The sequence below is a fragment of the Pogona vitticeps genome, chromosome 2 (assembly GCF_051106095.1).
Source record: "Pogona vitticeps strain Pit_001003342236 chromosome 2, PviZW2.1, whole genome shotgun sequence".
Classification (NCBI taxonomy): domain Eukaryota; kingdom Metazoa; phylum Chordata; class Lepidosauria; order Squamata; family Agamidae; genus Pogona; species Pogona vitticeps.
In genome coordinates, this window is record NC_135784.1 from 146,296,033 (window position 1) to 146,368,121 (window position 72,089).

The 72,089-nt window shown below is 41.5% G+C and overlaps 1 long non-coding RNA gene across 1 annotated transcript; it reads right to left on the minus strand.

Moving 5' to 3' along the window:
• Positions 1-8,407: 8,407 nt before the first annotated feature.
• On the minus strand, positions 8,408-16,521 carry LOC144586311 (uncharacterized). Its single transcript, XR_013541077.1, has 2 exons — positions 13,821-16,521; positions 8,408-12,230 (listed from the first exon to the last, which is right to left on the minus strand). It is a non-coding gene; the product is annotated as an uncharacterized LOC144586311 (long non-coding RNA).
• Between the last annotated feature and the right edge of the window lie 55,568 nt (positions 16,522-72,089).

Sequence of the window (72,089 nt, forward strand, 5' to 3'; positions counted from 1 at the left end):
TGAGTAAACATGCATGGGACTATACTGTTACACAGTCTTCTTGTCTGTACACTTCAGAAACAGGGGGCTTGTCAAGCAATTGCCAACCCACAGCACAGTACTCAGTAGAAATGTAAAAGAATGTGCCACCTTTATTAGACCACACAAACAAAATCAAACAATTAATGCAAGGTTTTGAGGAATAAAGACCCACTCCTTTAAGCATAGACCATTAACTTGTGAGTAGAGGATTACACATTTTACAGGCTGGGTGTCTTCCAGCTTTTTATACAGTTCTACAAAACAACAAAAATGTGCTGGTGCTGCTGTTCAGTTATTGGAGAATCTCTCTCTCTCCCCCCCCCCTCTCTCTCTCTGTGTGTGTGTGTGTGTGTGTGTGTGTGTGGGTGTGTGTGTGTGTGTGTGGGTGGTGTGTGTGTGTGTGTGTGTGTGTGTGTGTGTGTGTGGTGTGTGTGTGTGTGTGTTTGTGTGTGTGTTTGAAAAGGAAATCACCATCAGTTATTTCTCTGGCTTCTGGAGATGGGATCAGGAAGATCATTTATACATAATCAAAATAGAAGAAATACATCATCACCCAAAAAGAAAACACAAATTTTCATTATAAAAGCAAAGCAAACTGTGCTGCTTATACTGCCCCAATGTGCTTAAAGCACTCTCTAGTGCAGGGGTTTTAAACTCAATTTACCTGGGGACCGCTAGAGACAGAGTCTGGGTGAGGCTGGGCCGCATCAGATTTTCCGCCAAGCGGAGCAAGAGCCCGAGGAAGCCGCCCAGGAGTTTCCTTAGCCGACAGACAGGTGGGCTGGCTGGCAGGCTGCAGTTCTGGATGGAGGGTGCAAGAGGTGCTGTCTTGGGAGAGAGCCGGCAAGCAAGGCAAGGCTTTTTTTTTTTACTCTTGACAGCAGAGGATGTGTGGGCGCTTTGGGGGGGAGCAGGCAAGGCGAGGGCCACAAACTATCATCTGGGGGGGGCACAAATGGCCCCCGGGACACATGTTTGAGACCCCTGCCTAGTGGGTCTAGAGCTTAATTATACATTGACCCCCTCCTCAGTGAGCTGGGCTCTCAGTTTACTGACCTTGGAAGGATGGAAAGTTGAGTCAACCTTGAGCCAACAGGAGTTGAACATAGGTCAAGAGCAGAGTTTTGACTGCAGTAGTGCAGCTTAACCATTGTGCCACAAGGCTCTTCTATATGCTAAGCTGATGCTGACATAGTTTGGATTAGAGATGGGTACGCATTTAAAAACTGATTATCACATTCATTTAAAAATCAATTACTCATCAATTTGGATTCATACGAATCAATGCCCCCGATGAATCAGAAATAGAGATCAGGACAAATATAAAAATGGATCCTTTTTTTAAACGAATATAGCCAATTTGTCATATACTCATTGATGTGTATTCGTCAAATTTTAAGTCCCAATGAATATGGATCATGAATTTTTCCCTGTTTTTATTCATCCCCATACAAATTTTTAAAAAGCTATCCTATGGTTTTTCCATTCTGCCTACCAGCATGCCAATCAGCTGATAGACCCCCACCCCCACAGCTAGCCACTCACACAGCCTGACCCCTCCCCTTCCTCTCCCTAACTTAGCCCCCCCCCATAGATGAGGAGTTAGATTGGCTGATTGTACAAGGAATGTGAGAACCAGTGTCACATGCTCAGCGGGAAACCCCAGTTGTGATCCCCCTGAAAGCAAATGGAGTGGTGCAAATTTGTGCGGATTATTAGTGAACTATTAATAAGGCATTACAACAACATGCATATTTTTCAAGGACCTTATTGGAGACTGAGAGGAATTATGCACAGATTGATAAAGAAGCACTTGCCCTTGTTTCAGGAGTAAAGAAGTTTCATGATTATGTGTATGGCTGGAAATTTGAAATTGTTACAGACCATAAACCATTGTTGGGAATTTTTGCTCTAGATTGACAGACACATCAAATACTGTCTCCATGAATGCTGCTTTGTGTCAAGAAGAGTTACAATCCATGGATGACCATGGAGTGTTTACAGAAACCACATTGCCACCAGAACATAAAGCAATTGGAAGCAAATGGGTCTACAAAAGAAAAATGCAGATCAATGGGGAATATAGGTACAAAGCCAGACTTGTGGCTCAGGGATACACACAAAGAAAAAAGGTACACTATGATGAGGTTTTTTCCCCAATAGTAAAGGCAGAATCTTTGAGGCTAGCATTAACTCTGGCTGCTTCAAGAAATCGCCTAGTTAGTCATTTTGACATAACTACAGCATACCTGAATGCAGATCTGCAAGAACTGTACAAGGCTCAGGCACCTGGGTTTGAGAGTTTTCAACCAGGAATGGTGTACTGTATAGGTCAAACAAGGCAATTTATGGGATTAAACAATCTGTATGAAATTGGAACCAGTGTCTAGATTTAGCACTGAAAATATTGAAGTTTAAGAGTAGCCTGGCAGACCCATGCCTTTATAGCCAAGAAAATGGAAAAGAGCAAAATATTTTGCTAGCATACGTTGATGACATATGCTTCATGTCAAAAGAACAAGCTCAAATTGATCTGTTGGAAAAACAATTGAGAAAAGAGTTCAAACTAAAGAACCTAGGCCAGATACAGAATTATTTGGGGGTTCAAATTCAGAAGAAAGACAATGGTTATGTCCTAAATCAGACATTAAAGATAAATGCTAATAAAATACGACATGCAGGACTGCAAAAGTGTACAGACACCCATGACAGTAGATTTTCCAAAGTCAGAGGATGAAAGCAAAGAGTTTGAAGAACAAGAAGTGTACCAATCAGCAATTGGAAGTTTACAATATCTAGCAAACTGCACAAAGCCAGATATTGCTGTAGGAATTAATATTCTGAGTAGGCATACTGCAAAGCCAACACAGAAATACTGGTTGGGGGCAAAAGAATATTTAGATACCTAAAAGGTATTCTTGACACATGTTTATTGATACAACCCTCTAGTGATTTAAAATTAAAGGTTTGTGTAGATAGTGATTGGGCCAACAACATAGCTGACAGGAAATCAATATCAGGTTTCATAATAAAGTTTGCTGAGACATTGGTGGGATGAAAATCAAGGAAGCAAAGTTCCATTGCCACATCCACTGCTGAGGCAGAGTTTGCTGCTCTTTCAGAAGTTTGTTCAGAGCTACTGTGGTTATAAGCAATTGCTTATAGATCTGAAAATTAAAGTTGATCAGGCCATAACAGTGTTTGAGGACAACACCACATGTATACAAATTGCAACCACAGAAAAAATGAGAAGTAGCACATTGATATTAAATATCAAAATGTTAGAGAGGCAGTAAAAGAAAAACTAATTCAACTGCAGTATTGTGGGACAGAAAATAATGTGACAGATATTCTAACAAAACCACTGAGTGTGCAAAGACACAGAGAACTAACTGAAGAATTGGGAATACGTTCTTCTCAGGTGTAGATTAGGAGGGATGTCAAGGATAATTTCTGCACTGAGGCAGAACAAGGCCTATGATAATCAGCAGCCATACTTGACAGGTGTGAAAAATGCTGAATCATGCAGTCTGGGATGATGCAATGTCCACACTGGTTGGCTGTATGTAAATGTGCATATGTATAACTGTGTGGACCTGTGGAGAAGATGTACGGATCTCTTCTAATGAATGTCATGCTGCCGGTTTGGGATCTTCTTCAACCGGGAAATCCGGTGGAGGTCCCGGACTGCTCATCAGCTCACTGTGATGAGTTTGCCATCCATTTTGAGAGAAAAATCGCTCAGATTCGCAGTGGGTTGGACTCCACGGTTACTGAAGAATCAGAGGATGTGTCCAGTGTACCGTGCTTAGGTCAAGTATTAATGGATGAGTTTCAATTGTTGAAACCTGAGGATGTGGACAGGGTGCTTGGATCTGTCCGTTCTACTACCACTCCGCTCGACCCTTGCCCATCCTGGCTAATTGAAAGATCTGCCAGGGGGGTTCGCAACTGGGTCCAGGAGGCCGTGAATGCCTCTTTGAGAGACAGAGTGGTCCCTACCATCTTGAAAGAGGCAGTAATTCATCCACTCCTTAAAAAGCCTAACCTGGACCCAAGGCTGGTGGTTAACTACTGACCAGTAGAGAAGCTCTCTTATTTGGGCAAAGTGTTGGAGCGGGTTGTAGCTGGGCAACTCCAGGCGCTGCTGGATGAAATGGATTTTCTGGATTCATTTCAATTGGGTTTCAGGCCTGGTTTTGGTACAGAGACTGCCTTGGTCGCCCTGTAAGATTACCTTTACAGGGAGAGAGACAGGGGGAGTGTGACCCTGTTGATATTCCTGGACCTCTCAGCGGCTTTCGACACCATTGACCATGGTGTTCTTCTGGATAGGCTGGCTGGGTTGGGAGTTGGGGGCACTGCTTTACAGTGGTTCTGCTCCTTCCTGGCTGACCGTGTCCAGAGGGTGGTGCTGGGGGACAGTTGCTCTGCCCCATGGCGTTTATGTCATGGGGTTCCCCAGGGCTCAATAATGTCCCCCATGCTGTTTAACATCTACATGAAACTGCTGGGAGAGGTCATCAGGAGGTTTGGACTGAGAAATCAGCAATATGCTGATGATACTCAGCTCTACCTCTCATTTTCCACCAATCCAGGTGAGGCGGTTTCTGTGCTGAACTCGTGTCTGGACCTGATAATGGACTGGATGAGGGTTAATACATTGAAACTCAATCCAGACAAGACGGAAGTGCTGATGGGGGGGGTGCTTCACTGGACAGGTTGGAGGGCCATTTCCCTGCCCTGAATGGGGTTACACTCCCCTTAAGGGACAGGGTCCGTAGCTTGGGGGTGCTCCTGGACCCCAGTCTAACATGGAAGCCCAGGTGGACGTGGTGGCCAGAAGCCCCTTCCTTCAGCTGCGAAAATTATACCAGCTACGGCCCTACCTGGACGAGCAGAGTCTCATGAAAGTTACACACGCATTGGTAACATCTCACATAGATTACTGCAATGAGCTCTACGTGGGGCTGCCTTTGAAGATGGCCCAGTGACTGCAACTGGTCAGGAATCGAGCTGCGCGGAGGTGAGTGGTGGGACCACTAGGGAACACATCAAGCCAATTATGTTTAAATTACATTGGCTACCAGTAGCTGCCCGGGCCCAATTCAAAGTGATAGTTTTGACATATAAAGCCCTAAACGGCTTGGGCCCTGGATACCTGAAGGACCACCTCCTTCCAGATGAGCCTACCCGGCAGTTAATCTAGCCAGGGGGCCCTTTTGAAAGAGTCGTCCCTTAAGGAGGTAAGAGGGATGGCTTGTAGACAAAGGGCCTTTTCGGCAGCTGCCCCCAGACTATGGAATGCCCTCCCGACTGAGATTTGTCTGGCGCCGACGCTGATGACATTTCGCCGCAGGTCAAAACCTTCCTGTTCCAGAAGGCTTTTAATTGAAATAATATCAGCTGTCGGTTTGATGGCAATTTTTGAAATATATATTTTAATTGCATTTTAATTATTTTGCCCTTTTATTTTGCCTTTATTGTATTTTAAATGTTGTAAGCCGCCCAGAGACCTTCGGGTAGTGTGGGCGACATATAAGTTTTATATATACTGTAAATAGATGTTGGCTGTCTTTGTCTGTGTGAATCAACTGGAGTGCCTGGACTGAAACAAAAACTCTGCTAACTTACACCAACATATTGGTCTGTTTTTCTTGCAGCATATGATTATGTGTTAAGTCACCGCCCAGGAAAAACATTGGGACATGCTAATGCCCTGAGTTGATTACCACTGGCAAGCATAGAGACAGATTCTGCTCCTGCACATGGCATTATGTTGATAGAGGACTTACCCCAACCACCACACCATGTGTCAGATGTAGGTTGGCATACAAGGAGGGATCTAATATTATCTAGAGTTTTAAACTGGGCATGGAAGGGGTGGCTTTTGGGGAGTCAGGAGAGTGATTTTAAGCCTTTCAATTCACGGCACCATGAATTATCAGTGCATAAAGGGTTTTTGTTATGGGGAAATAGGGTTATTATTCCATCTAAATTACAGCAAAAAGTGCTGGAAGCACTGCATATAGGACATCCGGGAATAGTACGCATGAATGCTTTGGTCCGTAGTTATGTGTGGTGACCCGGAATGGACCGAGAAATTGAGGGATGGGTTCAAGTGCACCAAGCATGTCAAGAATCTCGGCCAGTTATGCCCACAGGCACTGGTACAGCATTGGGAGATGACAAAAACACTGTGGTCAAAGCTACATATTGAGTTTGCAGGTCCCTTTCAAGGTCAAGTCCTTCTTATTGTTGTGGATTCATATTCAAAGTGGTTGGAGGTGGTGCTGGTTTCATCAATGACATTGGCTGTTGTGATTCGGGTATTGCGACGATTATTTGCAACACATGGATTTGCAACACGTGGATTGCCAGACACTATAGCAGTGGTCCCCAACCTTTTTGGAACTGCAGATGGGCGTGGCTTGCTTGCAGGTGAGTGGGGCATGCACGCACACATGTGCACAAGTGCCACGCCCACTCACGAATGCACAATGTCCATTTGTGGACATGCCCGCTGACCCACACATGCGCGCAAGTGCACCACACCCACCATGTGTGCATGCAGAGGGGCAGGAGATCTGTCTCTGGAGCCCAGTCCTGCAAAGCCCATGGACCAGCAAAGCCTCCACAGCCCAGTCCTGCAAAGGCCATGGACCAGGGGTTGGGGACCCCTGCACTATAGTATCGGATAATGGGGCTCAGTTTACTTCAGCAAAGTTCCAACAGTTCATGGCAGCAAATCTGATCCGTCATATCACAGCAGCCCCATTTCATCTGTCAAATAACGGGCAAGCAGAAAGAATGGTGCAGATGACCAAGAGTTCTTGTGGAGAATAGTCCATAGGGATTGGCAGTTGCCTTGATCAGCCTGATGTCAGGAGGAATGCTAACTGTTGCTAGGCAACTTCAGGGTCCCTGTTTTCCCTAGGTGATTCTCAGACTTTGTAGCAATCTGGAATTATACAGTTCTTTGAACAGATAATGCCTACAAATAGGAAGCTATCATTCATCTGTCCTGCAAATAGAGAAGTATGTAAGGGAGAATCTATGCCCCCTCCAGGACTGGTTTTTAAAACCAGAGCAGCCAGAGCAATAGTTAGGTGGTCTTCTATATTGTGTCTTTACACCACTGGTTCTTAACCTTGGGTTACTCAGGAGTTTTGGACTGCAACTCCCAGAAGCCTTCACCACCAGCTGTCCTGACTGGGGTTTCTGGGAGTTGCAGTTCAAAAGCATCTGGGTAACAAAGGTTAAGAACCACTGCTTTACACAATGGGGTTATTCATTTTCATACTAGTCAAAAGCAACATGCAAAATGTTCTTGATTCTCCTGCATATGAGCACACAGGTTATTAATAGAGAATTGGTCTTCCCTAAGAGCTTCAGTGGGGTTATCTCATATGATGTAGTGGATCGAGTGATGGATCAAAAGTCAGGAGACCTGGGTTTTAATTCCTGCTCAGCCAGGGAAACTCCATGAGAGTGTGCAACTGGTAAAACCACTTTTTAAACATCTCACTTACCTTGAAAGCTGTAAGTTGGTTCTGACTTGATGGCACATCTCACAAGAACTTGAGTATTGATCTCTAAGAGGATAATTGTGTTGTTCTTCAATCTTCTTGAGATACACTTTAAACCACAAGCCTAAATCTTTCCTGTAAAACAGCTGTTGTTTCCCTGTGAGTTCCTTGGCTTGGTAGGGGAGGGGGGAGAGAGAGAGGCCATCCCCTCTGGATTAGGGTTTCCAGTGGCCCAATCCAGCAGGGAAATTCCTGCTTCTTCTTTCCCACTGTCTCTCTAGTTGAATACCTGGAAAGATGGGCCCCCAGAGGCCTGCTTTCTCTCTCTTCAATTCTGTTTGAGTTCTTGGTGAGTGTGCTTGAAAGGGGTTCAGTCCTGACCAAATGATACCACTTGCTTTTCCTTTCTTCCTCTTAAAGAACAAACATTTGTGGGCATGCTTGAAAATGAATTCTGAATGCCATGAATTTCAGGGCATCCCCCTAATTTCACAAATTTGGAAAGGAAAGAATACCCAGAATACAATAGTGTGATTTTGGAAACTTTTTGGAGAATAAATCTGAGGTTGCAATACTGTACATATGTACACTTGCATGGATTTAAGTCTTATTCAATTCAATCGAGCTTATTTCTGGAAAGTTGCATATAGGATTGCACTATAATTGTGTTTATTATGCAAATTTAAGGGTAGTATTCATTAGCATACGTAAGAAGTATTTTTTAAAAATCAACTCAATGGTATTTACTTTGGAAGGACAGGCTGGGTAGGACTGCAAGAGTTATAATGAGAATACTATTAATATGCAAATTTTCGATATAAGCATCTGATGAAATTATTTCATCATTCCTATAGGCCTTTAATTTGCAACATTTCCATATTTATTTACAGGCATTTGAAACTGATTTGGACACCAACGTGTTTCTGTGGATCGCAACATGGGCTATTCCCCTTTACATTGTTGTTATGCTGTCAAGTCATTTCCAACTTATGGTGACTTTTGGAATTAATGACCTCGCAAAAGTCCTATCATTAACAGCCCTGGTCTTGAAAACTAAGACCAGAAGCAACTAAAGGCCTTGGCTACCTTTACTGAATCAGTCCCCCTCAAGTTAGGCTTTCTTTTTCTACTGCCTTCCACTTTTCTTTAGCCTTTGCCAGAGAGCCTTGTCTTCTCATTATACGTCCAATGTCTGGTAGTTTCATTATTTTTTCACTTTAGCTTCTATGTGAGTTCAGAATTAGTTTGATCTAGAACCCATTTCTGGAAGCCTGTGGTATTCAATCCATACAGCTCTCCTATAACGGATCAAATATGTCAACCTTTTTCCTGACAGGTTCCTCCACCGTTCAACCTCCACATCCATCCACACACTGTACTTGTGAATGCCATAACACAGATGATCTTGGCCTCGGCCTCCAGTGATACATCCAAACAGCTCAGGATTTTTCTAGTTCCTTCCCAGCTGCCCTTCTGATTTCTTGGTTGAAGTCAACATTTGTATTGATGACTGATTTGAGATATAGAAAATCTTTAATAATTTACATTTCTTCATTGACAACATTACAGTTACGCAATTCTTCTTTAGTCATCATTTTTGTCTGTTTAATCTTCAACTGTAATCATACTTTTGGATATTTTTTCTTCAACCTCCATCAGTAGTAGCTGCAAGTTGTTGCTATTTTCTGCCAGAAATATTGTGTTATTTGCCTATCTTAAAGAACTGTTTTTTCTTCTTCTAGTTGTCCTCTTTTAATGCACTGGTCTCCAACCTTGGGCCTCCAGATGTTCTTGGACTGCCACTCCCAGAAATCCTGGCCAGCAGAGGTAGTGGTGAAGGCTTCTGGGAGTTGTAGTTCAAGAACATCTAGAGGCCCAAGGTTGGAGACCATTGTTTAATGGACTCTAATCCTGCTTCCCATATGATATATTCTGTGCATGGTCATTTTTCTGACACCTTTGCCTACAACAGACCATTCTATTTCTCCATACAGTGGTGTCTCGCAAGACAAATTTAATTCATTCCGTGGTTAATGTTGTCTTGTGAAAAATTCGTCTTGCGAAATGCGTTTTCACATAGGAATACATTGAAATCTAATTAATGCATTCCTATGGACAAAAAAAGTCAGAATAAAGTCAAATTTGGTTAACAAGGGGTTTATTAAGTGTTCTTTAAAGCCATACATATTGTGCAGATGATTTTAAAAAATTCAATCAAAAACTTTAACTTTTTAAACGTCATAGAAAAATATTTAAAAATCAGCAAACATGAGGCAGGAACAAAAATTGGAAAACATTCTTCTAGCGAAGCATGGCCATAGGAACATTTGTCTTGCAAGTCATCAACCCTCATTGCCAAAACCATTTGTCTTGCGAGTTTTTTGTCCTGCGAGGCATTTGTCTTGTAAGGCACCACTGTATTCTTTTCTATTCTTTGTTGGAATAGTAGCCCCAAGGTGTGGCTTGAGGGAACCTTTCTGAACTAGGGTGATTGTCAATCTGTCTAGCACTAAGCAATTGTTTCTTCCTGCCTCTGAATTAAAAGAAAGTCTCACTACTCTTTAGTCTGTTAAAGCTTGTTGAAGTAGCTAGTTTGCTAGTTTGCTATTGATCTGTTCACAAATGTAAGTAAAGAAAATAGTTTTCATTGTTTCTACAACTAATGTATCAAAGTGAGTTACAGAGACTGTAAGTGCCAGTTAATGAGAAAAGGAGTGGGTTACTCAGGGGAACTTGAAGCTATTCTACTCTATGAATATCTGCATTTCTGCTGCACCACTAGAGGAATTTAAGGAGAAATTCAAAACTCCAACATTTTTAGTAGTAGATTCTTGTACAGAACACATCAGAAAATTCAAATATCGTGGCACACTCATTTATTTTGAAACTATCAGCAGATTCTTATGATCTGCATAACTGAATCTGGGTAGTATCCTGGAGGAAAAGTCAATCACAGGTTACAAACCATGATGGGAAGAGATAATCTCCAGACTTAGAAGGAAGGTACCTCCAAATGTCAGATGCAGGGGAGGGGGATAAGGAGACAGGCATCTAGTTGTCTCGTGTGCTCCCAGAGGCCTCTGGTGGGGCCACTGGGAGACACAGGAATTTGGACTAGATGGGCCCTCGGCCTGATCCAGCAGGGCTCTTCTTATGTTCTTAATTTCAAAAAGACTGTCTGGGGCAGAAGGAAGGAAAAAAAGGGAGGGCAATCTCTCATCTCTTTGTATTTCATTTTCCCAAGCAACAATTTCAAATCTGTTCAAGAGTGAAATTGCCCCCATGTGAACAAAAGGAAAATAGTGTCCCACTGAAGTTCAGCCACTGATTTAATTAAAGCCTCCTTTGTTTTGCCCACAAGCAAACAGAAGCATTTGTCTCCTTTAATTTAAAGTAAGTGAGATACTTTAACAAACTAACTTTTTAGTTAGCAATTGATTTTTTTTCCAGATTAAACAAGCCCTCTCAAACGAATTAGTTAACACATTTGGGGAAAGCTACTTTAGCAAAAGCACATTCAAATTAAGCCATGGCATATAATTATTTACAATAGATCTATTTTCCACCAATGTTCTTGCATGTTAGATTCAGTGTTGCCAAATGTCAGTAAATTTACGAACCGCTAGTAAATTTAAGTGCTTCCCAGAGAGCTATTCGTATGTGTATAAAATACTCAATTTGTTCCTAAAACATAGCAAAATGTTTTTTTTCTGTGCATGAAAAGTAAGAAAAAAAATACACTCACATAGAATGCCATTATAGTTCTTGAGTGATTTCTATCAGTTACAAATCTAAGCATCTTCTTGGCCCTCTTCTAATCTGCACTCTGAGCAACAACACATAACTTGGTCAAAAACACTGTGTTTGTTGTTCCTTTGGCTTCTATGAGATTTAGCCCCAGTCTACATAGTCAGCAGAATGTGGAAAAAGAATCAGCCATATCATGTCAAATTGCAGATGGAAGATCAAAGGTCTGAATCCTTCTCTTTCTTCTTAGGCATCCTTCAGTCTCGAGAGACTATGGTAACGTGCTCTGTATCGAGGACTTGGAACAGCGTCTAGTGTGGCTGAAAAGGCCAATTTGAGAGTGACAATCCCTTCCACACTGAAGACAAATACAATCTGTCCAGCTCCCTGATTTTGCTGCTTCGAGGACTGCCTGACCGTTCAGCCTGGAGGCAGGCGGTGCATCAGGGCCTCTCCCAATCCTTCACTATGTTTAACATTAAAATTCAAATGTATATGAGGATAGTTAATCTGGAATGATAAATGAAGAGCCATAAACTTTACAAAGTACCTCCTTCTTCTTTGTTGTTATGGGCTGATTCAGCTGCCTGCATTACTGACTTTCCTTAGAGTAGGGTAATGGCCATGTGACTGTCCCTTGCTTTTCCATATTTACCTCAGTACTCCTGACTGAAGGCAGACAGATGTCTGTCTGTCCTGTATCAGAAAGAAAAGTTTAGTTTCCTAGATGGAGCGATTTCATTCATTCATACTTTTTTTTTTTAAAAAGCATAATTTTAAGAAAACAATTTCCCATCTGTCATTTGAAATTCTGTTGTCTACAGTTCTACTGCTTCAGTCTCCTGGGCATGGCAAAGAATAGCTCTTCCAACACAGTTCTGTTTATTCAACATAAAGTTCCATTCAGTCGAATCCTAGGAAACTGGAACGAGTCTGTGAGGAAGTAAGATATATTCCTACTTTAATATTAATGAAAGGGGGCAAGATGTATTTTTAAAAAATATGGAGTAAGGTTATCTTTCCAAAAGACGGCAGGCAGAAAACTCAGTTTAGTAATTAATTAATAAGAGTAGACACATCTACTTATAGGAGTGAGATATTTCATATCTCTCAGCACAAATCAATATATTTATCAATGCAGTTAAAACTGATTTTCCCTTCTTGTTCTCATCTTCCTCCTCCTCCTCCTAAATTATATATATTATCCTCGTTATATATAATAAATATACTGTATATAAAATGAGGATAATATATAATATATATCTGCTTGTTCTCATCTTCCTCCTCCTCCTCCTAAATTTTATATATATGCGCCATATCATATTAACTGTAAATATACAGTATAGTTCTGAAACAGTTTTTCTTTTGGGGTCTGAGCCAGATTAGGGCAATGATTACTCCTGCATGCAGCAATTCCCAGTAGTTTAAACAAGAAGTTTTAGTTGCCACCAATGAGGGCTTTAAAAAAATTGTTCAGAATTGCCATAAGGAGAGTAATCCACCATTCTTTACTGCTTGCTACCCTGCTACCCCGAAAATAAGACCTAGCCTGAAAATAAGTCCTCGTATGATTTTTCAGGATGCTCGTAATATATGCCCTACCCCCCCCAAAAAATAAGCCCCAGTTAAGTAAAACCCCGCCTTTCACCATTGTGCAGCAACCAGTAGAAGATGACATGACTCTATTTGAATAATGCTGCAGCCACTGGCGAGTCTGAAAGACTTCGGCCAGCGTGGCTGGCTCTTTGCCCTTTTATAGTGCGAGACTAGCTAGCCTCACAAGAGCTAAAAGGAGGAGGGAGGGCATGCCAGGTTATTTAAGGGGCGTTCCACCTTTGCACTGCCCTCTTCTTTTTTTGGGTTAGGAGGGCAAATGTAAATTGCTGTAAATGAAAAAAATAAAACATCCCCTGAAAATATGCCCTAATGCATTATGTGGAGCAAAAATTAATATAAGACCCTGTCTTATTTTCGGGGAAACACAGTACTCACTCACTCATTGCTGCTTGTCACTGTCTTGTGTTCTCACAGGGTTGCCCACACCATGTCATGATGTAACCGTGTTCTGAGCAACGGTCTGGTGACAAAGTGCCATCTCCTGGAATACATCTCCTCCTAGTATTAATCAAATTTTTAGCTTTCCTCCAAGAAATCCCAATGCTTTTTGTGAAACGAGGAGGATCAGGGAAATTCAACTCAGTGCTAGAGTGTACAGGTTCAAATGGCAAGATATGCCTCCTGAAGTGGATGTTTCCATGAAAGCTCACATTGAAATACTATAGTCTTAAAGGTGCCAGATATCTTAGTCTTTTGCTTTATTTTCTGTTCTTTTGGATTTTGCCTGATATGCTTGCACAGACTAACACTAGACCCTTGTTCTAGATGGGCGGGATAGAAATCTAATAAATAAATAAATAAATAAATAAATAAATAAATAAATAAATAAATAAATAAATAAATAAATAAATAAATAAATAAATAAATAAATAAATAAATAAATAAATAAATAAATAACATGCCTACCTCTTACAAAACTTTGTTGTTTAGTCATTAAGTTGTGTCTGACTCTTCGTGACCCCATGGACCAGAGCATGCCAGGCCCTCCTGTCTTCCACTGCCTCCCGGAGTTGGGTCAAATTCATGTTGGTAGCTTCGATGACACTGTCCAACCACCTCATCCTCTGTCGTCCCCTTCTCCTCTTGCCTTCACACTTTCCCAACATCAGGGTCTTTTCCAGGGAGTCTTCTCTTCTCATGAGATGGCCAAAGTACTGGAGCCTCAGCTTCAGAAGATGTCCTTCCAGTGAGCACTCAGGCTTGATTTCCTTCAGAATGGATAGGTTTGTTCTCCTTGCAGTCCAGGGGACTCTCAAGAGTCTCCTCCAGCACCACAGTTCAAAAGCATCCGTTCTTCAGTGGTCGGCCTTCTTTATGGTCCAGCTCTGACTTCCATACATCACTACTGGAAAACATCCAAAACTACAAGACTATGAATACGTTCTTAAATATTTTACATTAAAAACTGCCTACAAATAGGAAATAAAATTCAATACAACTGGCAAAAGACTGGCACAGAACCTTGTTTTTGCAGAGACTTTATCTTTTTTAAGTGAAAGAGAGCTGGAGACAGGAATATTCTGGCTCCAGTTCAATCTCAACATTCAGAGATTTCATTATCCTGCAAGATTCTCAAGATGGAACTTTCACCTGGGAAAACTCCTGCACAACAGGACTGTGCAGGATCCGAATACAATATAAGGCCTTAACAACATGTCCACCACAGGAGTGAAATATAACAGTTCTCTAGAGCTGTAGTAGACTTTCGGTGACTAAAGAAAGCATGGTTACACAACATTGTTGGTAGCAGAATGTGAACTACTTTGATTGCCTAGTTCTGAAAAGTTTTCTGACACTGTCATATCTTATTGGACCACGGTGACTGAGTTTATAACACTGCTGCCTGAGAAATCCCCATTAGTAATAAACATGATTATTATAAAAAGATAAGGTTACTGAAGACTGCATATTGCCAAGCTCTAACTGACTGTAGCTTTAAGTTTTGGCTAAACAAGGAGCCAGGGAAATTTTAAAATTCAGCAGTAGTAGCTATTCAGCGGAGTTGTTCTAGTATCTGTGCCAGGAAAAACTCCTACTGAAAGCTCTAATTTATCACACACTGAGGTTACAAACCTGTGCTCCTGGTATACGAAGGCAAATATTCTCTAGGTTTCAACACACATACACACACTAGAAAAATAGGGAGGAATCCCTGCCTTAAAAAGTGAGGAGAAGTTGGTTTTCTGTTCTGAATAAGTAGCAGTGTTACCTTCAGACCTATACACCACGTCTGTCCTCCTTTCCTTTCGCATGCACTCAGAGACACAAGGCTACTGACTAAGCTTGACATTCCTTTGTCACTTCCTTGTTAAGTTTAGAGTAACTCATTTTTTGAGATCTCTGGATTTATGTCTGGTTTGTTAATGGTAGGATCAAATGTTGGGTCCTTGAAGGAAATATTAGTATTACAGTTAAACTAGAGTCTTCTTTTAAAAAAATGACATATTTTCAAAAATTCCTGCTCTTCCCAAAGATTAAGAACTGATTTTATACAAAAAGTTAATCCCAAATCTTTAGCATCCAGAATTCTATCAAGATGGACCATGCAGTCTTGCCTAGGCTGTCTGATTGAGTGCTCAGCTCCTAGACTTTCACCTATCAGTTAATGGCCAGAATTCTGTTAGTGATGCCTGCTGGCATAACTCTGTTGGTGTAAATTTAAGCAGCACATTGCAGCAAGTTATGTCATATGACTCCAGTGCAGCAGCAAATGCCTACATAGATGTCTTATTTGGAATCAATTCACTACTGAAATTTACAATGACTGTAAACACCCGTATAAATCTGTAGAAGGATTCTGGCCAGTGTATATTAGAGACAGGGCTTCTTCAGTGGATACAGTGGGGTCTTGACTTAAGAACGGCTCAAGTTAAGAACATTTTGACTTAAGAACCACTCTCATAGGAAAATATTGACTTGACTTACATACTTAGATTTGAGTTAAAAACTGAAAAAAAAACCACGTGGGAGGCGTGGTACTGTACTGCCTGGACTGTATTTTCCCTGCCTTCCCCGAACCTTTCTTGACCTAAGAAAAAAACAAACAAAATATCCCCATCTAGTGGTCGAAGGCGGAATAGCAGCTTCCCATTAGTTTCTATGGACGGAAAAGAGCAGATACGGATCAAATGGTTTTCAATGCATTCCTATGGGAAATGCAGATTTGACCTGAGAACTTTTTGACTTGAGAACCACCTTCCAATACGGATTAAGTTCTCAAGTCAAGACCCCACTGTATGCCTTACACATTGGCCTATCCTTAGCAAATTTTAGTATGAATATTAAAACATTTTATTTATTTATTTATTTTTCAATCTACATGTTATTAATTTAAGTAAAATATTATATGCCAACTTTCTCCTAAAAGATCCAAGGCAGCTTATGGTATTAAAAGGAAAAAAAAGGTAAAAAACCAATAATAAATTACAACATTAAAAATTAAACAAATAGCACATTAAAGCTCATAATATGAACAATATAAAAAACACAAGTAAAACACAGAATAAAATGCTCCCTTTTAAAAAAAATCCATTTTGTCAGTCAGTTGTTTAAAGAAAAGCCTGCCTGTAAAGAAAGGGGGAGATAGGGTCTGTTAGATAGCTTGGGCCCCGGCCATTTAGGGTTTTATAGGTTAAAACCATCACTAAATGGTTGGTTATGGCAGCTCCACTAAATGGTTTTAACCATTTAGTGCCCTAAAATGGATTGGCAGCCAGTCGAGCTGCCATAACAGGGGAGTTATATGTTGCCTGTAACCTAGTATGATAAGTTCATCTCTGATGCTCAGTTTTATCAAGTGGTTGAAAGTTTATGGTTTTGTATATTGTATATTGTGTATTACTGGATTTTGTATACCAGCTAAAGAGACAAGCTGTGTCACAGAAGGCATAGATCTCCCTATCTGCACCTTGCCAGTGATTAAGATCAGCAGAGGAGGCCCTCCTCTCGGTCCCATTGCCAGCATAAGCACAGCTGATGGGGACACGGGAAGAAGGCCTTCTCTGTGGCTGCTCACAGGCTATGGAACACTTTCCCTTGGGACAGCAGGATGGCCCCTTCCCTGTTATCCTTCCAAAAAAGGCTAAAGACCCATCTCTTCAGGCAAGCTTTGAGGAATTACAACTGAATCCCTGAATCCCATTTCAGCAAATAATTTCCATGTTTTAATCTTTTAATTTTATTTTAAATCATATATTGTTTAATTTGCCTTTTAATATTTAACTTATTGTGTTTTAATTGTGTGAATTTTAATGCTGTGAGCCGCCTTGGCTCTCTTTGTTGGGAGAAATGCGGCATACAAAGAAGAAGAAGAAGAGGAGGAGGAGGAGGAGATTGACATCTCACCTAAATCCACACCTAAACTCAGAGCTTGCAACATTAAGCTTTAAAAGTAACCCTTTGCTGTTATTGTCACTCTATCCATGCAAGTAATTTGTGTTGCAGATTATTAGTATATTGTGGTGTTGTTACCAGTGGGCCAGAAAAGAACAGAGGGAGATACTCTCTAGTGGCCAGTTTTGATCTGGCACCTTGGAAATATTTATAAAAATACAAAATACAACTACCACCACCCCAAAATACTTCCCTTGCCATTTGAGATTGAGAGGCAAATGGCATAAATCCTGAAAAATGTCTCTTAAAACGCCTCTTTCAATTCCCTAAAATTCCTTTGGAAAGAAATGTTTGAAAGTTAGTAAGTGTTACTCATTAAACTTAGGTAACTTAGGCATCACCCTTTATACCTAAAAAAGAACTGCTACTGCTAGCAATATAATGTTGCCCAAAAGATAACTAGTTACAAATAATTATGTTATTGGGAACCATTTTCTTCCAAGTTCAGCTCAAACCAGCAGCAACAATGATCTGAGAAAGACTTTTATCTGAAATCCTGGAGAATCAGCATTTCAGCCAACATGACTTGCACTACACCAAACAGCTGAGCACTTTGACTTGGTGTAAGGCAGCTTCCTCCTTTTCCAAATTACAACTTGCAAGGAGTGAAAAGGTTAAAATAAATGTCCTTCTCTCCCCAGCCCCCCCCCCTTTTACATGCCTCCCAGTTATCAGTTTTCATATCAGTTACCATGGAGTGAGAAAGCTCACAACACTATGATATTTTTCTTTTTTTGTATCATTAGATATTAAAGGGGGAGAGCAGGGAGAATTTGGAAGAGCAGGTTCATTTTAGACAATGCACACATGCCTTCTGCAACATTTAGTTCTATCCTTGGCTTGGCATCCTGGTTTTGTTACAATACAACTGGACAGAGATGTTGCTACTGGCAAGGAAAATGTGTAGGAGTAAAAAAGCACAATTGAAATGTTCAAGGTTATTTACTTTTCCAGCGGCCTTTTGCTGTGATGTTGGTTTCAGTGATAAAATGCAACATAAGCATCTGCATAGTTATACAGAAAAGAAAGGTTATTTTCTCAAACTAATTATTGTGCAATTTGGGGAATGTTGCTGTGAGAGCAGGGAGATAGGCAAATATATGCAGAAAATGGATTTGGTTTTGAAGAAGCTGCCAGACATATAGAAAAGGAGTGTGGTTTTTCTAAACTTTATTTTATTTTATTTTATTTAAAATATTTTAACTCACCTTTCATATTTAAAAGGACCCAAGGCAGCTTACACCAATTAAAAGACAATATTTAAGATTACTAAGATTTAGTAACAATGAGTATACAATACTCAAAGCATCAGTGAATACAATACCCAAAAACCGTAAGCAACACCAAAACACATTCAATGCAGTAAGGTAAAACAATCCATTTAAAAAGCCCATTTGACATCTATTGACTCAGGGAAAGCTTGCCTGAAGAGAAAGGTCTTTACCTATTTGCAGAAGAACAACAAAGATGGGGCCAGTCTGGCTTCCTATGGGAGGGAGTTCCAGAGTCTGGGAGCAGCAACAGGCCCTCTCCCGTTTCCCCACCAAAAGAACTTGTGAAAGTGGTGGGACTCAGTAAAAGGCCTCTCCTGGTGCTCTTAACACTCAACCAACAGTCAAAATCTCTTGTCTAGTTATACTGGTGTAAAACAAATGGCATTACCTTGGAAAGCGAATTGCCTCAAGTTAACAAATCTCAGTAGGCATTATCGGGTGCATACTACGTTGTGAGACTCAGCATACAAAAAAATAATATTTATGGAAATTTCTTAACTCCAGGACAGTCTCCTCAAAAAGTTACACCTTTTGTGTAGCTATACAAGATGATTTCCACTGTTGCATGTCCTTATATAACACATTGGTGATAGGTATCTATAGATCAAACACGCAACAGTATCACATACAAATAATGTGTACCTGCACATCGTACACTCTGTGTGCTTCTGTGTAGACACCCCCACGTGTAGACACCCCCACCTTTCACATGCCTTAAAGCAGTTTACAGCTTTTTTTTAACAATACTGTGTCCCAAGTGAACATCAGCTGGCATGACCTAAGGATGAATTATAATTGCGCCATCTACCCCACTGGGCTGAAAAGGCTGAAGCACATGGGCCACTGCTGAGGCTAATTTCAAGAGACACTCCCCCCCCCCCCCCGCACAGCTCATGTCTGATGAAAGCATCTGCATGGACTGGTCTGGAAACCTATATCTTATGCCTATGACTTTGCTGCTGCTCAGGGTTTGCAATATACTTAGAAAACTGACAGGAAGCCATTCCACCTGGCTACTGTATGATTAATAGACATTATGATTGGTAGCGTATATAGCCCATTCATAAATAGGTTTTCTGTACCGGCTTTGTGCACAGGGCTATTATGGTATGTATTTTTATACAGAGGAATGCTACCATGCGTATATTTCATGCATATATCAGCGGGCAGGACTTTGTGGTCTATATATCAGATTTAAAATACCTACTCTAGACTCCCTGGAACCACAGGTTAAAATCCTGGCAGGGTAGCCTCAAACCTCCATCCTCCTGTGGTAGACAAATTGAGTAGAAAGACCTTTTCAGGCAGCATATTTAAAGCAAAACGTCCCATCCACTCTGGGCACCCATTAAAATCCCATTATGCATTTGGTATGGCCTGAATTTTGCTGTGGTGTCCCTTGGCTGAAAGCTCTTTCCCACCCATGGTTATGCAGTATGTGTCATTTGGCCCGGCTAATTGCCACACAAACACACACCTACACCTATACCACTCACTGCCTTCTGGAAGGAGGCGAATTGCGTACACCATCAAGTTTGCAAAATCCTTCAGGATGGAAGGTGTCATCTTAGGGTTGTTCCACATAGAACAATGTATGATATTTCTGTGTGGGCTATGACATAACTCCATCTTGACTGCATTAGAGAAGGACGACTTTGTGGGAAGTTTCTGCAACCATTGTTAATGTTAGGCCTCAGTATGGTCTTGGGATAGCTGAGCCGACAATACCGGGCCCATTCCAAGACAGTGATTCACTGAATACACAGGTTCTCTCAACTCTCTCTCACACATCATTTTTCTCTTCTGCTGTGCAGCTGGAAAAAAAGGACATACTTATAGAAGGCGCTCTAAACATGTAACACTAAAGCAAGCCCATGGGGCATGACCTACATTTGTATATTTTTTTGAGATTATTAAGACATGGAAAATAAGGGGAAATCATGCCCACACCAGTTTCTAGTAATGCAAAATACTCCTCCCCACTCTTCAATACAATGTTTATCTCTTCTTCCTAAACTTTTGCAATCAAGTAAACACCATTTAGAAGAGTCTGAAAATTAAATTGAGATACAGTATTTGGAACTTAATTTCAGATTTGGGATTTTATTCCCCTAGGAGGTGAATTTAGTTTTTAAACCATTGTCATTTTGAAATCTTATACCAATCCCCTCAATGGAGAGAGCAAATGTGAAAGAAGGTGAACAGAGTTAAGCCAGTCTAAACCTAAACTCAAATTGAGTCTGTTTGTTTGTTTGTTTGTTTGTTTGTTTGTTTGTTTGTTTGTTTGTTTGTTTGTTTGCCACTCAATAGTGTGATATGCGGGTGGTTAACAACAATCATTACCTCAAAACAAGATAAAAGTGGGAAGACAGAGGGCCATGATGCCCCCTTGAGCTCACTGAAAAAAAAAGGGAATATAAATGTAGCAAATGAAGAAGCACAATTATTTCTCTACAACAACTTCATGTTACTTTAGAGGTATTGTCAGAGTTCAGACTGCAAACCCCAGAGAACCAAAAAAGTAAATGTTTGGTAACTGCAGAGTAATAATAAGGGGTTTGGAGATGTGGAGTTCAATGTATCAGCCTTATATACTGGGAATTAGGAACAATGACTTGCACTTTGGCTACAAAGCTGGCTTTTAAAATTTAACCGCATTCATGTGCATCATCTCATGCAGGGAAGGATTTGAATGGCTTTTGAGTTTCCTTTTGGATTGTATATCATATGTTATATATAATACAAATTACATATTCATCAGTTGAATTTTATGAAATACATTTGTCTCACTGTGACATAGCATTTTCCCTATTTTACTTTTTAAAATTCTGCCCTTTTAAAAAAATAAAATATAAATGGCAAGTAGCCCTAGGTTACAGAGCATGTGAGCCTAGAGATTGTTCTTCCAATTCTTACTCTTATGGACATTTGTGTTTTACTTTGGCAAGATGGTTGATATTGCACAGGCTGCCTGTGGAGAGGCCCTAGCATAGGCATGTCTGAGGTAGTGCGGTCAGTGAGTAAGCAATGATTTTTAAGTTCAGATCACTACTCCTGTTCCAGAATTGAGGGAATGTCTATGGCAAAGGACCTTAAGGTTTTGTATGCTTTTCTTGATCTATTGTCATGTTTAATAGGCCAATTTTAGATTTTGTTGCAGCCTCAAAGCACTGATAATAGTAGTTTATAGAGAGTACGGTATGAGTGGGATGTGCTGGGATTTCAGTTTGTTCATATAGTATCGCTCTACATTTCAATAAGTCAAATCCATGAACATATGTTTGTTTTCATGGGGCATTTCCCAACGAGTCATAAACTTTCCTCATGGTATTTTACATTTGCTGTTTCCATTTGTGGCTTGAAATACTGCTCACAAACAGTAAAACATCAGCTGAACATTTCTGAATCTCAAGTGTGGGGTTAGGCTGGTTTTGGTGTGTGTGGAAGACCTGATACAGCCACCATTCAGCCTACAAACGAGACAATGGCACCTCAGTTTGAGTCCGTGGTGACGACCCTCGTACCTCAAACCAGACCCAATGGAACCACCTCCAATGTGGAGACTCTCTGTAGCTCTTTGGGGTGTTCTTTTTCTGCCTACCCGGGCGATAATTAGTGTCAGCTGTGGTGGCGGGTTGGCTGATGTGGACATAGATCTACTGGGACTTGGATATAGACCACCAACTCAATTCGCATTGATATTTTTATAATGCTACCTTTGCTCTACCATATACCTCAAGTTGTTTAGTTAAAGCAATCCTCCTAGGAAATGTGGGGGGAACATACACATACCTATCCCTATACCAACACACACACATTATATACACAGGGCATATATCACATACTAATGAGAATTTTACTGCTGATGTCCATCAAAAGGACAAAGTAAAGCTACCAAGCAAGGGAAGGTGGGAGAGGAAGGGGCAGCTTCTGTGTTTTTGTAAGGTTGACGGATAAGAGACATCCTTTTATTAGCTCTAATTATAGAAATCCCCACAAATTGATGTTAAACATTTTCAGGCTATTTTCCTATAAAATGTCTGTGATGGAAAGGGGAAGAACCTCCACCCTAGTAGGTCAGGGTTTCCCCCCCCCCTCCCCTCAACCTGTTTGTTTTACTATTTTCACTGTTTCTTAATCTTCTAGAGATCAAGGAGGAGGAGGAATTGCAGTGGGGGACATGGGGGGGATGGCTTGCAAAAGTTATATGCCCTCTAACCCCTAGTGGAAAACAAATATTCAGCACTGCAGGAGAAAAAAAAAGCCTGAAGCAACCACAGCTAAAGGGTTAACCTGAAACGTTGTGGATGGGAGGAAATCTCTTGCCATGTTGCTGGATTATTACAACAACCCTCCATTCTGCTGACAGGAAAAGCAGCTGCAGTATATCTCTGAGGTGTGTCTCTACAAGGAGAGTGACTTTGTGAGGATTATTCAGTGTTAGCAGATGTACCCAGCCTAGCTCAGATTAGAACCTTGTGAGTTCTACTTCCATGTCAGCACACTCTCTCTTTTCTTCTTCCTCCAACTCAACTTTTTTCATTCTATATTTGTCTTTTTTCCTCACTCCATCCCAGTACTCATCACAACGAGTACATCTCCTAGTGCTGCCTTCTGTTCTGGTGATTAAGTCGTGTCCGGCTCTTTGTGCATGGCTGCCTTCTAGCCATGCACAAATGCAGTTTTAAAATGAGAAGGTATTGATTTCAGATTTACAAGCAACCAATTGCTGCAGTTAAAAATCAGTATATTCAGCCTATCTTGTTTGAAAGATTTGTAAATTACAGTGTATCATTATTACCCAAGTCAATGTTTTGAAGTGCAGTACAGATCCTTGTGTGACACAGTAAGTTTGTTGACAGATGCCTAGTGGACAATGATGGACTACTTAGTTAATAGCAGTAAAAATCTCATAATTGCAATTTATATGACACACTTGATAGAAGAGTCTAGTAAAGATAAAGGTTCCCCTTGACATTTTCAGTCCAGTCGTGTCCGACTTTAGGGGGCGGTGCTTATCCCAGTTTTCAAGCCATAGAGCCAGCGCCTGTCCAAAGACAGTTTTCCGTTGCCACGTGGCCAACGTGACTAGGGAACGCCATTTTACCTTCCCACCGTGGTGGTATCTATTTATCTACTCACATTTTTACATGCTTTTGAACTGCTAGGTTGGCGAGGAGCTGGGACAAAGTGACGGGAGCTCACTCCATTGTGTGGATTCGATTTTACAACTGCTGGTTTTCTGACCCTGCAGCACAGAGGCTTCTGTGGTTTAACCCGCGGCGCCACCCATGTCCCTTTGGTAGAAGAGTCTACCAAATGCCTATTAGCTAGAAGTACTTAGAGCTAATCAGCTAACTAAAAGTTAACTAGAAGCTTTCTTATCAGTCAGCACTGTTGGGACTCTGTGGGAACTGATTTCAATATATATTTAATTAAGTTATTTAAGTTGGGGAATCAGTTGTGCCTGCGCAAAATTTCATTTTTCTAGCACTTTCCAGTTCCAAGATATCTGAGGGGGGAAAATATTCAGACATATTCGTAAGATGAATTTTGCTTCCAGACTGCAGCAACTGAGTGCAGTCCTTGTTCCTATTGTAAAGGGACCATTCTGGAGGCAGCTGTGAGGCAAAATAAAACAAACCAACAAACTGTTTATTACCACACAGAATCCATTAAGGTTAGTGCAGTAGGATGTGTCTCTAAACTCAGTTATAAAAACCTCTAAAGCTGTTCCCATTCCTGTAGGCCTGCCTGTCCCATAGGATGGAACAGCAGAAAGAAATAGAGACTGACCTCAGAGAAAGCAAGAAAGAACAGAATCTAAGATAGTTTAGGATATGGTTGCTCTTTGTAGGCTCTGTTTCCTCCTTCTTTCTCTGAAAGTAGACAATCTAAAATATCCAAAAATTGCAAAAGGAGAAAAAAATGCCCCATACTACCTCTCCCCATCCTGGTGCAGAAACTTGCTACACATCACTCACTTACATAGGTCTTGATGAAAACAAGGAAGATTACACTAGAAAAGTCAATCCATTCTAGTACAAAACCCTCAAATACTGTCACAGGCAGGAGGGAAAGCAACAGGAGACGTAGAAAGAGCACATGCACTACAGTCAGAGTGGTTTTGGTGTACATAGTCCAGAGTCTCCAGATCTTTAAATTGCAGCTGGGGCTACCTCCCCGGGACCTCAGGTTGGATACACAAAGAACCTGATCCATAGCTCTAAATGTGGGTCTGCTCAGATGAGGTCAAATGTAAAGTGGGAGGTGGAAATCTGGTTTAATGGTGCCTTGACTATATTCTAAGGGACGTGGTGGCGCTGCAGGTTAAACCGCAGAAGCCTCTGTGCTGTAAGATCTGTAGATCTTCAGCTGTAAGTTCGAATCCACGCGATGGAGTGAGCGCCCGTCACTCATCCCAGCTCCCGCCAACCTAGCGGTTCAAAAGCATGCAAATGCAAGTAGATTAATAGGGACCACCTCGGTGGGAAGGTAACAGCGTTCCGTGTCTAACTCGCACTGGCCATGTGACCACGGAAGATTGTCTTTGGACAAACGCTGGCTCTATGGCCTGGAAATGGGGATGAGCACCGCCCCCTAGAGTCGAACACGACTGGACAAAAATTGTCAAGGGGAACCTTTACCTTTACCTTTACCTGACTATATTCTAGAAGTGAACCTGCCTGGCAGAGAATACCAAGTTTTTCATTTGTGCCTAGCTTTTTAAAAAAATCTACCCTCTAAATCCTCCAAGGTAGGCTTCAGCAGTATGTGGACCGAGAACTCCCAGAAGTACAAGCTGGATTCCGAAGAGGCAGAGGAACTCGAGACCAAATTGCTAACTTGCACTGGATTATGGAGAAAGCCAGAGAGTTCCAGAAAAATATCTACTTCTGCTTCATTGACTATGCGAAAGCCTTTGACTGTGTGGACCACAGCAAACTATGGCAAGTTCTTAAAGAAATGGGAGTGCCTGACCACTTTATCTGTCTCCTGAGAAACCTATATGTGGGACAGGAAGCAACAGTTAGAACTGGTCATGGAACAACTGAGTGGTTCAAAATTGGGAAAGGAGTACGACAAGGCTGTATATTGTCCCCCTGCTTATTTAACTTATATGCAGAATACATCATGCGGAAGGCTGGACTGGAAGAAACCCAAGCCGGAATTAAGATTGCCGGAAGAAATATCAACAACCTCCGATATGCAGATGATACCACTCTGATGGCAGAAAGTGAGGAGGAATTAAAGAACCTTGTAATGAGAGTGAAAGAGGAGAGTGCAAAAAACGGTCTGAAACTCAACATCAAAAAAACTAAGATCATGGCCACTGGTCCCATCACCTCCTGGGAAATAGAAGGGGAAGATATGGAGGCAGTGTCAAATTTTATCTTCCTGGGCTCCATGATCACTGCAGATGGAGACAGCAGCCCTGAAATTAAAAGGCGCCTTCTTCTTGGGAGGAAAGCGATGACAAATCTTGACAGCATCTTGAAAAGCAGAGACATCACCTTGCCAACAAAAGTCCGAATAGTCAAAGCTATGGTTTTTCCTGTCATGATGTATGGAAGTGAGAGCTGGACCATAAAGAAAGCAGACCGCCGAAGAATTGATGCCTTTGAATTGTGGTGCTGGAGGAGGCTCTTGAGAATCCCCTGGACTGCAAGGAGAACAAACCTATCGGTTCTAAAGGAAATCAACCCTGAATGCTCACTTGAAGGACAGATCCTGAAGCTGAGGCTCCAGTACTTTGGCCATCTCATGAGAAGAAAAGAGTCCTTGGAAAAAACCTTGATGTTAGGAGGGTGTGATGGCAAGAGGAGAAGGGGACGACCGAGGATGAGATGGCTGGACAGTGTCTGCGAAGCAACCAACATGAACCTGGCACAACTCCGGGAGGCAGTGGAGGACAGGAGGGCCTGGCGTGCTCTGGTCCATGGGGTCACGAGGAGTCGGACACGACTAAACGACTAAACACACACACACACACTCCTACTTTATACATTATCAGAATAGACACAGGCTGGGCCTATGGGAAATAGTTGCCTCCTATGTTGCTACCAGACTCTGGAATGGCCTTCCTGCATCATCGTAGTTAATTACTACTCTTTTTGCTGTCAGGAAGGGTATGAAGACACTTCTTTTAAAACTAGCTTATAAAGCCATTTACTATATTTTTGTGTCTGAATTGTTTCTTTATTAAGCTATTGTTAATGCTTTTGAATAGTTCTTATGTATCTATTTGCTCTTTCTTTTCTGTCTCGTAAGCCAAAATAGTGTTGCTTAGTGTAATAAATTGCAGTAGAGTAGCCCCATTGAATCAACTGAGACTTATTGAGTCAATTCCTCTGTAATTCTCATTGATTCAAATGGACTTTAACTGTGGCTTACTATGCTAATGTAACTTGGAGTTGGAATAGGACCATTTGAATCCTTGAAGCATATGAAAGAGTTGCCTCCCTAAATCCCCATTGATTGAATAGGTCTACTCTAGTATGACTTACTATACAAAGCAACAGGATTGTGGCCATTATGTACATAAATTGCCTTAAGAACTAGACTGCTTTGGAAAGATAAGACAGAAATGTAAATCTTTTTCTTTCAAGTACTGTATGTATTTGTATTTTATGTAAGTCACATTGAGCACTACTCTTTACTGGGAAGGTGGGATAGAGAAGTAACAAAGAAATTAAATTTAAAAAATCTGTACAGATAACGGAAGCTTTCTTGCACCTATCTGCAGTTTGTCTATCTGAAGAGATAGAGGGAATTTTGTAATATAATGATGGGAGACATGCACATATGTTCAGAATTCAGCTTTATGAGTTTCCCACCACCCCCAACTGTAAAAGTAACCAGGTTATTCTGGGTCCAGAACCTAGCCATAGCTCAGTGAGATGAAGCACCTACATGTACAGTCAGAACCTGAGAGTTCAGCTCCCCACTATGCCTTGTTGTAGAAGAGCTAGCCTCAGTGATCTTGGGCAAGCTGCCCTATCCTACGGCACCCCAAAAAGAAGGGAAGGGTAAACCACTTTTCACTACTCTGTACCTAGGGAACCTTGGGAAGGGCTGTCATACACTGAAATCAATTGAACACATAATGGTTAATAATTATATGGAAACTGTAATGGACGGTCTTGACAATGTTACACGTATGCTATCAAGTGACACTGCCATGTGCAAAACTTGGATGACAAAAAAAAGATGCTCTTTACATTGGCTGAAATCCTGTTGCACAGTTGAGTAAACAATTTAATTGTAGACTGTAAGTTAACAGAGGGACATGGTGGCACTGCAGGTTAAACTGCAGAAGCCTCTGTGCTGCAGGTTCAGAAAACCAGCAGTCATAAGATCAAATCCGCATGATGGAGTGAGCTCCCGTCGCTTGTCCCAGCTTCTGCCAACCTAGCAGTTCAAAAGCATGTAAAATGTGAGTAGATAAATAGGTACCACCACGGTGGGAAGGTAACAGCATTCTGTGTCGAGTTGCACTGGCCACGTGACTACAGAAACTGTCTTCGGACAAACGCTGGCTCTATGGCTTGGAGACGGGGATGAGCACTGCGCCCTAGAGTCAGACATGACTGGACTAAATGTCAAGGGGAACCTTTAAGGTAATAGAACTCCATAGGTATTATTTGTTGCTTGGCAAGTCATGTGACTCATTGGACAATAGATAATGTCCACAGAGATTTCTTGTTAAGTGCCATCAGGCTGCCTCCAACTTAAAAGTCACTCTATTTGCATAACCGCACAACAGAATTGCAGATGTTATATTCTTGTCAGAATTACTGAAATACCTACAAAAAGGTTTGAGCGCATGCAGTGTTATTTTCCCTTTGTGCCCCATATACAGAGAAACGTCTATATTGGTGTTAAAAACATAATGACCATTTGTGTGCATTCAGAATGATTATTTTTTTATTATTTATATAGCACCAGCAGTATTCAGAGCTAGAATAAAAAGCAAGGTCTGTACACAGACTAACATTTATTACCAATGGGCACCAGTGAGCACTTTGTATATTTTGGTTTTCTCAACATTTTTCTTTTTCCATCATTCATATATATGTTTTGGAACAGTGTCTCTATCCCCGATCCACATTTTCAAGGAATCTTTAGTACCACACATTTAAATGTTATTACTCTTGGCTAGCTGATAAATGATATTTTTATTCACTCATAAACAATGGCACTTGGGGAATTATTCTACTTTTAGAAGGCATTATGGCATGAATTATGAAAATTAGTGGAACGGAAGACTCTGTATAATATCAGGGAGGTAATGAATAGTGATGTGGGCAAAAGAACAACAAATTTCTGTTTGCTGAAATAAAAGGGGGGGGGGACCTTGTGAATGATTTCAGGTAAATTAGCTCCACTTTGTCAATCGTATTTATCAGACCAAGTAACAGAACATAAGTCAATCATAAAAAATGCTAGAAAATACGACTTTTTTTTCCTGAATCTGTCGGTTAGACCATGCATTGTATGTAGTTGAACTGCTAAAGATATACAGTAGGCCAGTATCCTATTGGTAATCTCAACTAGAGTAGACCTGCTTATTCAATGGAACTTGCATAGGTATTACTTTACCATTCAGCATTGAATTCAGTGGTTGAAATCCTGTTGCACTGCTGCACAAAAGGCATAATTTTTATAGGAGAACTACCTGGAGAACTGGATAAAAGGTGCACCCAAGTTGCACTGCAAAATTAATACCAGAAGTGGCGAATTTCCATTGCATGGATTTGATAGATCAAAGTTTATCTCAGCTGAGAGCTCACTGTGAAATCTGAGGTATGTATCAAGTAGGGATCAGACTTAGTGTTTTATTGAAAGGGCAAAAGCATGAAAGAGCATGGGGAACTCTTTTGCTGGTTCCCCAAAGAAAGCCTCTTAGTCATATTGAAAAAGAGAGGTCAGGAGACAACAATGTAGCTTCAAGGAATTATAAGTGAGAACTACATGTCCAGGTGGAAGCCATCTGCAGAGCAACCATTTTATAAGGTACAATCATCTGGCAAAACTCTTCCACACTCTCCCTATCTTTCCTAGCAAGTCTATTGATACACAGGCAGGTCCTTGCCCCTGCCTCTGCCTGCACCATTGATGTTACTCCTCTGCTCTAAGTTTTTGGTACATTTATAGGTGCTTATTCTAAGCTGAAGTTCTACTTGCAGGTAAGAGAATGGAGGTGTGTGTGTGTTTGTGTGTGTTTTGTTAATGTGTGAAGAAAATAGCTGCTTTTTAGGACAGAGATCTTTGTTATCTTGTAAGAAGGGCACACTGTGGTAAAGACAATCTATATCTGAAATTCTGTTGCTCCATGTAATGTCATAACTAGAGTAGGCCCATTTGAATCAATGGAACATGGACTTACAACTTTTCATTAATTCCATGGACCTACTTTAGCTTTGACTTACTACTCTAAGCAACAGGAGTTCAACCAATGTGAGATTTGTCAGGAATGAAATCAACACAGAATAAATCAAAGCTTAATTCAACTGAATGTGTGAAAGTGTGCCTGTCATTCCTTAATTTTGTTCATGCTGTCTGTGCACACTGTCACCACAGCCTTGTTATTTCTTCATTTTTGATTTACAGTTAGTTGAAACTCAGCTCTCTCCCTGACAATGGACGCTTGCTGTAGGAGACCTACATTTGATGCTGGTGCAGCAGTTGACGGCCAGATTGGAAACAGGGTTCAGTAATAGGCCACTTGTCAGAGCTGGAGGGAAGAGAGAAACCCTCCAGTCAGGCTCTGCTTTTGCAGCAGCCTTTCCTGGACATGCAAGTGGGATGTAGACACCATCATTTCCCTTCCTTCGCTCCCTGTGCATGGGGTGTGCACAGATCCTGCCACCAAGAAGAAAGCAGAGCTCAGAGAAGTTACTTTACAGATTGCAGCTCCTGGAACAGTACCAGGAAAATAAGAATAACTTTCAAACTCCATGACTGTGGTTCCCATCCTTGGGTCCTCAGATGTTCTTGGACTACAACTCCCAGAAATGCTGGCCAGCACAGCTGGTGGTGAAGGCTTCTGGGAGATTTAGTACACATCTGGAGACCCAAGTTTGGGAACCACTGTTCAGTGAGAAAGACAGCAAGCTAGCCAGTTGCCCTGCCTTGTTGTGGCCTTCCAGAAGTTGGACCAAATGAAAATAAAAAACCACAGCAAAAGAAAGCCTCTCTGGGCTCCTCTTTTCCTCCTCTGTTGGCCTGTCTCATCTATCACCTCTCTTCTTGCCTCCTGACTTTCTTTGCTCTCCCCCCCGCCCGCCTTAGTTTCAGTCAGACAAGCATTCATTCCTGCTTCATCACATGGAGGACAGGAGCAGGCAAAGTGCAGCCAAATCCTGGATGTCCTGTTAGCCCATGCCAAGGTTGTGGAGCCACCCAACAACATCTGGAAGATTACACTTGGCCTAGGATAACAGAAGTGGGTGCCAGCTCTCTCAATAGGTTTGTGTTTGGCAAACTTTCACAGGCCATTTCTACCTAGCCCAAGGTGTCTGGGTGGTGGTGGTAGGGAAACTGCCGTGGAGGGACAGAGAGAGAGAGAGGTTGGAGCAAGGGAGAGCAGCAAAGGAAGTGGGGCAGGCAATAGTGTGATCAGGAGTTCACTGAGTAGCTGAGCTATGCCGGAGGGGACTGAAAGACCGTTACGGAAGTATACTCTTCTAGATAATAAGAGGGCACAGGAAGAGTGGAATGTACTCAAAATGGCTCTCAAATTCAAGTCCTGGATCATGCACAGATGAAATTCTTTAAGAACTCAGCAGCATCTTATTCCGTGAAATATCAGGGCCCAAACCTGAGATCAAGAACCATGTGTGAACTTAGGGGATTGTGTGAACTTAGCAACGTTTGTGAAATGGTGCATGTTTCACGCAGACAATATGGAGACACAGAAGCCGCGGTACCAAAGCTGAGCCTCACAGAGCCTGTTGGGTGAGAGTAGTAGGCTAAAAGTTACCATGCATAGTGGGAGACAGATTCCTTACTCCAAGGAAAGGGATCACTGTTTTCCAAAGCAGTTGAACAAAAGGAAAGTTGGGTCTACTGGTAGATCTTTGGGTGATGTGCACTATGTCAGGAGGAACACCAAAACCAGGTTAGGGTTGCCAAGTCAGCATCCTGTCATTGCCAGAGATTTTAGGGGCAGGGGTGGTGGGCGCCTGAGACCTAGAGAATAAATCCCAAAACCTCAGTCTTGGGTCAGAGGCTTTGAGACCTGGCCAACCTATTTGTAGATGTGGATCTACAAATAAATATAAATAAACATCTTCCTGAGAGCCCAGGAAAGGCATTTCAAATCTGAAAGGATGTTCACTTCTTTCATAAAATGGTATTATTAGAAACCGTCCTACCAACATTTCAACTCAGCTACAACATTTGGAATACATGTGCTCTCTTTAATGCCTCTCAGTGGAACTATCTTGACTTTGATAGGAAGGAAAAGAAAAACAAAATTTGTCACCCCTGATTTCTTCATAAACATGACCGCATGAAATAGGCAGTGTCTGTGTTTGTGTGTCTAAGTGGGTTTGCACACATGCCTTAGCGAGCATGTATGTGATATGGATTCCCATCAGAGCAATCTGCTCTGCCAGTCCAAGGCTTACTCGGAATGATGATAATAACATTTACATTGCAAGGCAGTTTCCCAATACTAGATGCTAGGGCCAAAACAGCAGGGGAGGACTGTGTAATTCATGTCGTACCGTACATTTTGCGAAGGCTGACCACCGTTGGAAGCAAGACAACAGTCTGAACTAGCAAGGCTCTTCTTATGTTCTCAGGTTGGTTAAAAAAAAGTTTTTTCCAGATTTTTAGTCTGATATATGTGATTGGTTCTCCTTTTAATTCTGTGCCATGGATTTTACAAGGGCACCATCAAAGCCTTAAAAGAGTGATGGATCAAAGCACAACTTACTGGTATTCTTCACCACTGGAACTATTTCAGGTCAGAAGTTTTCACGACACATTGGGAGACATGTAACGCTTAATGAAGAAGAAAAGCCATTGACTTTCATAGAGGCATTGATTCATGGAAAAACGGTATGACTTGACAGATGGTGAAAGTATGTGTGTGTGTGTGTGTGTGTGTGTGTGTGTGCATGTGGAGAGGAGGGGAGGGGGAGAAATGTGCTTTTCCTGCATGCTTGCCAACATTTAGTTTTCCAAATATTGGCTTCACACACACACACACACACACTATACAGGCCCTGGGTGGTTTGGCTCTTTAAGCCAAATGTGGTACAGTGCCCTATCAAAACAGAACTATTGTACTGAGGGATCTGGATATGCTGCAGAATGTTTTTATGAAGTGGCTGCCTAAAGGCCACAGTGTGACTCCTCACCACAGGAGGCGCTGTTGTGGTTAACCTTCCCCATATCAGAGGGGAAAAGCTGCATTAATCGTACATTGCCTGTCTCATAAGTCCTTGAGTATTCTGCCTCAGCAACACAAGTTGTGTTCTTCCTAAAGGAAGAAAGAGAGTGCTGTATACATCTGTGTAGAATTCCTTGACTTCCCTGGAGCTTGGGAGTAATGAATTGCAAATAACAATTTACTTATAATGTAATTATAATGTAATTATAATTATAATTATTATAATTATAATTTACTTATAATGTAAGTATAAGTAGTGTAAGTATAAGTAGTATAATGGTGTAGTGTGTGAGATAGTTATGGTGTAAGTGTGTTATCCCACACAATACACCAGAACACAGACAGAGTTCTAACTCCTGTCCTCCGAAGATGCCGGCCACAGAGACTGGTGAAACGTTAGGAAGAAAAACCTCCAGAACATGGCCAGACAGTCCAGAAAACCTGCAACAACCATACTTACAATTAATTCATTTTTCTAATAACCAAAGGCATTACTAAGTTATGTTACTATTAAAATTTCACAAAGGAATAGCTTCACTCCTTGGACACTCGACAAATGACTCTTCAGTTATTTAGACAGATAAAGAGAGTGTAGTGGAGGATGAGCGCGACATGCCTCAAGCACTGATTTGGGACCACATTAGGGGATGCACATTTTTTTTGCTTACAACTTGAAACCAACACTTGAGCATTTTTTCCCCATCTGGGACTTCTGTGAAAAATTTACAGATATAGGTTTTGTACAATTTTCATTTTGTTCAACAGACCTGTGTTTTGCACAGAATGCCTCCCCCCCGGCCACTTGTACAAACTTTTGTAGTGAAGACAGGCAAGGGTTGGTTTTGCACAAAAAAAAATCACATGGGTTAGAGAGTGGTTTTTGTTTTTGTTTCCTACTGCTGCTGGGGGAAAAAAGCCCAAGTCTTCTTTGCTCTTTTGCAGGAGTGAACAATCGCATAGCAGTAGACAGCTTTTTGGATGGGGGGTGCGTGTCTCGATGTGTTGAGATAATCTTTTTCATGAAAGTTGAGAAATACTGTGAGTATTTGCTCCATTTTTACCTCATGCTGCTGCTTCATGTTTCATTGCAGGTCTTTAGGAATGACAGGGTTGGTACGAGACAAATGAGATTTGTACCACGGTGGCTTGCCGATGTTTTTAAAAATAATTTAAAAGGTTACTTTAAGTAAAGTAACTGAAAGACGTTTAAACTAACTAAAACCCACAGTGGCTTGCAGATGTTTTAAAAATATTTTAAAAGTTATTAAAGGGTGTTCTCAGACATTTTCTTTTAATAACTAAAAGAAGCTATTTAATTTTCTGAAGAAGGAAGGTAAAAGTACTGCTTTACAAAAGCTTTTATCTGTAATGATAGCTAACTACGTTTTAGGACATTGGAATGATGGCTTTAACTAATTACTTTTCAAAGTAACTTTTAAACTTTGGACTTTAGAATATAATAGAAAATGAAGCAGACAACGGATTTTCCTGGTATGCTTCTAATTTTACTTTGAGGAATGTACACATAATACCTCAACATTTATTCAGATAACTCACCTGAAAGCCCAAACAGATAGGGAAAGAAATCCGGTCTCCAGCATTTCTGAAGTTTCCAAATGCCTGTTACATGCTGAGTCACTGCCCAACCACTGCTTGAAACAGGGTGACCCCATGGCTGCTTGTATACAAGATGATCTTCTCTTTGAAGGGCTGCCATAAGGGAAATTTCTTTATGAAAGGTGTCCCCTGTTTGAAGGGCTGCCCAGTCCATGACCTGTGTTTTCAAGACTGCCTAGTTAAATATAAATAACTCAAAGTTGCCAATCTACAATACTTAAACATCATATGCAGCAAACACATTAAATGATTTAAAAACATATGTATTATGACATCTTTACTAGGGATATCTACCTTGCTTGTCATATCCACATGGAAACAGAACTGCAAATTTATTCTCCTCACTCCACATGAGGGGGAATAAAGTATTTTGTAACATTCTTCACTAAATAGTGAAAAAAAATAGAACTAAGCATTTAGACTGTACATCCCTCATCAGTACAGATATATGTAATTTTATGCAGATTAGTACCCACTTACATCTTTTTTTTGTGATGTGGAAATGGCCGCCTTAGTTCAGGCTGCAGATAACTCACTAGCGTAAGACCGGTGATATTAGATCCGTGATATTGTTCCTCCGAAAATACTCTTATTGAAAGCCGTTCAGAGAGATGCATATGTGAGTAACTCGGTGTTATGGGAAAAGCTGGCAGGCATTCACTCAGTCAGCTTTTAACAGTCTCCACTGCCTCAAATCACTAGATCAGTGGTTCCCAACCTTAGGCCTCCAGATGTTCTTGAACTGCAACTCCCAGAAGCCTTCACCACCACCTCTGCTGGCCAGGATTTCTGGGAGTTGAAGTCCAAGAACATCTGGAGGCCCAAGGTTGGGGACCACTGCATGGCTGGCCCATGCCTTTTTGCTACCTGGGTGCAGCAAAATGGGCAGCAAAATGATAGACCTCCACCCATCCAAGTAGAGAGGTATAATATGCAAAGTCAGCCAAGAGATTCCAACCCATGAGGTAGAAATCTCCACAAGGACCTTTTATTGTTTATGCCAGCAAAAATGTAATAGCGTCAAAGGCAAGAGCTAGCAACGTGCTACCCTTTCCTCAAATACCCCAAATCTGCTGCCTGAGGCAGCGGTCTCATTCTGCCTAATGATAGGGCTGGCCTTGGTTGTATGATGAACAAAGCCAGAACCTACACCACATGGTTCAGCTTATGAGTCACATTATGAAGGATGTTTTCCCTTTCCTGCCCCACTCTGATTATGTGTAACCAGGCAATGGAAACAAAACAAGGCCATATGGGACCAACACAGGCCGCAGAAGCAGATTAAGACTGACAGTGGAGCAAGTGAGTGACAGCCAAATCTGATGGTGCTCGGCAATTGCGAAGGCTGACGTTTAAATTGCAGGCAGGCATGGTCTCGTTCCAGGAGCTGCTTGCTCCTGCACACTGTTTTGATCATCTAAAGGGACTGAAGGTAGAAAGAAATCAAATTGTTCTCGGAAATCACATTTAATGTAGAAATCTGGTTGATATTAAATTGTAATCTGCTGTTTTCAAGTGTACTACTCCTCTAGGAAAAGGCTTCCTGCTTTGAGGGCTGCTAGAATTGAAAGTTCCCTTCATAACATCACTTTCTAAGTCAGGTTCAACTAGCTTTCAGACTACATTAGTGCCTTGATAATGTTAATTTCAAAATCATTGTGCTAGGATTTAAAATAAAAATTTAAAATACACCTGGGCAATATTCCAGTCACATGAACCAGTATAGCTTCAGGGTACTGGAGACAAACTGTGGTCCCAATCCAATGAATTGTTAGGTGTGTGCTTACACATATTCATTTCATTCAGCTTCACTGAGTCTAAATCTGTGCTAAACTGTAGCCTCCATATTTTCTGCGACACATCAAATAGCATTTTATGCATGACTGGAAATTCTGAAGGTGGTGGCATAGAAGATGTGGGAACATTATTCAAGGAAACAGCAGCAATGGTGAAACAAATAGCTGGTTTAAGGATTTACACAAAGGTCAGAATCCTGTTGGTGCTTTACATGAGCATCACCTAAATTGTGTAGCTCAGTGCAGCAAGGTGCTGTTAACTAACAGGTATCAGTCACATTACTAGGTACACTCCTGTTGTGCAGGCAGACACATGTCTTGTAAGATGACCAGCACCTTGATAGTGGCAATTTCCTGTAGCCAGTTATACACCGTATTTTTCCATGTATAAGATGCCCCATGTATACGAATTAAGAACTCTAAATGGAGCTTAGCAAGTGGAGGGGGGAAAGGGGAAAGCAGTGTTCAAAGCGATCATTAGTGGAGGGAGGTGTCTTATACCTGGGGGTGTCTTATACATGGAAAAATACAGCATATAACTTGCTACAGGAAATGGCCACTGACAAGGTGCTGGTCATCTTACAAGACATACGTCTCTCCTCAGCTTACTTTCGTGTTTAAGACGATCCTCAATTTTTAGTCTAAAGATATTAGAACCTTTACTCTTTTTTTACCTTATTGTCTTCTATACTGAATACGGTACTTTAGCTGACACATCTGTATATCACCAACAGGATTTTGGCCAGTATCAAGCAGTAATTTCAATTATTGCTGTCCTTATCGAATGCCCAATTAAAATCCAAGAGTTGTAGAAAAGACCTGATCCTGAAAGAGATTAACACTGCCATTGTTGGCTTGCAGATACAGATTGATGTAGTTGTCTGTATTTCTGGACTCTTTTTGGATGATTTGTTACGGGGCCTTTCATGAGTGCCTGCACTTCAGAACGCATCACAGCACCATTGTGAAGGTCCTATGTGTGTGTGTGTGTGTGTTCTGTGCTGTCAAGTCAGAACTGACTTATAGTGACCCTACTAGGATTTTCAAGGTAAGTGAGATATTTAATGAGTGGTTTTACCAGTTCCACTCCCCCAAAGGGTTTTCGTGGCTGAGCAGGGATACAAACCCTTTTCTCCAGAGTCTTAGTCCATCACTTTATCCACTACATCACACTAGGAATACTAGAAAGAAGCTCTGAGTGTTCTGATTTCTTGGCTGCAGTCTTCATTTGGGTAGATAACTGAGTCAAGGTATAGAAAATTTTCAAGAAATTATGTTATGAATCAGAAGTATATGAGGGGCAACTGTGGGATGGAGCAAATAGCTGCTACATACACGTGGGGTGAGGAGGAGAAATACAAGCGTAGATCTTTCATGTTCTATCTTTCAACTGAGGAAATGAAAACAGAAAAGACTGAGTTCCTGGTTCCAAACGAGAAGGTGTGTGATGGCTGAGCTCCCCAATAAAGCCCGAGATCCCCAATGAAGCATTAGAGAGTGCTCAGACTGAAAACACTTCATGGTATCTATCCCCTTCCATTCACTTTTTCAACTGTTCCCCTCAGGGTGAAGTGAAAAGACAGGTATCATCTGTAGTAAGTATTTGTGTTCTAGAGTTTTTTTTCCCCTATCTTACGTACTAGAACCTTTGTTATCTGCTCTGTCATTCCCTCCACCTTCTTACTGTCTTCTGTTTCTTTATAATGTTTATTCTACTACTCTTCATCCCTACAGACAAGAATCTGAAAGGTTGTGTGTATCATCCTGACTCTATTTCCATCACTTTTTGTTTTTGCTTCTCATTTGTTTTTAACAGTTTCAGTGGTTCCATCAGTCCATCATTTTAATTATTTATTTATTTAAAATATTTTTAATCCTACCTTTCTACTTAAAAAAAGAAGACCAAAGGCAGATTATATCATTAAAAGAAAATATTTAAAGCTAAGAACACTACTGTACTAAAAGCATAAACAACACCAAAACACATTCAAAGCAGTAATATACAACAATCCATTTGAAAACCCTACTAAGGCAGCCAATCATGCAGGGAAAGCTTACCTGGAGAGAAAGGTCTTTGCCTGCTTGCAGAAGGACAGCAGAGATGGGGCCAGCCTATGAGAGAGTTCCAAAGTCTGGGAGCAGCAACAGGTAAGTGGCTGCTCCTGCATCCCCAACCAAACATAACTGTGAAAGCAGTGGGACCAAGAGAAAGGCCTCTCCTGATGATCAACACCCATGCAGGCTCATAAAGAGAGATGCACCCCTTGAGATAGCTCGGACCCAGTTCTTGAGATAGCTTGAAGCCCATTTCGGGCTTCATAGCTTAGAACCAACACCTTGAATTCTGCCCAGGAACAGATCAGCAGTCAGTGGAGCTGCTATAGCAGGAGGTTTATGTGATTCCTGTGGCCATCCCCAGTTAGCTATCTGGCTACTGTCTTTTGGACCCACTGAAGTTTCCTGACATGTTCCACAGGCAGCCCTACATAGATAGCATTACAGTAATTCAGCTGGGATGTGACTAAGGGATGTGTCACCATGGCGAAATCAGATCTCTCCAGTAACCAGGGTTCAAGGCTGTTTCTCTTTACTACGCAAATAGCCTTCCCACACTTTCCCCTATGATTCCAATCCAGCCTCTTTCTGCTTCCTAGTCAATTGAGTCTAGAAAATCAAATCTGTTTTTACACAGTCTTGCAATTCTTCAGCAAAGTTATTTAAATTACATTTTGGCAATATCAGTGTTTCACAATCCTTCAGCTTTTCCCTAAATTTTGATATGAGTGGTTCCTGGTCCGTATCATAGTCAGCTCTCAATTTTGCTTTTGCAGAAAGAATAGAGCTTACAGTCAATCTGATTTCTATATTGGCCGTCCAATGATGTTCACATGTACAATTGTTGGTTAGATTGTCTGATGCCTGCACGTCAAATAAACTAATTGTTGGCTTCAGAAAAGTCTGTGAGTCACCCTTCTGCTTCATTGGCCTGACTCCTAAGCCAAATTTTCCGAAGTACAGAGAAATATATAATGTGCAAAGAATATATTGTTTTAACATAAAGACCACTGCCCCCAAAGTTAAGTAGGTTTCCAAGAAATAATCAGGAATCAGGATTAGGAAGACTTTGAAACACATCATTGTCTTTGATTTTGACCAAAACAGCTGACATTTTCATTAACATTGATTTCCTTTTCAGTAGTTATTTCTAGTACAGTCACTTATCCATTGATGAGTGAAAAGTGCAGAGAAGGTCCAAAAGACATGTACATGCAATCAAAGCACAAAAAAATCATTGTTCATCAATGAGCAGTTTTTGTTTTGATTTGTTTTGTAAATTATACTCTGGCAGATCTAAGGAAACTCAATGGATGTAATCAGAAGGAGAGCTAGTCTAGGGTTGTTATTTTTAACTTCACGCAACAATACTTCTGAGGTTAACATGAACAAGGAGAATTTGTTTATCATTTTGGGCATACTAAAGGTTGTGTAATCTTTAATTCCTGAATGATAATTTTTAATATACTTTTAAAAAAATCGTAGATCTCTCCTACTGACTCCTAAAGGTTCTCCTTTATGTTTTCTTTTCTTGGATCCAATCCACCACATCCATGTTGACCCAACAGGTCTAGAGTGGAAGATGAGGAGGAAGCTAGAGAGCAATAAAACTGATTAAGATCTTGATCTCGAAGTAAAGCATGGTTCCAGCCGAAATAGCAGAAATCAGGAAAAGTGACTTTAGCTGATTCTCCCTTCTTTCTGCCCCATAGCTCTGCAAATCTGGGATACAAGGACTCTTGCTACTGCATGGTAGCTGGTGGAGGAAGATATAGGAAATGAAGAAAATTGGGGGGGAAAATCTGTCCCCCTCAGTTCAACAGCACCAACCTTCTCTGATCTAATCGTCTTCCCTTCCATGAACAGAAAGACCATTGGGAACTCATCCTATGTACTGAAGGGTATGTATCTTTTATATACACTCACTACTGAAATTGTTATTATTTAAATGTCATTTAAACAATATAAGCTCCCAAAGGCTTTCATGGCAGGGATCTGATGGTTGTTGTGGGTTTTTCAGGCTCTTTGGCCATGTTCTGAAGGTTGTTCTTCCTGATGTTTCCACAGAGCATGGACAGAGTTCCTACTCCTGTTCCTCTGAAGGTGCCGGCCACAGAGACTGGTAAAACATCAGGAAGAACAACCTTCAGAACATGGCCAAAGAGCCCAAAAAACCCACAATAACCGTCAATATAAGCTCCCTTAGATAAAGCATGTTTTTAATAACATACACAGCTTATGCATTTACAGCTACTCAACACTACGTTCTGCTGTATGGTTAATATTAGGAAAGGGGCTGACACACATATTGTTTAAATTATGGGTGTTGCATCTTATACTTTTGTATATTGTGTCACATAATGTAAGCTAGAAAGCAATGGAAATTTGTCAGTTTTAGCCATGCTACATTTTTACTCATATGAGTACCCATATTTTATGGTGTTGGTGTTTAAAAGATTTTTCACCCATTTTTAAAGATATGGGCAGAACTATGTATCTACAGTGCTTGCCATTCCAACTGGCCCACTGTCGTTCTGTCCTCTGTTTCTACATAAACACATGGATACAGATCACGTGATTTAGTCTTACACATGTACAAATTGTTTTATTTGCAATTTGTGCCACTGGAAGCTGAAATCACATGATCCATTCCCGAGGGAGTGAAGGAGACAGCAACACTCATACTGGTTGGAAAGCGTTGCTTGCTCCTTTCTGTTAAGGTATATAATTTTTATATAGCCTGAACATAATATGTATGTGTGCAGAGCAAGAATAAGATGACATCATTCCTCCATCCCTGGCTGATGCAACCTACTGCAATATGAAAACTGCCACGCCTGTGTTCATGAAATCACCTCAGACGGGATTGGACCAGACTGATACCAGAATTGTATATAAGAAATGAACACTGTACAGTCTTCCCTTCTCCTGTACATTGATGTCTGCTTGTCATGCTGCTGGTTTGAATACTGAGCTATTGAAGTGCTGTATGTATGTATATTTTGTTATATATTTTGTAAATACACTGCAAGAAAGAAGAATCTGTTGTGTTCGTTTATCTGCGCTTTATTCTGCTGAAGAAAAGATAAAGACACAGACGCACATTCCCTCAACACTTTCTATATGTTAGATCCATTGGGGAAGGGAGCATTATGTGAACAAGACCCATGTGCGACGGGGACAATGGGAAGCAAGACTGGCTGCAGCGTCCAGGTCAGCATGGGCATAGTTGAGCCCAGTTGGCAGTTCTCATAGGAACAACATTTTTTCTTCTTTTTTAAAAAAATGTAAAATAAATTAAAAACATTTTTCTTAAAAAAACACTTATTTTTAAAAATCAGCAGGATGCTGACCAGGCATGAACAGCTGGTGAGGAGAAACAGTTTAGCAGCCATGGGTTTGGGAGTGCCCACTGTGCCATAAGAGAGAGGACAATGGAGTACAAAGAGAAAACAAAACAAAATACAGGTATAGATGGTAGATGGCCAGGATCTGAACAGGAAAGGACAACTAATTCCAAAGTTGTGGATTGTGGGCCACTGGTAGTGTAGATTGTCTTCCTTGAAAAATCATAATAGGATGGTGGCAATCACAGAAGTTCTAAACCAGAGACAGGCAACTTTGTTGGGTCTGGGGGCCAATTCTACCATGCCTCCCATCCTGTCATTGGAGCCCAGTGAGTTCAGTATCTGAATGCAGAGCCAGAGTTCAGCTCTCCACTTGCAATCCAGAAGAGCCAACCTGTGCAGCCATAGGCAATCTGTACAGTCCCAAGGTGCCCCCAAAAGAAGAGACTGGTCAACCACTTCAGAGTACTATCTACCTGGAAAACCCTGAAAAGAGTCACCATAACTCAGAATTGACTTGATGGCATGTGCGTGCGCGCGCACGCACACACACGCACACGCACACGCACACACACGCGCACACGTGCGCACACGTGCGCACACACACACACACACACACACAAAGCACTTCACAGGTCTTCTGAAGAGCTTGGTCAACCATAAATTGTGAAAGGATTATTTTCAAATGATTAATAACCATTTAGCACATTATTAACCCATCACCCTCTGCTCTGCCAGCAGTTTCCCATGCTTAAATGAGTCTTGGCAAAGAATAGGCTCTTAGCTGTTTTAGTGGCAGTTCATATTATATTATATTATGATGGAATTTTACTATTTGAGAATTACAGCTGCATTCCATGTCAATGACCACAATTTTTAAAAATGGATGAACATCCTCAGTTAGTCAAACATGCATATGTCACACTGTTTTAGGGATAAATTGAGGACTTCAAAATTGCTTATACATCCCTAGCACCCCACTACCACTGTCAACTTTCAATGGTACAGTGGCAAATGAGTATTTTTTTTCTGTTTTACATGCAGGATAAAAGGACCCATCCTTAACATTAAAACAAGGTATGTGAGGAACATGCATCTTACTCTGGAGGAAACTCCTGCCTTCCCTGAATGAGATTCTCCTTTAAAACAAGATATGCAATCTGTACATATCTTCCTTTAGTATTGCAGCGAGCTTTTGTTTTTAAGGCAGCCCCAGGGGCCACAAAAATAATGGGACCCATGATCAGAGAAAGATAGTGATCCAAAAAAATTCACCACAGTACTGCTATTTTCACAAATATCCTCACAATGCAATCAAAGTGTCCTGTGAAGGAGATAGAGCTTTTCAGATTTATTATATCTGAGAAGCCTCTAAGATTCAGAAATATCATCTTCTTTTAAAGCTCTGCCTCCAAGCCAAGAGAGAGATTCGTGCTGTGTATGAATTTTGTTCCACAGAAGTAGGAAAGCTATCCCAATGCACAGAACAGCATTCTGACCTGTGAACAGCAAAGTAATCCCTTGCACATGCATTTTCAGTACATGGAATCAAGTTACTGTATGTGAAGTGGCCCTGAGACCCAGATCCCAAATATTTTGAAGATGGAGTCGATCTTTTTAAATGGCGCTATTCTCTGTTGGATTTGGGTTCCAGTCTACATAACTCTCCCTCCCCCTGAAATTCTGAAGGGGGGAGGACAAATATGAAATTGATTGGCAAAATTGCAGCATAATACCCTATGTCTTGCTTTGTTCTGACCTCTTCTATTCTTTTTGCCTCTTTAAGTACAAGACAAATGACAGATAATGACTCACTCATCTCAGCCCACTACACTAAGCCCAACAATCAAACCTTATTGCAAAGGCATTTGAGGTATGCAATTCTAAAAGGGGCGAGTGGGGGACAGTTGTCAGGAAAGAGATATAATGAAGCAGACCTCAGGTTTACCAAAGCTGTAATCCTATCCACACCAACCAAAGAGTCAGCCCCACTGAACTCGATGGGACTTATTCCTGCGAAGACATGGACAGGATTGCACTGTTCATCTTTTTCTGTGCTCCCAGCCAATGCTTTCCTTGATTAACAGTGTTATTCAGTTTCAGCTCTCTAGCTTCTCTGTCAAAGGCTCTCTTAAACAAGGGAGTGATTAGTTAGCTGTGTTCCCTTGTTCAGAGCTATTGTTGTAGGTATGGTTTTAATATACCCACAGTACTTGGCACTGGAGGCCATTTTTTGAGTCCAGGAAATCTTGAACTGTTTATTGACTCTAGGCAAGGAATAGAACATTGAGATGGAGCTAATTGGCAGGAGACACAGTCCACAAGTCAGCTAAATATGTATTTCCATTAATTGGGACCCAGCCTTGCAGTTAAAAAGCTGCCTGTTCTAATATCAGTAATGTCTTGAAGGTTTTCTCTTTTCTTAATGAGTCAGATTTTCCATGTGGCCAACACAGCAGCAATGCCAACTGAAATATTGTTGTCCTTCGCAAACGCCACAAGAGCGCCCCAGACAGGGCCAAAGAAAACATCCTAGGTGTTTACCGGCTATCCCTCTAATCAGCAAAAGCAAATTAATTTCAGAGACGGTACAGAGCAATGACGAGATGGAGATAAATGCATTAGATTGGTATTCAAAATGATGCTCCCAAAGGAAAATCAGAGTGTCCAAGATATTCAGAACACCTATAGAGAGGTTTATTGCCCCATGGTGATAATGTGTCAAAATCTTTTTCCCAGAAACCTTTTTTCTCTATAATGAAGTTGCTGTCGACTTGACTTTTCCAACATAATTAACATTTAGTGCAGTTTTTGGCTTCTCTTTGGCTTTCAGTGTCCAGCTTTGGAAAAACCAAAAGACTGTACAGTAAGAAGAAATCTCACTCTTGGTTCCTTCATATGTATTTGTGAACATCTGCAATAAATTATTATTCTACAACACCATTAGTATCTTTAAAAAAAAGACAAAAAAAACCCTCACCACCCTGTTCTTTTGCATATTTTAATTCATTGGTATACAGGACAGCTAGAACAAGAGGCAGAATACTGATAGCAATCATATTTTTCTTGGGGGAAAGATAGGTAATGGGGATGAGGAGGGCCACAGCATTCTCATCCTGGCTGCCTGAAGGGGTGTTTTAAAAAGAAAAAAAAATGTGATTTAAAACAAATATTAAATAATCAGTAATTTCTATTTCCTAATTTACTCATAGGTAGTTTACTATTCTCTTCTTCTGTGGGGCACCCTGGGACTGTGCAGCTTGCCCAAGGTACAAGTGTGTTTACCAGCTCAACCCCCTAACTCACTGAGCTATCCATTTCCTATTTCCTATTACTTATTAATTATAGTGTGTGTGTGTGTGTGTGTGTGTGTGTGTGTGTGTATTGTGTGTATGTATGTACTACCTTTCTTCCCATCAGAGACCTAAGGTGGCTCACAACAGATAAAACAGCAAATTTAAAAACACTATACAAATACTGTAAAATACCTATAAGTTTAAAAAAAACCCTGCAAGTTAAAAACCAGCATTCCTGAGAAAACCTACTGCTTAAAGGCCTGCCTGAAGAGGAAGGTCTTTGCCTGATGATGGAAGGACAAGAGGGAGGGCGCCAACCTCCCTTCTTAGGACAGTGCCTTACAAAGCTTGGGAGCAACCACTGAGAAGGCCCTCTCTCGTGTCCTCCGTGGAACTGAGAGAAGGGCCTCCCCAGAAGATCTTAAAAGCCTGGAAGGCTCATAGGAGGTGATGTTTAGATTAGGCATCCTTCAGTCTCAAGAGACTATTGTATCGTGCTCTGTATAGAGGACTTGAAACAGCGTCTAGTGTGGCTGACAAGACCAATTTGAGAGTGACAATCCCTTCCACACTGAAGACAAATACAATCTGTCCCCTGCCCAGCTCCCTGGTTTTGCTGCTTTTGGGACTGCCTCTTTGCCTCAGCCTGCTGGACAAGGGTCTCTTCAAATTGGGAGAGGCCGTGATGTACCACCTGCCTCCAGGCTGAATGCTCAGATGGCAAGGTTTCCCATTTGTTGAGGTCCATTCCTAAGGCTTTCAGATCCCGCTTGCAGATATTCTTGTATCGCAGCTGTGGTCTCCCTCTGGGGCGATTTCCCTGCACTAATTCTCCATACAGGAGATCTTTTGGAATCCAACCACCAGCTATTCCCACAGCATGCCCAAGCCAACGTAGATGTCACTGTTTCAGTAATATATACATGCTAAAAATTCCAGCTCATTCCAGGATTACACTATTTGGAACTTTTTCCTGCCAGGTGATACCAAAAATGCGTCGGAGGCAACACATATGGAAGGTCTTCAACTTCCTCTCCTGCTGTGCACAGAGGGTCCAGGACTCACTGCAGTACAGGAGAGTGCTCAGGACAGAGGCTCTATAGACCTGGATCTTGGTATATGTTGTCAGCTTCTTATTGAGCCACACTCTCTTTGTGAGTCTAGAGAACATGGTAGCTGCTTTGCCAATGTGTTTATCCAGCTTGACATCTAGGGAGAGAGTGTCAGAGATTGTTGAGCCAAGGTACACAAAATCATGAAGAACCTCCAATTCTTGCATGGAGGTGGTAATAAAAGGAGGTGAGTCCACACCCTGGCCCATGATTTGTGTTTTCTTCAGGCTGATTGTTAATCCAAAATCTTGGCAGGCCTTACTAAAACCATTCATGAGTTGTTGGAGGTCTTCAGCAGAGTGGGCAACAATGGGTGCATCATCGGCAAAGAGGAATTCCCGCATACATTTCAGCTAGAGAAATTAAAGAGCTTTCCGTCTGATCTCTTCCATCCGCTGAGTTGTTTTTTTCCTGGGCTTTCTTTTTGTCTCCTGACCACATGGCCTGGAGGTGGGGCCTAGGGGTGGGACTTCCTGCTTTAAAAGAGTGTGTCCCAGGACCCTGGACCCTTTTCCCTAGGAAGCTGGGCTGAGGGCGAAGGCCAGGTCTCTTTGCATGGATGCCTTGCTGAGTTTTTTTTTTTCCCCTGGGCTTTTTTTTTGAACGGCGTACGAAATTCTCAAATTGTATCTCTGGCCTTAATATGGTAAATAGGAAAGCCAATTAGATTTGCATAAGCCTGGGAGTCAGGAAAGTTTTAAGGATCAGATAATACTTTTGCACTATTAAAGAGCAGGCCGGGTAGGTGGGGCTCATCAGCCATGGAAGGAAGCCCATCTAGGAGAAGGAAAACTCCGATTTCAAACCTCCACTGCCTTGTGGCCATATCCACTCATGGAAAAGGCTTCAGGAGTTAACCTCGAGGCAAAATCCGGAGCTGGAGTCCCGAAGGCAGCATGTGTCGTTCTGCCAACTCCTGCGACATTGCTGGAACCAGTTGTATTGGCTCTTGCCTTTCCATTGGATCATTTCAGCAATGTGGAGAGGGGGGATCTGCTGCTTGGGTAACAGCCTATCCTCCATATTACCTTACCAGGGCTTCATGCTCTGGAGAGGACACTCCTCGATTCAGAGCATGCTACCATAGTCTCTCGAGACTGAAGGATGCCTATGCTATGCATCTGATCTAGTCTAGAGATAGACACCTTCTGTTGCATGCTTCAACATGACAGCAAAAAAGATCCCCAAACGGTTGGTGCAAGGACACAGCCCTGTTTCGCTCTGCTTCGGATGTCAAAGGGATCTGATGTTGATCCTTAGATCCTTCAAATAGCCTGGAGCCAAGCTGTATAGGGCTTTCTGGGCAATAACCAGCACACTGAATGGGGCCTGGAAACAAACTGGCAGTTAGTGGAGCTGTAGTAATAGAAGAGGCACATTCTCCCTATAACCAGTGCCAGTCAGCAGTCTGGCTGCAGCATTTTGAACCAGCTGAAGTTTCCGAACACTCTTCAAAGGCAGCCCCATGTGCAACATGTTGCAGGAGATTTAGCCAATGCCTCTGTCATTGTAGCCAATGTCAATGCCTCCTGGCAGCAAGATGGGTTGCTGCTGTGCTTAAAGGAAACAGTTGTAAAACCTCTGTTGAAAAAAAACATCTTGAAGGTTTATCATATATTTTATTTTGTAACTGAATATTTAGAATAAAGCAAAGCAAAATAATATCAACATAATTGTGGTTTGAATTGTCTTTTGTGTGTCATACTTCTTGAGTTACTCTATCCAGAATAGCTAAGTCTCTAATACGTTTGTATCAGGCAGTTAAGGATAAATCTGTAGTAACTTTCCATCCTTTCGCTATGTCTTACAATGCTGCTGTAAGTAAAAAAAAAAATAAAAAAATCAGTTATTCATTGGTGGGTAGATTCTGTGTCGTTACTAGAGATGGACACGAACTGAACCAAGAACCAGAAAAACTGAGGAATCGGGGTGATTCATGGTTCGTTTTGCGAACCAGTTTGGGGATCCCATTTTGCTGATGCAAAATGAAGCACCAGACTTTTTTCCCCCTCTGCAATTCATTTGACAAAAATTGATGCCTGCCCGCTCTCCCTTCCCACTGCCCCCATCACCTCCTTACCTGGTCCTGCCGCTGCCGTCTCCTGCACCACCACCACTGCTGCCATCCTCCCTTCCTGGAGCTGTCCTGCCGCCTCTGCACAGGCGCCCAGCTACCCTCTTCTACTCACCAGCCTGACTTCAGAGGATTCCCAGGGGCACATCGTTTCTTTGTTGACAGCAGGAAAGGTATGCATTTATTTTAAGTAGACATTAAGTTTCCAAAGACATACATGCAGCACTGATACAGTAAGGTTCTGAATTAATTTTACGAACTTATGCATGTAACATCTTTAATAAAATCCACATGGAAAGAGAGGATCAGCATGGTTTATACACTCCTGGTGATTTATGCATGTGTAAGTGAAATAGCTTAAGTCACACCAGCAAATTGTCACTAATTAAAAAGGTGTTGATTGCATTCCTGCTGGCAAATAGACAGACAAGCAGGAGCAATTCACTATTGTGGTTTTATAAGGGTTCACTTATTCATGTGTAAATCTGGCCTATGTTTCCCAAGACCAACACTGGGAATAGGATCAATTCAAAAACTACTGTCTGAATGACAAATACTGTATCCTATCACATCTCTGTAATAGAAACATAGCCATAAAAAATGTCTAAAGAAAAATAAGTAGGTTTGCAGATACATCTCCTCTTATTTCAATCATATTTCAATGCTTTCAGAAAACCTGTTTCCTATGATTGCCTTCTCTTAAACATTAATTTGCTTGTCAGTATAGAATACCCAGGCCATGGCTGAGCCACACTTCAGCAGCGTGGCTCATCCCTGGAGGATTGCGAGACTCTTAAGTCTCACGAGAATATCCTGAGAGGGGGGAACTATGGGCTATTTAAGGGCCATTCCCCCCTCTCTCTTCCCTCTTCCTTGGCTGGCACCCACCCATCCACCCTATATTCTAGTGTGACTACCTGGTTGCCTTTGGGGCTGGATAGGAATTTTTGACCCGTATCTTGATTGGCTTTTGGATGCAGGGACTTTTCACCTATCCCACACTGGAACAGGTGCACTGGCATTTTGAGAGGTGGAATTTGGTCACACTGGTAGGTAGTGCAGATAAAGCAGGTTTTTGGTGAGTCCCATTGCAATCTCAGGTAAGGTATAGCTCATCTGACTTCCTAGCACTGCAGATTGTGCGATTACAGGCTTGAGGGGAAAGAAGCGCTAGAGCCACACCTGGACCAACAGTCAACTAGGAGAAGCTGGCTTGAGGTCTGGTGGTGGTCACATTGGGGCCGGCTGGGTTCTCGCTGTCTTTACGATCAAGAGAATTTGGGGCCAGGGACTTGCCCATTTGTTGGTTAAGGCAGTGGTCCCCAACCTTGGGCCTCCAGATGTTCTTGGACTTCAACTCCCAGAAATCCTGGCCAGCAGAGGTGATAGTGAAGGCTTCTGGGAGTTGTAGTTCAAGAACATCTGGAGGCCCAAGGTTGGAGACCACTGGGTTAAGGGGTTTGTTGAGACCTCTGTGGTTAAAACTGATTCCGCACTATGGCCGGACCCCCCCTCTTTGCTGAAGGATGGCAACAATTATTAATTCAATAAAATGTGGCCCATGTTCTATCCATAATTTTGGTCTTGTGTCTTTATTCCGGGGTAGGGTGTGCAAAATGCTGTGGGTTTAATAGGGCAGAAAGAAAGCCACTGCTTTTACTCGAGCAGCTCCAGTTATTTCTCCAGAAGTGCACAATGAATCATTTCCTCAATTGTGGGTGTTATATCATAACTACAACTGCCGATAAAGGTCAAGCACAAGATAGGTGAAATGAAATCCCATAAGGTACACAACTTTATCTCTGTGAAAAAGAATAACCACACCAATGGAATATAATGGTCTTACAAATCTTGCGGAGGCTCCGAGGAACGGATGTTTCCCATTATGTATCATTTCATGTTTGAAAGGCTAGCATTATTATTATAGTCAGAAAGGGAAAAGAGTTGATGGATGGTGACAAGGCTGGGTGTGCCTCTCGAATCACCTTGCTTTTCTTTCACTTAGTTTTCAACAGAAATACAAGAGGCTGCCCAGATACAAAACATGCGGAGGGGAGCACATTTTGTGGCTGGAGAAGCCCCTGACCAATTCCTAGCTTAGTGGTGGATTAGCTATGAAGAGTAAAAGTGAGTTGTTTTGGTGCAGAAGTGGAGGTTGAGATGTGGCCCTCCAGATGGACTCTGACTCCTATCATCCCCCACCTCTAGCTAGTCTGGCAGGGGCAGATGGAAGTTGCAGGCTAACAACATTTGGAGGGTCACTTTACCCTTGCTTCTGTTTTTGAGAAACAGCAGTCAGAATACTCTTGGTTATTTACATTGCTCGTTGTATTCCTTGTTGTGCACCAATTGCACAGCCTGATTTATGTAAATATGTGTGTAAATAATCAATACGTTTCTTGATGGCAGATGTCTTTGCCTTCCCAACCCCGGAATGAAGATGCGAGATGCAAGAATTATGGGTTAATCACAGGTCACACTTTATTAAACATAATAAATGTTGCCATCCTTTGGCAAAGTGGGGGGGGGGTCCTGCCGTAGTACAGAATCAGGTTTAAACACAGAGCTCTCAAAGGAAAGTACAGTGGTGCCTCGCAAGACAAATGCCTCGCAGGACAAAAAACTCACAAGACAAATGGTTTTGCCAATGGGGTTGATGATTCGCAAGACAAATGCTCTTATGGCCGTCCTTTGCAAGAAGAATGTTTTCCATTTTTTGTTCCTGCCTCATGTTTGTTGATTTTTAAATGTTTTTCTAAGATGTTTAAAAAGTTAAAGTTTTTTGATTGAAAATTTTGAAATCATCTGCACAATATGTATGGCATTAAAGAGCACTTAATAAACCCTTTGTAAACCAAATTTGACTTTGCTCTGACTTTTTTTTTGCCCATAGGAACACATTAATTAGATTTCAATGCATTCCTATGGGAAAACACGTTTCACAAGGCAAATTTTTCGCAAGACAACATAAGCCGTGGAACGAATTAAATTCATCAAGTGAGGCACCACTGTACTACAGCTGTATGGCAGATATAGGCAGTACTTTTATTGCAAAGTTCCTCAAGAAGAAGATGGACCTGCCTTGTTCATCACCTCATGCCTGCCCACCGCCATTGCCAGTGTGCCAGTTGCTGCCTGGATTGAGGTCACTCTTTCCTCCTCCACGCGCTGCCTCAGCGTTACGATTGCTGCCCCGTCCGCTTCCCTTCTGGGCATCCCCACAGCCTGTTGTTCTGACTCAGACAGAGGTGTCGCAATAGGCTCCTCCCTGTCGTGCTGGTGGTCTGGACCTGCTTCGTCCATCTCTTCATGCCTACCCACCGCCGCTGTGGCTGTACCAGTTGCTGCCGGGATTGGAGTCACCCTTCCTTCCTCAATGCACTGTCGCAGTGGTGTTACTGTTGCCCCATTTGCTTCCTTTCTGGGCCTCCCAGTAGTCTGTTGTTCCACCATTAAGAGAGCAAACCTAGGCATTAGCTTATCGACCATGGCACTGAACTTAGCCCCCCCCATGACTCCTAGCTTCCCTAGCTGAGCGGCGTGGCTGTGCCTCACGAGTCTGTGGAGACTTTCACACTGCTCTTTCGGCTGCTAAAGCTGTTTTTTTTTTTTTTTTTTTTGGTAGCTGTTGCCATATGAGCCAAGACTCCTCAGAACTTTCTGGGAAGCTGTGATTGGGTTCTTTTGTAAGTGTGGGCGAGCCTGGGGTTTCGGTGGGAAGAATTGATGGAGATGACGCCGAAGGTACAAAAAAGGTTCTTTATTGTAGTTAACATCAATTATTCCTAGACCAAACAGGTCCAACAACATCAGGCAACACATGATAATGCTTTCCCTTAACAACTTTCTCATCTTTAGCATATTTTAAGGGTTTCTTCACTCCAGGGATATAGGTTACCACTGGGTTCAGGATGGGTGCGCTCAACACTGCGCAGGTTGTCCCACAGCAAGGGTGTTTCACTTGCTGCCCCTCCAACCCCAGAAGATAGGGGCTGAGACCACAAGGGGTCTCTCTCATCTCCAAAGCCTTGAAAGATTGTACTGTCCCCAAACTCCATCTCATTCCTACTTCACGCTTATCTTTCTTTGTCGCTTCTGGAGGGTCAGCCAATAATCCACCTCCCCGCATAAGGTTAGGAAAGCCACTAACTTCACTATTCAATCTCTTTCTTCTCCTGTTTCCACCATTTGCACTGCTTCATCCTTCAGTTCTAACTGCCTCCACCCCCTTCTTTCCTCCTCTTTTATCTCATCCCACCTCCAAGTTGTTAGCTCCTCCTTTTCCTTCTTCTATCTACCCTCTGGCAAGAACACCTCTATGGCTTTGTTACTCCCTCCTTCTGTGTCATCTATCTTTATCAACTCCTCCACGACACAACCTTCATTCACTTCGATTTGTTCTTTCGCGGAGGATGGCACACTTCCTTTCTCCTGCTCACAGAAGCCATTGCTAACTGAAAGCTCAAATCCTTTTAAAACTCCCGACAGGCAGTTGTAGCCCCAGTCCCCTGCTCAGGCAGCAAGCAAGACAATTACACATCATCACCCTGATGGGAACACCCAATTGTGTTGGATGGGAACACCCAATTGCGAACCACTGTATAAAACAGCCATAACAAGCTTCCTATGCTGTAGTCTATTTATGCCATGTAAATATTTGCTAATGTAAACAGTATATGTATATATTTGTATCATATAGCTAATTACATAATTATTTATAATTACTATTACTATTATATTATTATTTTATTATTTATTTATTTAATGAATTAAATAATTTAATTATACTTTATCCTGATTGCTATCATCAATATTAGGCAGTAATATTCCCAGTTAGATTCACGCGGTGTACTTATAATATTTAAATTGTAATTAAGTTATTCTTTGAATAATTAACTCAGAACTTATTTGTTTAATTATTTACAGTGCTGCCTCGACTTACAACCGTAATCCATTCCAGAAGGTGGACATAATTTAAAATGGTCATAACTCGAAGCACCATTTCCCGTTGAAATGCAATGGGATTAATCTGTTCTGGCTGAAAAAGAATACCCCCCCCCAAAAAAAAACCACTGCAAGCCCCATAGGAACAAACTGGGGCTGCAAAAAATAAAAAATAAAACAAAAAAATAAAAAACCCACAAAAAACAAACAAACAAACAAATAAACAGAGCAAGCCCAAAGGCGCTGGGGCTGCAAAAACAAAAAACAAAACCCAAAAATAGACAATGGAGCAAGGCCCATGCTGGGGCTCCAAAATCAGCAAAAAACAAAATAGCACAGCATAGAAACATAAACCCCCCCAGCTCAAAACCACCCTGCAAATCCCACCCAGAACAGTTTTTAAAAAGCAGAAAGAAGCACCTTACCTTACCAGACAGTTTCCTCCGATCGCACACTCTCTAACTGCTGGGGCGAAAGAGCTACAAAGAAGCAGCCTCATCACCACCTACGGTTAGCAATTTGAAATTCCTGCCCTTTTCCTCTGCCTTTTTCTGTTTGTAACTGGAAGCTCCAGATGCAAGTCGAAGCAAAGTTTTGTGTCCAGAGCTGGTTGTAACTAGAAATGGTCGTAAGTAGGGACGTTCATAAGTCGAGTAATCACTGTATTTATTTTGTATTATGAGCAACTATAAAGCTGAAACTTTCAATAAAACCAAAATCCATTACTGAATTAAAAATAGAGGCCCCAGGGTGATAATAATAACCTTTGAACTGAATTGCTGGAATGGACCCTATGAATCATCGAGTCCATCCCCTGTCAAGGAGGCACAGTGGGGAACTGAACTCCCAGCCTCTAGCTCCGTAGCTGAAGACCTAAGCCACTGAGCTACCTAGCAGTTCTGAAGCATGCTCAGCCTAATGGCTGAGTGCATGGTTTGATTTAAATATTGGCAGAAAACGCTCTTTTCCTTCTCCTCCAGAAAGGGGGGAGTGGGGGAGGGAACGGAGCGCCGAACAGCCTTATCCACTTCTCGCCTCAACAGATCAGCCCAAGCAACAGTATTGTGCCTTGATATTCTACTTCTCCTTTTAAATATTATTATTATTATTATTATTATTATTATTATTATTATTATTATTATTATTATTATTATTATTATTATTATTATTATTATTATTATTATTATTATTATTATTATTATTATTATTATTATTAGTATTAGTATTAGTATTAGTATTAGTATTAGTATTAGTATTATTATTATTATTAGTATTAGTATTAGTATTAGTATTATTAGTATTATTAGTATTATTAGTATTAGTATTAATAATAATAATAATAATAATAATAATAATAATAATAATAATAATAATAATAATAATAATAATAATAATAATAATAATAATAATAATAATAATAATAATAATAATAATAATAATAATAATAAACTTATTACAATGATTTAAACAAAGTCTACTTAATGTTTACCAAAACTAAAATGGGGCAGGGGACCAAGTCCGCCGGTTTGGCCTGAGCGGCCGCGCTCACACCAGCAAGCCTTGAGCCCAACTCTCTCCTGTAATTAACCCAATTAATTTTCCAGAAACTATCCCAAAACCATGTTAAGCAAAGCGCCCGTCAAACCATGGGAGGAGCCGATGCTGCCCTCCCTTTCCTAGCATTGATCCGTGCAAGTCTCGCTGCATAGTAAAAAAGCGAGCCACCAGCCAAATCCCATCCTTGTCTGTTGCCAGCAAAGGAAAAGGAAGAAGAGAGGGGGAACGGCCCTTAAATAACCTAACGTTCCCCCCTCTCCTCCTATGCTAATCTCGTGATAACAGAAGTCTCGCGCTATCCAGGGAGGGAGGCTGAAGTTCAGCTCAGCAGCGGCTCGAGCATTTGCTACCACTCACAAAAATGCTCAAGAGACACAAAATATAATCATCAAGATAGGCTGTAGGCAAATACTGGTTGCTATTCGCCATTTCTGTATTTCCACATGCATTCGCGACAACCTGTTTTCAGCATGGTGGACTTTCTTCCTTGCTTGGCAGGCCCAAAACACCTCTGAGATGAGGGCAAATAGCTGATGCAATGGATAATGATGTCATAAGGAGGGGGCTTCCCAAAACAGTGATGATAATTCAAACAGATCCAGTGTGCCAGATATTTTCAGAAATGTTTTAGTGCTGATAAAAGAATGCAGTGTCTTTGTGGTTTCTTCACTGCACCTGTCTCACTGATAATAGTGAAGTTGTTCAAGGGAAGAAAGCCAACAGACTTGCAAAGGCCCGGAGATTCTGCTGCGCTAACAATATTGCCCGTGGACAGTGCAATCCTATGCAAGTTCTGTCAGTTCGGAATTCAGTGGGATTGACTGTGAAGCACGTGTGCCTAGGAATGTTGCTGACATGGAAGATGGGGATGGAAATGGGAACATAACCGTCTGCTGCAGCTAATATGCTGAGCAAGTGATGGCCAGTGTTTTACATTTGCAACCCTAAATTCCATGTTAACGTTTAACTTCCAGAGCTATTAGCCAGGGCCGTCTCTGTCCTCCTCTTGCTAGGCATGCAAATTGGTTTGAGATGCACATGGCAATTTGTGTCACAGTCATTGATGTTGCACCCCCCCCCCCAAAAAAAAAGATCTGTAGAACATTAGACTCCTGGGGCTGCTGCGGTTGAAACAATGAAGCCCTATGGTGTCGCTCTCCCCCCCCCCTTGGGATTCTTACACATGAGAAGAGAAATACTGTACCTTCAAATGGTCTTTCTGCTCTCCTAGACAGGGACACACCTAGCAAACAGCACAAAATGTGCCCCTAAACCAACTTTGCAATTCAGGACATGAAAATAATGGAAGCAGTTATTACAGCACTGAGAAACTTGCCAGCATTTCTCCTCCTGCCCCATAGAGGATCAGCATCACTGTCCGAACCACAAAAACAAATCAAATTATTTTATATAAATATAGTCTGTGTGTTCTGTGCCATCAAGTTGGAACCAGCTTACAGCAAACCTAGTAGGGCTTTCAAGGTGAGATATTGAAGGAAAGGCTTTACCAGCGCCACCTCCCCCCCCCATTACACAGTGAGTTTCTGTGACTGATTGGGAGCTTGAACCCATGTCTCTGGAGCCCTAGTTTATCATTCTACCCACTACACCATGCCATAGTTTAGCATAGTATATAAATTAAGAATCCAGCTATTGGTCCTGTCCAGCCCAGAGGCCTTGTTTACTAAGCACTGGATAAATGTGCCCTCTGCTGACTCAGTAGGGATAAATTTACCAACCATTTTCCCTTTGCTCTCTCTCGGGCCCTGATTTTACTCCTGTCTTTTCTTACAGGGCTACACGGGGGCTCCTGGGCCAATCAAGGGGAAGGGGCATTCCCTATAAATTTGGGGCAAAGCCACTTTTGCCCATCCTGCTTAAGCCTGTCTTAATTGTACCTTTCTTGACCACTCTGTCAAACCGGCTCAAGAGAAGGCATCAGACAGAGAAACTTGAGGAAGTGGGAGACTTTATCATGCGGGCTTGTTTCTATCCATTGGCAGCAATGTATAGGGGTAAAAGGTAAAGGTAAAGGTTCCCCTTGACATTTTTAGTCCATTCGTGTCTGACTCTAGGGGGCGATGCTCATCCCATTTTTCAAGCTGTAGAGCCAGCGCTTGTCTGAAGACAGTTTACGTTGTCATGTGGCCAGCGTGACTAGGGAACTCCATATTACCTTCCCACCATGGTGGTACCTTGCAGCACAGAGGCTTCTGTGGTTTAGCCCGCAGCGCCACCACGTCCCCTGTAGAGGGGTAAAGAGTTGTCTTTCTTTTGTATATGAACACTTCCGCTGCTGCTTACACATCTCCGTTGATCGTCCTCAGCACTGGAGTGTGTGTGTGTGTGTGTTTTGATCGGTCTCAATTCAGGGGCTGCATACAGATTATAGAATTAAAAAACTCCTCCATTTTTGTGTGTGGAGGATTCCAAAAAAGCATTTTGAAAGCAACTATCTCCTGGGGCTACTTGTTTGTTTCTCTTTTGACCTTGCTGCTGCTATCTTGCTGCTGTTGCAGAATCCACCAGAAAAACAAAAATACACCTCCTTAGATGCTGGCATTTTAATTTTCACACAAAGTCCTTCCTGCTTCCTGTTTGCATGCTCCCTGTTGATTCCAAGGAAAATGCCACTGGGTTTTTATGGAATGCAGAGCTGTGCTAGGACAGAATGTGATCTCGGAGCTAATCATGAATGTGTGTGTGTGTGTGTGTATTTCAACCCAACAACCTGAAATCAATTTAATATTCAGAGTAATTTTAAAACCTGCTATTTATTAATAGTATTTGCATGCCTTGAATATTCCCATATTCTTAGGTACTAGACATATAAATATTTTAAAATCCAAGAAAGGGAAGGAGTTAGGCTCCTTCACTTTTCATTTGTCAGCCCTGCGGTCACCGCAGCTAAAACTCCCAAATAAAGGCTAATTAAGACATGAATAAAAGATTTTCTTAAAAAGAAAATCTTTGACTCAACTAAATTTGGTCACAGTCATGTATCATTAAAAACAAAAGCAAAAAGTGACCCCAAAGTGCTTAAAGCAATCTCTGGGAGGTTTACAATTCAGTTATGCAGACTGCACATTGCCCCCACCCCATCCCACCCCATGAGCTGGGTACTCATTTTATTGACCTCAGAAGGATGGAATAAAGATAAGCATTCCATACACCCTCTCATCCAAGTCATTAATAAAAATGTGGAAGACCACCGGCCTAGGACTAAGTCTTGTGATACCCCACTTGCTACCTCTTCCCAGTTTGAGAAGGAGCCACTGATAAGCTCTCTCTGAGTAAGATTCTGTGCATCCCCCTGATAGCTGCTGTATCTAGCCCACACTTAGTTAGCTTGCTAATCAAAATATGAGGGGACATGTTGTCCAAAGCTTTGCTGAAGTCAAGATATAGTACATCTACTACATCCCCACCATCCACCAGGGAGGTCTTAACAAATCCATGTTGGTTTCTAGTTATTATTACATTGTTTTCAAGGTGCTTGCAGAGGAACTACTTTATAATCTCCTCCATAATTTTCCCTGGGATTGATGTCAAGATGACCAGTCTGTAGTTCCTTGGTTCATCCTTTTTGCCCTTATTGGGACAATGTTAGCCTTTCTCCAATTAGACAGTGCTTCACCCATCCTTAATGATTTCCAGAAAATAATAGACAGTGGTTCTGAGATCTCTTCAGCCAGTTTCTTCAATACTCCTGGATGCAGTTCATCTGGCCCTGGGGATTTCAACCCATTCAAAATAATAAGATAGTCCTTGGCTGTTTATCAGTCTCAATCTGCAATCCTGCCCCCTCCCTTTGCACTTCACATTTGACTGGAGGGCCATAGACTGTCTTTTGAGAAAAGACCAAGATAAAATAGAAATAGAGCACTTCTGCCTTTTCTTTGTCATCCATTACAATTTTCCCATCCCCACTGAGTGGTTGGGCCATTATTTCTTTTCTCTGTCTTTTGCTACACATGTACCTGAAGAATGTTTTGTTGTTGTTGTTGCTTTTAGCATTTCCTGCTAACCTCAGCTCATTTGCAGTTTTTACCTTGCTAACATAGTCCCTGCAATTCTCTGCTACTCTCAGCCATTACCTTGGCCAGCACAGCCACTGGTGAATACCTCTGTGAATTGTGGTTCAAGAACACCTTGGGTTACACAAGGTTGGGAACAACTGGCCTGAGCTAAAGGCCAACAAGGCTGTTGCAGTTCTGACACACAGTCACAGAATGGTAGCCCAGCCAATCCTATCCCACGATATCAACCAAACCTGTCTCCCATCTATCAAACAAGAGCCAGTAAATGAAGAAAATAAAGGAAAGAGGAGATGGAATGGACCCTCCCATTGAGGACTGTGGAGATGCGTGGATGCTTGTCAGGAAGCTTTCAGACATGTTTTGTCTGATTGCCAATCCAGAATGTGAAACTCTGTTCCATTTCCCTTCACTTCCCTAGGCTCTTTTCCACTATTATGCAATTTTTTTTCATCTACCTCCAAATGTTCTAGTTTGTACCCCTTGGGGGTACATGTACCCCAGGCTGGGAAGAACTGCCCTAGCTGGAAAAGTGCAATAAGGATAAATTAAATGACTAACAATTGGGCGCCTTTTCTGGACAGCCAAAATCTGTTTTCAGTAGTGGCTGCCTAACTCTGCCTAATGGTAGAGCTGGCCTGTGCAAATACAAGACACATCCTAAAAGCATGAGATTTAAGCAAGTAATACCTTTCCCACTACATCTGCATGAACAATCCTTTGTACCTCCCTCACTTATCATTACAGTTACATACTGGCTGGCAGCACTTGTTTAGTTTTCCATAGCCTGTAGGAACAGTCCTTTCCCCCCTGCTTTGCCTAATGAAAAACACAACCTTAACAGAATGAATAAGAATTTCCCTTAGGTGAACCCCATGTCCCATTATACACATGCAGCATCAATTTTAATCAATAATTTTCTCTATTTGATTCATTTTATTCCTGTCAGTAGACCAAAAAAATACATAGCCAGCATCCAGATGGTTCAACGGAACAGCTGCAGACAAGCTTTCAGAGTGGCAATGATTTGCCTTGATCAAAATGCATTTGTTTCCCATCCCTGGTTTACATCAGAAGGAAGACAACCAGGAGGGGAAACCTTATACAGGAATATTAAACAACAGTTGTGTAAAAGTGGGAATTATAAGACAAAGGAGTCTAGTTGCTATCTGGGGATGATGGGTGCCCAAGATCTTGGGCTGGGGGGACGACTATGTTCATTTGTTCATTTTTAAAAATCACTTTGCATATGAGTTCTATGAGGATATTCCAGCAGAGAAAGGTGGCACTGGTTTTATTATCATCTGGAATCATCACAGAAATACCCAGAAGCAATTCAGTGCATTGCGTCCTATAATTACCTTGCAACAAGAGCAAGATTCAAGAAGCACACTTGAGTTCAGCTAATAAGACAAACAAGCAACAAGTCAAGACAACACTGTCCCTCCCCAGGAACATGCCGTCCCAAGAGCCAAGGGGGAAAAAAGAGAGACTGTATTGGAACATTGACTTTTTTTCTGTTTCTCCTTGCTCTGTAGGTTTGATGACCTGGGGGGGGGGGCTTCAATGCAAAGGGACACATGTGCATGGGGTCTTTTCACCACTAAAAAGATTAATTCAATTAAACATCTCTAAATAGATTCAGTGGGCTACTAAAAGTGGGCAAGGGCTTCTAAATGAGACAATGGTGAAAAATGACAGACATCAGACCTGTGGAAGTGGCTTCAAGTTTTTAATGTCCAAATAACTATTGTTCCTGGTAGACTAAAAATACAGACAGACGGACGGACAGACAGACAGACGGACAGACAGACAGACAGACAGACAGATACTACTATTTTTGGAAGGTGGTATTTATTTATTTATTTATTTATTTATTTATTTATTTATTTATTTATTTATTTATTTATTGAATTTATACCCCACCCATCTAGTTGACTGACTACTCTGGGCGGCTAACAACATATAGTATAAACAATTTAAAATATAAAAACAAAGAAACACATTAATAGACAGTGCTCAAGATGGAAAAAAGTAAATCAAGTGGTGGCTAGAGGGAAGACTTGCCTAAAGAGCCAGGTTTTCAATTGGCCTTTGAAAATTCCTAGCGAAGGGGCCATACAGATCTCAGAAGGGAGGTTATTCCAAAGGCGAGGAGCCACTGCTGAGAAGGCCCGCTTTCTTCTTTTTTTTTTCCTTCCGGGCTTCCCTTGGCGTTAGGCTCCTCAACCTCATTTCCTGGCTAGATCGAGTGATACGAGTAGATTTAGGTGGGAGAAGGCGTTCCGCCAGATATTGAGGCCCTAAACTGTTTAGGGCTTTATACGTAAGCATTAGAACTTTGAAATCAACGCGGAACCGAACGGGCAGCCAGTGTAAAGCAGCCAGAGTGGGAGTGATATGTTGATGTTTCCTCACTCCACTAAGAAGTCTGGCCGCCGCATTCTGCACCATTTGGAGTTTCCGCATCATCTACCTCGATTATACTGCATAGAAATGTGCAAAAGGAAGGATGTTCTGTTTTTTGTCCTGTCCTAAGTCCAAGCACCATTATTCTGCTATTCTAAAACATTTTATCACAATGAAACATTGTACTACAAGAAAACAGGAATATATTGAATTGTATGCTATTTATAAATAGTCTTGGGACAGTTTCACTGGAAAATGAGTCAGCATTAAAGAAGTTATAAGAAGAACCTTCAACAAAATGGCCACCAAAATTCTACCTTCAGCTGTCCAGTCCTAGCAGCACTGATTATCCAGTATGACCACAAATAGGTCATCTGATAATCTGTATCATTCTCACATGTTAGATTCTAGCCATTACTTATCTGTTGTTCCTGTGCAAACAACTGTGTGCTGGTAGATGTTCAGCAGGCAAAGATTAATGTACCTGCTCAAGGAAAGGGCATTGCTGATGGAATTCTATTTATCCAGCTGTTAAAGACACAAATGTTGTGCCATTAGAAAGCTAGCAATGGCTCATTGCAAAGAAAATAATGAAAATCATATAGATAAGTGGCTGTTTTTAAAAAAGACATGTATTAAAATATCTAATGTATTTTCATTCAGAATATTTAGAGCTTTCTGAAAATTAGAGTTTCAAGTAAAAAACTTTGTTTTCAGATAGTGAACTTTATTCACGTCATATTTGAAATGGCCACATGTGAACTGTGCTAATGAAAAAAAAAAGAAACCCAATATGGAGATTTCAGGATGAATCCTACAATGATTCTCCCGTCAGCTTCATATTGTGACCTTTGGGCTCACCGTGAGAGGTATTTCTACACATCTGTATTGGGCTCTGTTTTGCAATAGCTTGCATGCCACCAGTCCTTGTTCTGGATAACATGTTTTGGCAGCCTTTCAGCTTCAGGTAAGGTGAATTGCTACAGCTTCATAGGTTACAGCCTCAAACACCTAATTATGGGAATTGGTTCCACTCACAGCATGACTGGGGTCTGGGAGAAAGGTAATGAAACATCTCTTTGAATCAGGACCCCAAAGAGGTAACAAACCCAACTGGAAAAGCAAGTCAACCCTTCAAAGCCCAAAACTAGGGGAGTCAGGAGCAATGAAGGGATCCTGTACTATGGGCAGGATACAGTGAAAGAGAGAGGTCCCAGTGTTTAGGAAGCTGAAGGTATCTGAGTACAAGTTAGTGGCATAATTGGAAGAGGTCAGAAAGAAGCAAGGAAGGTATAGAGTTGGAAGGTGATGGTGTCTTGTCTTTTGTTCATTTCCTTGCACATAGTAATAGCTCAGAAGAAGACCAGGAAGATTACTAATTAAAGAAGTTCCGAGAAAGCAAAGCCATTATAACTGATGGCCAGCAACTGGTGATATGGAATATTGTAAAAATAAGGATATCTATAGTAAAAGTAGGGATACAGTATCAAGTGCCTAGACTCGCACTCGATATCTGTGCATTTTTGTTGAAGTTTGGACACACCAATGTTTAAGGCCTGCCCCATGTATCCTCCACTAGCTGCATTCTTGCTGCTGATAGAATACAAGCCAAGCCTCCCTTGAAGGACAGGCAGAAGGAACAGGCACAACTACATAATGTAATTAAATGTGATATGCTGTGGGGTTTTTTTTAACCAGGATCCTGTTGGTGATCTACTCATGTGTAAGTTATAAACACCATAACTCATCATGGGAAATTGCCGCTAACTAACAAGGTGCCAGGCGCATTTGCATGCCCAGTTGTCTAACAGAAGTGCGCCTAGTGATGCAACTGGCACTTTGCTAGTTAGCAGCCATTTACCATGGTGATTTACCCAGTACAAATGTATGTCAGTCAAAATTCTGGCCATTACTTATCTATATCCTGCCTTTTCTCCATTGACTTCAACATGGTGTGCATGTTGCTCCTCTCCCCAACATTAGCTTCATGCCATTCCTGCAAGGTAGGTCAGGCTGACAGATTGTCACTGGCCCCAGCTCACCGGCTGACTTTCATTGCTCAAATGCTGACTTGTACCTGTATCTCTGTCATAGTATATATAAAAGATATATAAAAGTATATCTTTTGCATATCTTATTTTGCATATACATATACTATGACAGAGATACAGGTACAAGTCAGCACTGAGCCATATTTGACTGTGAAGAGGGACCGATCAAGATAGCTAAACCTGAAAGTGAGCCATCCCCTCCATCATCTCAGGCTGAAGGAATCAACAAAGTACTGAATACTGTACTGTACAGGCCATGATTCGAAGTCTGACTTTGGGGGAAGTTCAGACAACTGAAAGCGATGGGGAAAGGAAAGGCGGGAGTAGAACAATCAATGGTAGAGGGTTTTTTTGGTTACTGAGGAGTGGGAGGAAATGGCGGGAAAAGCTGGAGTTGGACTGTGGATTTGGCGGCAGTGGAGGAGGAGGAGAGAAAATGGGATAGTGGGGAACAGAAGAAAGAGGAAAGACCATATATTTTTACTTTACCAAAGAGAGAAGAGAAGGATAGTGAGAGAGGGGAGAGATCTATGTCGGGATGAGTAAAATGGGAATAGAAGTTCAGTTAGGAGAATTAGATCCACTTGAATGGATGGTGTATGTCTACCTGAGAGGGAAGGGTCCTTGGAAGAAGGTGGTGCATCCAGATCCTATTCCCACCGGAGGGACCCCCGTGAAAGAGACTGGGCACATCTCCCATGCTGTGGGACCATATGTGTGTTGTGGAGCAACCTTTTGAGGAAGCCAACCAATCAGGAGAGATTTGGGATGTTGCCCCACTAAAGGAAAGGACTATTGGATCGAACTTGATGCAGAATGGTTTACCCATGTTTAATAGTCCTGTCAGACCTACCAAAGTTGTAATACACCCCTCTCCTCCTGAAGAAACTAAACGATTGGTTAAAGAAATTCCATCTCCTGTTGTTAATTGCATGGAAAAGGGGGAAACTGCTTACTTTAGAACAATCACAATGACATATATATCTCCATTAAATATGCCACAATTCTGATCGAAAATTGGAATGGTGGTATATTTGTTTGTTTGTTTTATATGCCACCTTGCTTCTGCTAAGGGGACTCAAGGGGACTCACAATATTAAAAGGAATTGAATTAAAAACATAATAAGTTAAATATTATAAAACAATGAAACTATATGATAATTAAAAAACCATTAAATAATTGAAAACAAGTAAACATTAAAACTATGTTTAACTCAAACAAGGCATTCGGGAATTCCATACGGATTGCTAAAAACGAAGAGAGGGTTTTTAATGAATCTTTTGCATATCTTATTCCATCCCTAAGTGGCTAACAGCTGAGTAAGGTGATTAAACAACATGAATGAAACCAGTACCAAAACAAGTAAAAATAAAGTTAAAATAGTCCAATAAAAAGCCAGAACAAAGAGAACAGGAGGCACTGCAAAAGATCCCATGTCTGCCACAAATGTTAATCCTGCAGCAGAAGCCCATATGAAAGGGATCTGGGGAAGATATTCTGCCACCTAGGCCTGATTGTAGAGAAAGTTCTCTCCTGCATTCCAGCTGAATACAAACCATGTTGATGAGGACATGGAGCCCAGGCCTGCTCTTCCTTCAAAGATCAGGTAGCATATATTCTCCGAGTGAATAAAGAACCGAGCCCCTACTGCAGGAGTAGTCAACAGGTGGGCCTTCAGAGGTTGTTGGATTGTAACTCCCATCAACCCTTGATGGCATACACAATGGGTGCTGGGAGTTGTAGTCTAACGACACCTGAAAAGCCACAAGTTGCCTTCCAGGTTGTCTCAGAACAATGAAGAAGGATAGTAAAGCATCATGCACAGTGACAGGGAAAACACAAGCCAAACAGGAGTCAGTTTTAGAGAACCTGATTTTGAGAAGGACTGTGACAAATAGGGATATGTTCAGAGAGAAGAGCAACCTGGAGTTGGAAGCTGAAGGTTCTCTGAGGATGGCTTGCTTCTTTAGAAGTGAATGAGAGAGAAGGTAGTCTTCAGCTATCTGAAAGACAGAGTAGGAGTGTTCCCTTTTTGTTCCAAAGGGCAGAACCGGAAGCCGTGCATGGAAATTTTGGGGTGGCAATTTTCAGTTTTATACACTAGAAGAAACTCTCAAGTTTGTCCAAGAGGTAGATGCCTCAGGAAGCGATGGCCCCCTTCATGGGGCAGCTATCTGTCAGGAACCCTGCAGGTGCATTGTGTGTTGCACTGAGCACAGGGATTAGATTAAAAAAAACTTCTTTCCAAGTCTATGCTTCTGTAAAATCAGACCTAACTTGATATCAAGGTAAAATCATATGTTTGCAGAGAGAGAAGTAGAAAACAGGAATCTTGGCTCTTGCTGTGCCCTTTGTTCACTCCATACCACACTAATGATTGACAGTAGTTACACTTTATTGTTGGGGATTAATTAATCTCTTTTCAGAAAGACCTCAGATGTTTTGAACAGATACATTTCTACTGTCAGTAGCCTAAAAGGAAACTATAGGTTAATATATAAAGCCTTTTGAGTTAAACTTGGTTTGCCTGTGGTGATGGAAGTGGGTAAGGATAAGACAAATAGTTGCAGGAGTTGAGGAGGAGGAGGAGAAATAATAATATTGATGAAAGGCACGACAATAATTTAGCACGGCTAAAACGGCGGACCATTAAGAAACCAAAGGCTTGATTTTCTTCTGCACTAGAACAAGCACTCCAAACTAATACAGTGGTGCCTCGCTTAACGAGTGCACCGTATAGCGATGTTTCCGTATAGCGATCCCTTTTTCGGGATCGCTATACGGAAACATACCCGATCTTCGCAATGGGGAAAACCCGCATTGCGAAGATCGGGTATTGCGGCGGCCATTTTGGAGCCGCCGAACAGCTGATCGGTGGTTCCAAAATGGCCGCCGGAAGCCCGGAAATGGCTGCCGGCAGCCGTTTTCGCGCCCTGCCCTCGCTTAGCGAAGGCGCGAAAATGGCTGCCGGCACCTGGAATCCTCGCTGAACGGGTAAGTAACAAAGGTATTGGAACTCATTAAACGAAGTTTAATGCGTTTCAATACGTTTCCCCTACCCTCTTAGCGATGATTCCGTATAGCGAGGGTTAATCCGGAACGGATTAACCTCGCTATACGGGGCACCACTGTATTATGAAAACTAAGATTCAAGGAATTAGTGCTAAAAGCAAATGTGGACTCTCTCAAGGAAAAAAAAGAAAAGAAAAGATGGATCTATGTCACACCTTATCTGTGAATATCCAAAGATTGCACAGATTACAAAAGTAGACATGATAGAGTGGCAAAATTAGTGCACTAGTCATTAGATTTAGGCATCCTTCAGTCTCGAGAGACTATTGTAACATGCTCTGTATGGATGACTTGGAACAGCATCTAGTGTGGCTGAGAAGGCCAATTCGAGAGTGACAATCTCTTCCACACTGAAGACAAATCCAATCTGTCCCCCGTCCAGCTCCCTGATTTTGCTGGTTTCGGGACTGCCTCTTGGCCTCGGCCTGCTGAACAAGTGACTCTTCAAAATAGGAGAGGCCATGATGCACTGCCTGCCTCCAGGCTGAACGCTCAGATGTCAAGGTTTACCATTTGTTGAGGTCCATTCCTAAGGCCTTCACATCCTGCTTGCAGATATCCTTGTATTACAGCTGTGGTCTCCCTCTGGGACAATTTCCCTGCACTAATTCTCCATATAGGAGATCTTTTGGAATCCAACCATCAGCCATTCTCACGACGTGCCCAAGCCAATGTAGATGTTGCTGTATCAGTAATGTATATATGCTAAAAATTCCATCTCATTCTAGGACTACTCTCTTTGGAAATTTGTCCTGCCAGGTGATACCAAAAATGTGTCGGAGACAACGCATATGGAACATGTTCAGCTTCCTCTCCTGCTGTGCACTAGTCATTATGCAAACAAAATATAACTTGCCAGCCTCCAAAAACCCATGAGAACATCAGGTAGAGAAGGTGTCAGAAAATGATGAACTTAAGATCTTGTGGTAATAGACAACTTAAAGATAACACACCAGATAAAGTTGTAATAGAATGGGGAATGTCTGGATAATTGACACTGCAATTCCACAGGATGCCACAGTTGAAGCTAAAGTACTGGAAAAATTAACAAAATACAGAGACCTGGCAATTGAAATATATCTCTTGTGGATGAAACATACTGCAGTGGTCCCCATATTCATTGGGGCTTTAAGAATAATAGCAAGAAATTTCACACCGTACTATAAGCAGTTGCAGATTTCAGAAATAATATCACCAGGGCTACAAAATTTGGCAATATTGGGAACAGCATACATTTTGTTGTTGTTGTTTAGTCATTAAGTCGTGACCCCTTGGACAGCATACATTCTGTGCTGATATTTAACAGATACTTAGGTTTTTGGTTAAAACTTATATCTGTTATATAATAGCAGTCAATGTTTTTGTAATTTTGATTTAATATCCCTGGTAGATTTGAATAATAATAATCTTAGAACTCCAGAGCTGGAAGGGACCCTATGGATCATTTAGTTCAGCCTCTGTCAAGGAGACACAGCGGGGGAATTTGACTCCCATCCTCTAATCCACTGAGCTATCCAGCAGTTCTTGTTCTCCTGATTATTAGAGTCTTGCCATGCTGAGACTCCCCACAAACACCTCTCCCTGCATCAGTGAGATTTCTTAGTTTCTTCTGAAAATGTCTTGCTTACATTTTCAGCCCCCACCCCAAACTGGCTCTGTTTTCTATTAGGCTTGGCATCCTGCCCTTTCTGGGTGAATCCTGAACAGAAAATATGCCATTCTGTGTAAGAACTTTAACAAGCTGCTGCTTGATTCCTGCTTGGGAATATGGTGTTCATTGCAGGAATTGCACGTTACTTCCAGGAGGGGAGAAAATGACAAGATTTGTGGGGAAAGATTCACAAAGAAAGATCTTGTTGTAGGGAGGGGAAAGGGCTTTCTCCCTCAGAATTCCTCTCAGAGTGAGAGGCTGAGAAATTGACAATCCCAGTAGAAGGTGACAAAATAATGTAAAACAAAAAATTAAACACTTGATACTATTAATTCAGTTTAGCAGTGAATTGCCTGTCAAGCTGATAAGTGGGATGTGAATGACAAGAAGGAGGGCCTCCAAATGGTATGTGCCACTCAGTTATTTGTGTATATGTGGGTGCAAAGTGTGTGTCTAGTACCTGTGTATGTATGTTTATGTGTTTGTTGCCATTGTGAATTAAAATATATAAATCTGTCAGTTTTGCTCCCCCCACCTCAGTCAATTTTTAAAGATCTCATTTGTGGAGGAATTTGTGAATTTGGACAGGTTCTTATGAGGAATGATCCAAATGAAATTCTAAACTATACACACTGGTCAAATCCAAGACACACAGCTGTTCCCAACACAGAGAGGGTCATTTTATGCCAGCTTGCTACATAGATATTAAATATGAGAAATCTAGAATTATGAAGAACATTTTTTTCATTCGCTGATATTAAGTTTAGGCTATTTCAAGACTTCTTGATGAGGAAGGATCAAGACCTCTCTCTCTCTCTTTCTCTTTCTCTCTCTCTCTCTCTCTCTCTGTGTGTGTGTGTGTGTGTGCATGAGAGGGAGAGGGAGAGAGAGAGAGAGAGAGAGAGAGAATGAGAGAGAATGAGAGAGAGAGATAAAAAGAATGGGATTTCCCCCTTCTCATCAAGGTTTCCATAATTTGCACAGATTGTGCCTTATGGCATCCGTTCACACACACCAACTTCTCCAGTTCCTCTAATCATGAAAACATCCTTCAACAAAGCCTTTGTCATTTGATTCTGTTTACACTTTTTGTTTTAAAGCAGTATCAGCAAAAGTTATCAGCAAAAAACAAAAACTAAAACAAAACAAAGGACAACAGTGCCAGAAAACATCTCGCCTTCTTGGGTGTGTGTGTGATGAGGAGAATAATGATGTCACTGCATGTCCTCACACAAAAGGACAAGACAAGGAAGGATTTATATCCTTAGAAGAGTTTGCTAGGATTAAAAGATGGCAAATGTAACAGCTGTGTACACGGGGGTGCAAGCATAGGGATTCAAACCCAGCTTTGTAAGAACTAAGTACTAAAAAGCCCTCTGTCTGGATAGTGAATCTGCCAGGTTTGTATTCTTCCTCATTTTTGACATCTCATTGAATTTATGGGGAAATATGTGAGCTTTATGTGAGTTCTTATAATAAAATAAACCCAACAAAGTTCTCTTTTGTGTGTTGTTTGTAGAAAATGATTTTACTTGCGGTGTGATCCTTGTGAATACGGCCAATAAGGGGTAATGGGAATTTTTTTACCTTTTGTTGCCATATTTTCTCTGAGTGCCACTCCCATTCCCATCATATATGATAAATGATATATGAAGACTTATGGAAGAGAGTAAAGTGATCGACTTGTTGACTGTGTAAGTAGTTGCTGCTGATCTATCAGTACATGTGTGTGCACATAAGCGCTTACAAGTTAGAAGTCGGCACATTTATGGTTTGCTGCGATGCTTGGATTTTCACACCACTCTGCTTTCCATTTAGGCATATAACCACAATGGCATAGGCAGCAGACACAGTCTGACTTTCAAGTCATCTGACTTTCAAGTGATTTTACAGTAAGGATGGCAAAACATGGGCTATGTGGGGACCTCTACCAATATTTTAGACTGTAGACCTCTACCAATGTTCATTAAAAAATTCACTAAAGAGTAGAAAACCACGTGCCTGGATACTTCTGGAAATATGATTAAAACACTATATATTCATTTTAAAACTCAGCTTTGTCTGCATGGTAAAAAAAAAAGGAGTGTTCTGCCTTGTATCACTCTCTCACTGATGTCTTCACACAAACAGGGTCACACAAATAGGGACTATTTTGAGCTAAAGAGATTCTTGGTTGTGTATCAGCTCTACACGTGAACAAGAATTCAGGGTTTCCAGTACTCTTGCTCATTTGTAGAGCACACACCCAAGAGTAGACATTTCTTCTCTTCAGACCCACTGGTGCTTTTGCGGAGGAAAGTGATGAGGGACCAAAGTTGGATTAGAGATTAGACAGAACAGGGGTTTATTTTCAAAACACAGCAGATGGCTCTTGCATGCCTTTATAGGTTAAATAAGAGAGGGGCTGATCCGGAAAATGGGCTTCCAGCTGCTTGCCTCTCTGTTGGGAGCAGATGGTGCAGCTCAAAATAGCTTTTGGTGGATTGGAAGTGGCCACCAGACCCTTCAGAGCTTTCCATCCCTGTGTTCAACTTGTGAAACTGTGGAAACTGGATCTATCTATTTATTTATCTAGAATAAGGGAATAAATGCAAAGCATGCATTTCAAATATGGATTTTAATCTTCACTTGTGCCATCCTTCCAAGGATGAGAAACAGCAAAATTATTCTTCATGCTCAGTGAAAGCACAAGATATTTCATAAAATTCCCCTCCAAGCAGCAAAAGTTACTCAAGAAAGTGGGAAGAGGGAAATTCTCCACAAAAATACAGGGAAAAGGGCATAAATGGAAAGGATCAAAAATGGAAGCACAGGCAGGCAGCACTATCCAACATGGTGGATGCTAGGAGCTCAGCAGCACACAGTAATCTTACCGAGAAGAATTGACTGATGCAAAAGACCACTGCTCACTGGGTCTTAGCCAATTAGACCTTTTTACAGATTCAGAATTCTCACTCCCCCTGGATATTCTTACTTGCTGCTGACAGCTGCCCTCACAATGCTCTGAAAAATTTCCTGGGCCATTTCACAGACAAAAGGTGAAATAAATTTTTCAAAAAAGAGGGAAAGAACACAAAACTTTTCTGTACCCCAATATCATCTATACTAATCATTAGTGTTTTAGAGGTTGTCTTTTGGTAAGCAACAAAATAATAGATTATTGATTTTGTGAGTGTGTCTGTGTATGCGGTTGTGTCTGTGTACATGTGATCATGTTCAATGTTTACACTAAAGAAACAGTGGCAGATCTCTTATCCCATTACACCTCCAACAAACATTTTGACCCTAGTTTTTAAGACTATGTTTAATTTTGACTAGACATGTGCATTGACCTTCTGGCCTGGTCAATGCCCAGTAAAGGACATGCAGAAGGAGAGAGTAGTGATGTTAAAAAAATAAATAAATCACTTCCCCTGCCCCCTTACATGAGCAGGGGAAGTGTTCATTTGACAATAGAAGGAGCCAGAGGGTTGCTTGTGGTCAATATGCAATTTGGATCTGAACATCATGCCAAACGGCATACAGTATTGCTTCTTCCCTAGACCTCAAGTAATCCTCTTTGGACCATACCAGCCTTCACCAAAAGAGCCAATATAGACGTACCACAGATACGGGTCTGCTCTGCTCTGTACTCTTTTGGACATAATCCAATCCAGTCCTTTCCATATCTGTACTAGTATTTGTATGTGTCTAGTTCTTCACAAAAAAACAACAACCCACATTCCTGCAAGGGACAAGGGTGCAAGACACACCCTAATATCTTCAAGTGATCTTCTGACCTAACTACTAGAACGCAGACATTTCATCAGCACATGTATGTACACACTCATATGCTTTTTAAAAGAAGGGAAAAGGTATAGCTCAGGCAATATGATGACTTCATACTGAAGTTTTTTAAAAAAGTGGAACGGTTGCTATAGGCTGGTGTCTTGACTCAGAGACCTTCTTAGAGCCTCAGCAAATGTCACATCTAAGAGAGGGCTTGGACTTTACTGGGGTGGGGTTCCTTTGTCCATCTTCTTTTCCTTTGAGGCCAGCTCAGTCTTCCTGATACTGTGTATTAGTTTCGGTTTTCCCCTTGTGCCA